Source organism: Lathyrus oleraceus, chromosome 2 (assembly GCF_024323335.1).
Source record: "Lathyrus oleraceus cultivar Zhongwan6 chromosome 2, CAAS_Psat_ZW6_1.0, whole genome shotgun sequence".
NCBI lineage: Eukaryota > Viridiplantae > Streptophyta > Magnoliopsida > Fabales > Fabaceae > Lathyrus > Lathyrus oleraceus.
The window spans coordinates 387,529,038-387,600,617 of record NC_066580.1 but is presented as its reverse complement, the minus strand read 5'-3'; the positions used below and the strand labels follow the sequence as shown (position 1 = coordinate 387,600,617).

General features: G+C 36.8%; 6 protein-coding genes, 1 non-coding gene and 1 pseudogene across 12 annotated transcripts in view; 4 read left to right on the top strand and 4 right to left on the bottom strand.

The window, feature by feature from the left end:
• The window catches only part of LOC127121461 (ureide permease 2), a 9,523-nt gene extending 335 nt beyond the window's left edge, over window positions 1-9,188 (top strand). Inside the window, exons 2-5 of one of the 4 annotated variants that reach the window (XM_051051953.1) lie at window positions 1-128; window positions 408-560; window positions 646-1,121; window positions 8,904-9,188. The exon at window positions 1-128 is cut by the window's left edge and continues 17 nt beyond it. In XM_051051953.1, coding sequence (XP_050907910.1) covers window positions 1-128; window positions 408-560; window positions 646-1,121; window positions 8,904-9,056 — 910 coding nt within the window. In that variant the 3' untranslated portion in view covers window positions 9,057-9,188. Of the gene's footprint in view, window positions 129-407; window positions 613-643; window positions 1,122-8,903 lie in introns of all 4 variants that reach the window. The other 3 variants (XM_051051951.1, XM_051051952.1, XM_051051950.1) reach the window with 3 other exon arrangements.
• A 5,987-nt stretch (window positions 9,189-15,175) lies between these two features.
• LOC127119676 (magnesium transporter MRS2-5) lies at window positions 15,176-17,630 on the top strand. 2 transcript variants are annotated; one of them, XM_051049970.1, is made up of 7 exons: window positions 15,176-15,377; window positions 15,657-16,144; window positions 16,242-16,312; window positions 16,492-16,620; window positions 16,722-17,063; window positions 17,158-17,205; window positions 17,291-17,630. In XM_051049970.1, exons 2-7 carry the CDS (start codon window positions 15,733-15,735, stop codon window positions 17,519-17,521), a joined length of 1,233 nt encoding a protein of 410 aa, XP_050905927.1. In that variant the 5' UTR covers window positions 15,176-15,377; window positions 15,657-15,732; the 3' UTR covers window positions 17,522-17,630. The 2 variants fall into 2 exon arrangements, with proteins under 2 accessions (XP_050905927.1, XP_050905928.1); XM_051049971.1 differs by having other exon boundaries at window positions 15,177-15,377; window positions 15,710-16,144.
• Window positions 17,525-26,158, bottom strand: LOC127119675 (probable inactive purple acid phosphatase 1). Its single transcript, XM_051049969.1, has 13 exons — window positions 25,955-26,158; window positions 25,637-25,728; window positions 25,450-25,516; window positions 25,175-25,297; window positions 24,840-24,932; window positions 24,611-24,740; window positions 24,287-24,368; window positions 23,990-24,122; window positions 23,613-23,818; window positions 23,402-23,527; window positions 23,171-23,265; window positions 18,110-18,324; window positions 17,525-17,986 (listed from the first exon to the last, which is right to left on the bottom strand). The coding sequence occupies exons 1-13, from the start codon at window positions 26,123-26,125 to the stop codon at window positions 17,681-17,683; spliced, it is 1,839 nt and encodes a 612-aa protein (XP_050905926.1). The 5' UTR covers window positions 26,126-26,158; the 3' UTR covers window positions 17,525-17,680.
• A 7,653-nt stretch (window positions 26,159-33,811) lies between these two features.
• On the bottom strand, window positions 33,812-36,455 carry LOC127119674 (pentatricopeptide repeat-containing protein At1g69290). Its single transcript, XM_051049968.1, has one exon. The coding sequence runs from the start codon at window positions 36,363-36,365 to the stop codon at window positions 34,392-34,394; it is 1,974 nt and encodes a 657-aa protein (XP_050905925.1). The 5' UTR covers window positions 36,366-36,455; the 3' UTR covers window positions 33,812-34,391.
• A 66-nt stretch (window positions 36,456-36,521) lies between these two features.
• On the top strand, window positions 36,522-36,595 carry TRNAN-GUU (transfer RNA asparagine (anticodon GUU)). Its single transcript has one exon. It is a non-coding gene; the product is annotated as a tRNA-Asn (tRNA).
• Window positions 36,596-46,252: 9,657 nt separating this feature from the next.
• LOC127119673 (protein root UVB sensitive 3) lies at window positions 46,253-49,926 on the top strand. Of its 2 annotated transcripts, XM_051049967.1 has the most exons (15): window positions 46,256-46,491; window positions 46,559-46,616; window positions 46,691-46,750; window positions 46,832-46,870; window positions 46,948-47,010; window positions 47,291-47,347; window positions 47,492-47,555; window positions 47,906-47,989; window positions 48,283-48,365; window positions 48,469-48,598; window positions 48,707-48,799; window positions 48,948-49,086; window positions 49,187-49,227; window positions 49,319-49,506; window positions 49,611-49,926. In XM_051049967.1, exons 1-15 carry the CDS (start codon window positions 46,358-46,360, stop codon window positions 49,707-49,709), a joined length of 1,332 nt encoding a protein of 443 aa, XP_050905924.1. In that variant the 5' UTR covers window positions 46,256-46,357; the 3' UTR covers window positions 49,710-49,926. The 2 variants fall into 2 exon arrangements, 1 of the variants encoding a protein (XP_050905924.1); XR_007802906.1 differs by lacking the exon at window positions 49,611-49,926 and having other exon boundaries at window positions 46,253-46,491; window positions 48,965-49,086; window positions 49,319-49,503.
• Window positions 49,927-50,334: 408 nt separating this feature from the next.
• Window positions 50,335-54,558, bottom strand: LOC127123387 (uncharacterized). The gene is made up of 3 exons (XM_051053607.1): window positions 54,358-54,558; window positions 53,093-53,281; window positions 50,335-50,463 (listed from the first exon to the last, which is right to left on the bottom strand). Exons 1-3 carry the CDS (start codon window positions 54,556-54,558, stop codon window positions 50,335-50,337), a joined length of 519 nt encoding a protein of 172 aa, XP_050909564.1.
• A 2,972-nt stretch (window positions 54,559-57,530) lies between these two features.
• Window positions 57,531-60,402, bottom strand: LOC127119672 (pentatricopeptide repeat-containing protein At5g50280, chloroplastic-like; annotated as a pseudogene).
• Window positions 60,403-71,580: the final 11,178 nt, after the last annotated feature.

The window sequence follows — 71,580 nt, the reverse complement described above, 5'->3', positions numbered from 1 at the left end:
TTCTGTTTTGTTTGCCATGGCTGGAGGGATTGTCCTCAGCATTGGAAATTTGTCTTCTCAATATGTTTGGGCTTTTCTCGGTTTATCAGTTGCTGGAGTAATCACATCAAGCATAATTGTTGTTATAGGTATCTCATCTCATTCTCATCATATACCCTTCTTATTTATACTTTTATATATAATTTTTTAGTTTTCACACCAGTATCCGGTCTACTGGACCCGATCAATCTGGTTCGGGAGTCAGTTCTAGTATCAAGTGGTTCCAACCTCCTCCCAATCGCAGCTACAGGAGGATCGAATCGTGGTCCTCCCTACTAAGTCCAGCGTGAATCACCACTGACTATTGCTATATTTTTATATCTTTTGTTGCTGCTTTTTTTTTAAAAAATTGCTTGTTTATGTGATAGGAACAATCTTGAACTACTTTTTGGATGATAAAATAAATAAAGCTAAGATTCTATTCCCAGGAGTTGGTTGCTTTTTTATTGCAGTTTGTCTTGGCTTTATTGTTCATTCATCAAATATTATTGATAATCAAGCCAAGCTCAAAGATTTTGCAAGTGAAGGTAACAACATTTTTCTACATTATGTAATTGTCATATTTGAAAAAACATTGGTCTTTTTCATTTCTTTTTACATAAACAGATAGTTCAAAAGATTTAGAGAATGGAAGTGATCCTACATACAAGATTAAAGCAGGAACTGCAATTTTTCTCTTAGAACTTGAAAAGAGAAGGTCCATTAAGGCAAGTGGGAAGAGCACTTTTATTGGGTTGGCTATAACTTTCTTTGCAGGAATTTCCTTCTCCATATTCTCACCATTATTCAATTTAGCAACAAATGATCAATATCACACTTTAAGGAGAGGGGTTGCTCATTTAAGTGTTTATACAACCTTCTTTTATTTCTCAGTCTCTTGTTTCATTGTTGCCATCATTCTAAATATCATCTTCCTTTACCATCCAATCTTGAACTTACCCAAGTCATCATTGAAAGCTTATTTGGGAGATTGGAATGGTAGAGGTTTGGCCTTGTTGGCTGGTCTCCTTTGTGGATTTGGGAATGGACTTCAGTTTATGGCTGGTCAAGCTGCAGGATATGCAGCAGCAGATGTTGTTCAAGTGAGTTTTACTTTACTTTAATTTCTTTTATGTTTGACACATAACTTTGCTTTTAGGAGGAACTTAACATGTTTACTTCAATTTCTAATATAAATTGTTCTCTCCATCCTAAAATAAGTGTCATAATTGAAACTTTCACATAAAGAGAATAACGATTTTATCAAATTATCTCTATCGACTATTAATGTATTTGAATTAACATTAATGCAAAGTGATAAAATAATAAATTAAGTGTATTAATTAAAAGGTATAATTGAAAGATAAAAATTAAAATTATATTGATAAGCTAAAATGACAAGTATTATAGGATAAATAATTTTTTTAAATGTGACACTTATTTTAGGACGGAGTGAGTAAATAATAAGTAAGAATATATCATAAGTACTTTAATTTAATTCAAAGTTTGAAACATGGCATTTTTTATTTTTACTCACTTCATTCCAAGATAAGTGTCATACTTGACATTTTCACAGAGATTACAAAAATGTAATAAATAAAAGAGAGATAATAATGATTTTCCTAAACTATCCGCATCAACTATTGATGTTTTCAAATATGTTATAAAATAATAAATTAAGAGTATTAATTAGAGGATATAATTGGAAGATAAAAATTAAAATTGCATTGAAAAATTAAAATGATAAATATTTTTAGACAAATATTTTTTTCAATTATTTTAGGATGGAGGAAGGATCAATTTAGTCACTTATCATTAAAAAGGTTCAGACCCCTTTAAATCAAATTTAGTTCTTAGTGTACATGATAATTGAAATATATTAATATACTTGAAGAACTATTTAGTTCACAAATGAGAAAGTGAACCAAGATATAATTGTGAATTTTGGTGATTGATTTAGTGCCTTGATGTTCTAGTATACATTTTGATACCTAAGTATGTGATGTTAGAAATGGGAAGGTATTTAGGGTTAGAATAATGTGTATTTGAATATGGTATCTTTGTTAGGATTATATATTAGGGTTCTAGGGTTTTCAGGGACCTAGGACTTTAGTGGTATGAGAAGACAAATGTCAAAGTATCTCTTGCAAGTACAATATGACAACCATGCGCCTTTTGACTACTTTGAGCGTGTCTTTCTAGAGTATGTCCATCTTAGGTTCCACTGTATGAGAACCTTTTTTGTCAATAAATGTTCCAAAGTAGTGATGTCAATAATGTGACATCGACGGGGTGATGTCAGTCATCCATAACTTCTAACTCGACGGTCCTTAGAGTTCCCTTCAATGTGATTCTTATGTGTCATTAGGGTTGGATCATACCATGGTCCACGGGGCTTATGAGTCATTCAGGCGGGAAAATGGTCTAAAGGATCCTTAATATGCTTATTGGATGGATCTGACGACTTCTGTCACACGTTCTTATGGAGGACCTATAACACGTGTGATCATAATATGTTAGGCATTGACGAAATCAATGTTCTGAGCGCATTGGTTTGGTTTGGTTTGGTTCGATTTTATTTCTAAAATTCAATCGAACCAAATCGAACCACATATTTTTTCCTCTTGCGGTTCAGATGACTTTTAACATCAAAATTGCTCAAACCGCACCGCAAACATCGCTATCGAGATCTCTGCTTCGAACGGTAGGAGGAGCAGACTCATATGGGGGTCTTGGAATAATCTTCAAATAGCTAAATGGTCGTATCACTCGCTCGGGCAGATAACAAAACATAAGAGATGACCCACATGTTAGCCATCTAGAGTATAAAGATATGACGTCAAATGGACGTGTCTCGCAATGACCACTATATGGGCAAAAGCAAATGTCATATATCACGAGATGGTCAAGATGCACCATGAATGGCTCAACCACATTATTCCCCCTATACGGAATATATGTGGTAGCACACGACCAATCCTCTGTGTAGGCAGGCATAACTTCAAACCCGGTGATGCGAGGGAAGTGAGAGATGATTCATCCCTGAAAATGGTTCAGATACAATATCAATAATATGTGTAACAAATGAATTATGAAAATATTAGTAGTAGTAGTAAATTACCGTAACAACGTGAAACTCCCTATTATTTGTTTTGTCTTCCAAAGATGATTTGTGCTCAACTTCAAGTACATGTAGACCAAAAAGGCGGCCCCCCTAGTTGTACTAGTGAATCACAATCAAGTCTATGAAGTACTAAAGGTAGACTACATCGACATAGGTTGCACTTTTTTCACAAAAATGGGTGTGCCGACCAAGAACAAGAGGTAACACCTCGATGCACAAGTTTGATGGTACTCAACCTGCATGTCATCACCTTTGGCATTCAAAACTTTCTATAGATGGCCTTTATAAAGTTTTTCCAAAAAACTAAACCGAGCATGAGCATCTCTTGTGTCAGTTGCCTCCTATGAGGCCTTAGCTGGGTCATCCCCAAATGGGTGACCATCATGTCGACGTCTTCCTCTCGACCGATCCTTTTGTGGCCCTAGTAATTTCCCTTTATGGGAAGATACAGGAGGCATGAAACGTCATCCAGGGTGATCGTCATCTCTCCTATAGGAAGGTGGTAAGACGAAGTCTCTAAATGCCATCTCTCTATAAAATCCATTTATATGTCGTTGGATATGGTCATGTACGGAGCAGGACATAAACCGACAAAACATAATAACAAAGACATCCTAAAACCAATTAGCAATGGGCTACCTCAACTCCAATATCTTGTGCCCATGGTTTACCAATTTCAAACATGTGTGCTCCTGTAAAAAGAAAATATTAGCATTAATATCTATTTAATTAATTGAAAACATATGTATTGCAAAAGAAAAAAAATACATTTTCATTCCAGATATGCCTAGCAGCATGATCTGTATATTGATGAAGTAAGAAGGTGTCAAATGGGCTTCAAGGATAATTCTCTAATGGGCCAGGGAATTCTTCCCGACCTTTAGGGGTTTTAGGCACTACAACAAACAAGACCTTAGACAGCGCTTTTTTTAGCCTTAGACAGCGCTTTAAAGCGCTGTCTAAACCTCCGCTGCTAAAGGTTTAGACAGCGCTTTTTTAAATCTTAAAAGCGCTGTCTAAGCCCCCCCCCCCCCCCCCCCCCTTAGACAGCGCTTTGGCCAAAAGCGCTTTATAAGACCCTCTTATTTTAAATTTTTTAGGTATACCTTAGACAGCGCTTATGAAAAGCGCTGTCTAAGCCCCCCCCTTAGACAGCGCTTTTGCCTAAAGCGCTTTCTAATCCCCCCCTTAGACAGCGCTTTTTACAAAAGCGCTGTCTAAGGTATACGAAAATTTTTGAAGCTTTTGTTTTAAACCACATTTTTTCCAGGTTTATAAACCAGAATTTCTACCTGTTTTCAACCAGATTTTGACAGACAATTATCACATTTTATATATGCCATTTTGGCCTTTTTTCTACCAATTTTTGGCTAACAAATATATATATATATATATATACCAATTCAAACCAATTTTGCCTTAAATGTATCAAAATATATACAAATTTATGTACACATTTACAAGTCATAACATATACTACAAATGTACACATTAATTACACAAATTTATGAACAAACATTGAGCTTTATCATGAATTGACACCACTCCTCTTTGATTTCGTCCACTTGATCCTTTGTATAAAATGCACACTTGAATTCATCAAAGTACTACATAATAATATAACATATTTTGAATTAATTCCAACTATTTAATTATATGAGATATGTGTAAATATAAAAATAACTCATAAGTTAGAAATACATACATCGGTGGGAATCTTTAATCGGCCCAAAGCAAGAGTATCTCGCATAAACCTCAACATGAAATACCCGCAATCTATTTGATTACGTTGTTGAGGACACTACATATGAAAAAAAAATATGGATTATAAATCCTAAGTTTTATCAAGTGTCATCACTAATATAATAAAAAATGTGGTAGGCAATCGACATGGTGGGAAAAAGGATATTTAGTTAGCGGAATAATTGCCTGAAAGAGAAAACAAACAAAATTAGAAACAATAAAAATGTACCTTGAAAGAAAGAAAAAAAATATACAAAAATAATGCAGAGCGGCCCCAAAATTTCTTACTATAGTCCACAAAGTGACTTTGGAAGCAAGTGAATTTGGTGGTAGATTCAATGTTATCTGAGACAATGTCTTTTCACCAAACATGCGATATCCCGCCAGTCCAACACCTCCATATAAAAACATAGGCAAAACAAAACTGTACAAGAATAAAATGTAGAGGTAAATGAAAACACTTAAAAAACATGTGTTGCTATCAAGATTTTAAATTGCAGTCTCAGTAGCGGCCACATCAGGCTCTTAAAAAACCATATTTCAAAATCAAAACAGCAGTCAGAAGCTGCTATTGCAGCCGTGATATAAAGTTTTTAGAGGTCTCTGCAACAACATCACAGCAATTGAAAACAAAAAAAAAATAAAGAAATCATGCATTATCAGATATAACTTATAATCAAAGCAATTGAAAACAAAAATATAATGAAATCATGCATTATCACATATAACTTATAATCAAAACAACTGAAATTATAATGGCAAATTCAGCTTTAATTCAATTCTAAATTCAGTTCACTAACAACCTCCAACAAATTTTAATACTGTTAAAACTCTCCACTAACTTTCTCTTGATTTGCTAACTGTTAACTAACACATAACTTCCAAATAATTGCTAAGTCCAGACCAAGCTTGCAAATAATTTCTAACTTTTTCCTTTAATCACATCCAAACTGTAATTGTTTTCAAATTCTAACAAGTGAGTCTAACCAACAACTTAGCAATTTCACTCTAACCTTTTCTCTATTAACAGGACACCTCCAAAAGCTCCACAGCACATGAAAGTCATAACATATCCAAACCTGCTAACAGAAGTAAAAATATATCAACCAAATTTAACTGATAACTCAACTAAAACTAACTTCATCGAAAGCCAACATCCATAATCTTGCATCAATAATCCAACAGCAGTTCCAGAAATCGATTTCAAATATTCAAGCAAGGCAATGCCCAACAGCAGCATATGCATAGCAGAAAAATCCAAAGCTGCGAATAACTAGGCAACTAAAACCTGAAAGTCACAGTAAGAGAAAACGATTTTAGAAATTAACCCAACTCACAATCCAGGTTTCAGAACTATAATCAGTTTCTTTTCAATAACCTGTTTTAGTCCAAATCAACATAACCAATCTATTTTCCTTCTGATTCACAAACTTAATCGCATCCCGTAACCAACCCCAAGTGCAATTGCTCTGTCAAAAAATGAATAGATCCTTAACAAACTATTTAACAGAAATTAACAGTGTTAAAATCATTCCCAACAACCATACTCTTCAAATCTAACTGAAATTTAACCTGCCTTAACCATTCTACCCGAGCTACCCGACTCGATTATGGCTTCCAAACTATATAAACATACATCACTCTTCAATCAAAAAGGAACAATTCTCAAAGCTCACTCATCACTATCATAACCTCTATTCACCATTTTTCTCTCCCTTCTAACCTTGCACAAAGGTCCATTAGGAAGCCATTGGAGCTTCACATCGAAGCTGCAATTATGCTTGATCTAGGATTCGTCTCCACACAACGATTCACACAGAGCATTTGTTCACACGCGACGCACACAAGAATTCACGTAACAGAGTTTCAATGAATCTTTCATCATACACAACAATCACAGAAGCACACGCGAAGAGGAGAAGAAGGAAGAAGCATCGCACAAAATAGAAGAATCAAAGGGAAGAAGGAGGGGATTCTGAAGATTACCTGAAGGCGCCTTCATCTTCATGTTCGTTCGCTCTGAATTCAATTTTCACCGGGCCACTCCGCCGTCTTACAGGTTGGTGAAATTCCATTTTTCTCGATCGATTCTCCTTACTATGGTGTATTTTGTAGTCCATGGAGCCAATCCCTTATGGTTTGATCTCCGAATCTCCCTTTGCTCGCGTTTAATTCAAGATTTAGTGAGTTAGGGTTCATTTGATTTTGGTTTGGTTTGGATGTTTGACTGAAAATTGAGAGGCATTGAGGTTGATTTGTGATAGAGGACGAAGAGACGGTCTTAATGGTGTAACGAAAGTGATGATATGCCCTCCGCCGCTGCCGGAGGCGATTTCGGCGCGAAGGAGACGGAGGGAGTACGGTGAGCCTTGAAGCAAGTTTTGGTTTGAATGGGGTAACACTAGACTTAGGTAAATTATCCTTTTCTTTTTAATTGAAAGACTTTAAACAGCGCTTTCTCAAAAGCGCTGACTAAGGTCTATATTTAAAAGCGCTTTCTAAAAGCGCTGTCTAAGGGGGGGTCTTAGACAGCGCTTTCTAAAAGCGCTGTCTAAGACCCCCCCTTAGACAGCGCTTTCATTATTTTTTTAGAACATTTTCCGTGTTTTATTTTTATTTTAACCTTAGACAGCGCTTTCTTTTAAAAGCGCTGTCTAAGATGCGCTGTTAAAAAACCTTTTTGGCGTAATGAGGGCCTGCTACATCATTTGGGGACTTATGGCCCCGTGAAGTGGATGCTTGAGAGAGACGCCTACGAGAGTCGGAACCTAGACGTTGCAAACTTGATGGCTGCGAACCATCAAACGAGTTATCATTAACATGTGTCCTCATGGTCCTAGTTGCGGTCCTCTCACGTCGTACCAACACGGTTTGGGACACATGTCACAGCCTAACTCCACCAGGGTTGTTTTCAGCGTTGTTATCAGCCATTGCACATGCGTTACAAACCGACACAGAGATAAAGAGCATGTCAGTACAAATCCAAAAAATCCAAAAAATCAACTAAATTTTTGCCTGAGCCCAATCCAGAGACGCTTCTCCGAAAATAGCACTGAGAAAATTTGGAAATGCATCTTCGGACAAACCTGTGATTCTCATTCATTGCTGCCATAACCCTCCAAAAATTTGTCAATGCATATTGTTGTAGGCTATCAATTTCGTTTACACTATCATCTAATGTATTTAAAAATAACTAATGTAACTTTAACAGCTAACTACAAATCAAAACATGAAAAGAGATATATTTTTTTTAAATTACCAATTCAGATTGATGAGAAAGAGAAGCTTGAATGTATGACATGCTGAAAATGAGAAGAAAGAGCTCCAGCAGTAGAAGCTTCAATGAATGAATGAGATGCTTGAATGCATGAGAGCTCAAATATTTTGTTTTGAGAAGTTTTTAGAAAATGAAGAAGAAGGAAGATGGAAGGTTTGCGCAATCATACGAAACAAAAGTGTCCAGAGATGTATCTGCGTCCAGAGATGCATCTCCGAACCACCTACTAACTTTTAAATAAATTGTGTTTACGAAGATACATCTTCGGATGTACCTTTTGTACATACGAAGATGCGTCTCTAAATTAAATTTTGAAGTAATAGGGGTGTCCTATCAATTTGATCTAAAAATAACTTAAAAAAATATACGTCCGAAAATATATCTCTGAACGTTATGGACATCTGGTACTTTTCAAAATGGCAAGAGAGCACGTATAAGAAGGAAAAAATAATTTTTTTTTTATTTAGTCTTTTCTTTTTGGCTTGACCTCTATCTAATAAAAAAATATAATAAAATATAAGATTTTCATCCTTAAAGAATATTATTTAATTAGTTGTTATAATTTAATTAAAGAAAAATGAAATAAAACATATATAATATTATAATTTTTTTTCTAGACACTGATAAAAAATACCTCCACTTTATTATGAAAATTAACATTACAATATCTTATCATTTAAAAGTTTGCATGTATCATTCATGTAACGAACTTTTTATATCTAAAGAGTATTTTATGTGCAGGCACTTCCACTTGTTGGCACTTTTTGGGGGATTGTTTTGTTTGGAGAATATAGAAAATCATCAAAGAGAACTTACACACTACTTGGGAGCATGTTGGTTATGTTCATTGCAGCAATTGTTCTACTCATGGCATCATCTGGGCACCGAAAATGATCAGTATGTGTGTTAAAGGGACATGTTAATAGAATTTAAATGGTTCTGCTCAACAATAATTGATTGAACATACTAATAGTAATTTACAATGACAAAGAGCATTAATTAGTATTAATAGTAGATTAATTATTAGATTAATATATATTTAAAAATATTTTGATCAGTTAGTACGAGTTGTTCATTTCTTGCCGTGATGATAAAGTTAAGAATAAGATATATTTCTAGTTCTTTTCAAAAAAAAAAGTTAAGAAACAAGATTGGAAAAAAATTCACTAAACAAAACATGCTTAGAAGAGATAGCTTGTCGGTGTAAACGGTAAACAACACAATCACTATATTTGAAATATGTCTAAACATTACTTTGAATGTAAGAAAAATTAAACATTTATATTATGTAACCATCAAACTCTCGTGTGTTATTAATTTTGTAATTTCTATATCCACTATTGAATTGTAATTTCTTGTGTCGAAGTGTGTTGCTCGACAGAAATAAGGAAGTGCCGAATCATCTAGTGTATTAAGTTGTGTTAGTGTGTTGAAGTGTCGAAGCATGTTGTTTCACACAGGATTTCGACTTAGGTCTATTTTAGTAGTGTTACTTATTTTGGACTTTTATAGCTTTTGGTTTTGCCTTGAGGTCTAAGTTAACCTAAATCTCTAAATAGAGGGGGTAACCCTTATTTTTGTAATGAAGTGAATAGAGCATTCATAACATTGTATTCACAGTATTTTGCAGTTGCAAAGTGAATAAGAAGTTATCCACGGTTTGTGGGCAGAGAGAAACTCTGCAGAATTTTATTACTTTTCTCCTTTATCGTCCTTTACTCTTTTTTTTCTCCATTGTTCTTTTCTTTCCATTGTTATTGTGTGGGTAATAACAATCGTGTTCATCAAGATTGATTGAAATTCTCCATAGGTTTTGGGGGATTTCCAACATCTGATATCAGGAGCTCCAGTTTAATCGATTCGTGGGAAGAAAATCACCATGGCAACGAATCATCCAAACGGGCATTTTTTGAGCAAATCTTTTGATTCTCAAGAACAATAATTATGAGAATTGGTGCAAGCAGATAGAGGTTGTGTTCTGTTATCAAGATCTTTGGGATCTTGTGAAGGAAGGAGTAACAACGCTTGCAGAAGTCGCGACAGATCAAGAAAAGGCTGCACATAAAGAATTGAAGAAGAAAGATTATAAAACTCTCTTTATAATCCATCAATGTGTTGATACAGATAATTTTGAAAAGATTAGTGATGTAGAGTCAGCGAAAGAAGCATGGGAAATTCTGGAGAAATCATTCGGATGCACAGAGAAGGTGATTGTTGGTGTAAGCCCTAGAGGCCAATACTTTTGGTACTTGTATCAAATTATTTATTAATAATAAAAGCATTTTTCTTTATTATGTTTGTTTAATAAAGTCCCTAGAATAGCTAGTCCGTTTAATGTATCAAGTATGACTTAATCATGAGATCACATTAAACATAAGGACATATTCTTAAAGTATCCGTAGTCGAGCTTTACTGTGAAATGGGATAACATTAAAGCATTAAGACTATTATGTATATAGACTGATGATCACATCTCATGGATCATGGATAAGGAGTTATCAAGTCTTAAACATAGGTATGAATATTAAGAGTAATATTTATACTGGATTAACCCGCTATGAGAATACTATATAGAATGTTATGCAAAGTGTCTTAAGTTATTCTCATGGTGATAATGGTGTATACCACCCTTCGACCTGAAACCACTATGGATCCCTAGATGTAGAGTCGAGTGCTTTATTGCTGATCAAACGTTGTCCGTAACTGGATGACCATAAAGACAGTTGATGGGTACTCCACGAAGCATGCTAAGGGACATGAGTGACCTAGATGGAATTTGCCCATCCTGCGTAACAGGATAAATGTCTATGGGCCCAATATTGAACTGGACAAGGATGACACGGTCTATGCCTTGTGTTCAATATAGACATAAGGGCAAAAGAGTAATTATACACATAAATATTATCACAGAAGGATTTGTCAGATCACATGACATTTTCGTGTCTTGGATAGCAGTGATGTGTTGCTAGATACCGCTCACTGTTTATTATGTTAAATACTGATTTAATATAATTGTCAATGTCGCGAAAACCTACAGGTTCACACACAAAGGACGGATTGATGAGAGATAGAGTAACTAAGGAACACCGTAAAGTATGGTGCACTTAAGTGAATTGTAGAACATCGTAAGGTACGGTGTACTTAAGTAGAATACGAAATATGGTAAGGTACCACGCGCTTAAGTGATTTTTGGCATATTATAAAATATGGGCCACATACACTTAAGTGGGCTTATTAGCTTGTAGCCCACACAAGTGGTTCTATAAATAGAACCCTTGTGCAGAAGCATTCAGTGCAGTTGCATTTTTCGTTTTTTTTTTCTCTCTCTCTCTCTCTTACTCAAAGTCTTCATTCGTAGCAGCTAGCACTGAGATTGAAGGAATCTGTTCGTGTGGACTGAGTAGAGGTGTTGTCATCGTTCAACGTTCGTGATCGCTCCTCAGATCTACATCAAAGGTTTCAATCGTCACAAGAGGTAACGATTCTATCATTGATCATGCCCATTCGTAAGAATCACTAAAGGAGAAATTTTTTATTTCCGCTGCGTTTTGGATCGCCCTTCTTCTTTAGTGGTATCAGATCCACTTACGAAACCATGCATCTGATAGCTGTTTATTTTCTGTCTTAATATGATTAAAAGACAAAATGAATCAAAGAATAAACGAGTAATTAAATTTGGCATCATATGTGTACGATTTGGATGATTGATGCTGACTATGCTTCGGAACCGACATTAGTATGGTGAAGCAGCGATACATCGATCGTCCATAGGTTACGTAATTGAGATCGATCAAGTTATATATATGATATAAGTAATCCTAATGCAAAATACGGTATATATGATATACTGTTTCTGTTTCGTTCATTCAAACACTTAATGGTTGTTCTTCTTTGAGCGATCAATGATCATTTGCTTCGGAATCCGACATTAGTATGGTGAAGCAATGACCTGTTGATCAATCATATTAAATCAACAATCGAGGTGTGTTTGACGGTCTGAAATTGGTGCATTAGGGTTAGTGACGGCACAAGGGTTGTGCCGTCAAAGAGTTGTGAATTGAGGGCTTGTTGGATCACGTCTGTTGACTGTTTCAAAAGCGCTGATTTTGGCCGTGTGACGTTCGTCATGGGCCTGTGACGATCGTAACAAGCTGGACGTGACGGTCGTAACATGCTTTGTGACGGTCGTCACATTTACATATTCAGAATTCTAGGTATTTCTGTTATTTTGGCCGCGTGACGTTCGTCATGGGACTGTGACGGTCGTAACAAGTTGTACGTAACAGTCGTAACATGCTTGTGACGGTCGTCATATTCACAGAGTCACAATTCTCGGGGTTTCTGTTTTGTGACTGCACAAGAGTTGTGTTGATGCAAAACGACATCGTCACATTCACCGTCCGCTGACCGGGCAGCGGAAACCCCGTTCCCGCTGACCGGGCAGCGGACCCCCGGCTAACTCTGCGTAGTGTGATCGGTCGCTGAAATTTAATTTGGTTTTAATTAATTAAAGGAATTAAAATTAATAATAATATGTTTATTATTATTGTCTTGTGGTGATCGGTTATGGCCTTAGTTTTCCTTTATTTTATTTTGGGATTTTAAAATACGACCTGCGTGTCATGCCTCTCTTTTAATCTCTTAATGTAACTTCTCTTCTCATCTCACTCCCTCGTATGAAAAACGAGTTTTCTTTTCTGTAATGTAATGTTATGAAGAAAGAGAAGAATTCAATATCAAAGGAGGACAACCTTGAAGATCTTGCTTGGAGAAGCTTAGATCGTTATTAGGTTAGCTTAGGTTCTCTCATTGGCTTGGGAGAACAATTGCGCTAGGGGCCATAACTGTTTCATTATGTATGTTGATGCATGTGAATATATGTTGATGCATGTGAATGTATGTTGATGCATGTGAGAGACGATTTATATGATAAATAAGCCGGTGAGATCAGAATAATTGCAATTCCCTCAAATTAAATATTAAGTTTATGCTTTCCAAGTTTTAGCACTCATCAAGACTAGTATCGGATAATGTAGGTTTCGCCTACGCGAGGTGCATGTTCTATATTAGTAAGGTGCAATGGGATAATTGTAATATCCAATTGCTAAAACAATGGGTCAAACTTAACTAAACAAATTATAATAAGATTATATGTGTTTAAAAGCAAGAGTTGGACATGATCCATGTGATGGATTGAAATAAGGAGTTATTCATCCAACTAAAATATTCGAGAGTTGTATTAGATACAATTGGAAGGAGTTCCTACCTAAATAACCTAGTTTTGTGTAATCCGTCTACGCGGACTTAGAACAAAGTGAAATATGGATCTCGACTCACTAGAAAATCTTCCAACAGGATTTTCCGAATCAAATGATGAGGGTCATTTGTTTTGAGTAAAATAGTGGGAGCATATTTAATTAAAGGCCTAATTAAATATGTTATTGATACTTATATTTTTATTAATTTCATGTAGATTACCATGACAACAAACACCTCTAACAACATTTTGCGATCAATCCTTGACAAGGAAAAATTGTCTGGGACAAATTTTTTGAATTGGCACCGAAACCTGAGGATTGTCCTCAAACATGATAGAAAGTTGTATGTCTTGGAGAAACCTGTTCCTGAAGAGGAACCTCCTAGTTCTGCACCTAAGGAAGAAAGAGATGCTTATAAGAAGCATGTCGATGATGCCAATGAAACTGCTTGTCTCATGCTAGCTACCATGAACTCAGAATTGCAAAAGCAACATGAGAACATGGCAGCTTTCGATGATCGAACACCTGAAGATGCTCTATCAAGAGCAAGCAAGGAATGAAAGGTTTGAAGTTTCAAAAGCCCTTTTTCAAGGCAAGTTAGTTGAGGGAGCCCCTGTAGGTCCCCATGTGCTCAAGATGATTGGGTATGTGGAAAACCTTGAAAGGTTGGGTTTTCCCCTCAGAAAGGAACTTGCGACTGATTTGATCTTGCAATCGTTGCCAGATAGATTCAGTCAATTTGTCCTAAATATCAATATGAATGATATGGACAAATCTCTTCCTGAACTGCTAGCCATGTTAAAGACTGTTGAGCAGAACCTGAAGTCAAAAGGTAAGTCCATTCTGATGATCGGAAATGGAAAGAGACAAAACAAAAGACCCACCAAGCAGGGTGATAAAGGGAAAGGTAAGGAAGTTGTCAAACCCAGACCCACTATTGCTGCTTTGAAGCCTAGTAGAGGCATAGCAAAGGCAGGCACCTGCTTCCATTGCGGTAAGACCGGACACTGGAAGAGAAACTACCCAAAGTACCTGGAAGATACGAAGAATGGAGTAGAGACTTCAACTTCAGGTATTTTTGTTATTGAAATAAATTTATCTACTTCTGCATCATGGGTATTAGATACTGGATGCGGTTCTCACATTTGTACAAATGTGCAGGGGCTAAAAAGAAGTAGAGATTTGGCAAAAGGTGAAGTTGACCTACGAGTTGGCAATGGAGCAAAGGTTGTTGCTTTAGCCGTAGGAACTTATGTATTGACTTTACCTAGTGGTTTAATAATTCAGTTAGAGAACTGTTATTATGTACCTGCAATTAGCAGGAATATTATTTCCATTTCTTGTTTGGACAGATGTTCTAGAAGAGCATCTCCATCGGAATCTTGTCTCTCAAATAAATCAATTTCCTTTCGTGACGACGAATCATGTTAGCAATATTACAATATAATGAAAATAGATGTGAAAAAATGGATGACACTACACCTCTATTTATACTAACAAAACACAACACACACTGGTGTCTAGTTAATTGACGCAAGCACTTAAACATTATACATAGGCGCAAATTAGATTGACAGTATCATGTGCATGAGTGAATTCAATTGACGATTCCTCTTTAATTTAGGGTGCAGTCGTCAATTGCTCTTATACTAATGTTTTGACGGTTTTTTATTAGAATAGTTTAAAAATTTATTTAAAAAGGAAATTATTTTAGATTATTTTTTAAAAAACTAAGTTATTTAAGTACAAAATTCTAATGTTGAACCATTTATCTATTTATTTATTTATTTATTCGCATATGAAAATAAACGAGTCTTCACTCAAAATCTGAATATTCTACCTGAAAAATTATAATCACAAGTTCATGGTAATTCACCGATCGATAATCTTCAACCTTTCATCTCTGCGAGAAGGGAAATCCTTCACACGCAGTATTGTCTCAGAACATACTCTACAGGTTACTACTGTTTTTCTTTTAGGGGTTTCCATTTTTTTCACAATTATTCGCTGGTTTTGAACACACCTTTATAAAATTAGTAACTTGAGTAGCGGTATCACTGGTATGTATGTAAAAGGTTATATCTTGTTTGAAACTAAGGAAAATAATTGAGTAGGGAAAATGGGTATTGAAGATATTAATTAAAGCTGTGATTTTTAATGTTACATTTACTTCAACTGTGATCAATTCAACTATTTCATATGTTTTATAATTGTTTCCTTTTTTTATTGATTAAAGGTTGTTGTGGAAATGATACTTGATTAGTTAATGGTGAAAAGTACTTGTATCAGATTCAGAACTGCGAGTGAGTAAAATGTACAATGCAATGGAAGAAACACAAGGCGAGTTTTATGCTTCCGATTTACCCGAGTATGATTTCAACAGACAAGGGAATCATAGGACTGGTATAACAGGTCTGAAGAAGAGAGGTCATGTGAGTCGGTCTTGGATAAAAATTGATCAGGATGGAAACTCCGAGGTTGTGACGCTTGACAAGGCTACTATTATGAGAGATTGCTCGTTGCCTTCTAGAGATCTTCGATTGTTGGATCCCATGTTCATTTATCCCTCTTCCATTTTAGGAAGGGAGATGGCTATTGTTGTCAACCTTGAGCAAATCAGGTGTATAATCACTGCGGATGAAGTAATTCTCATGAATTCACTGGATGGTACTGTTGGTCGGTACAGGTCACAATTATGCAATCGGCTCAGGAAAGAAAAGTCTGGTAAGGATTCTTCCTCTTTTTGCTGTATAATTATAAAGTTTTTCGATCGAGGTAATTACTGTGTAGAATTACTTACCGTGTTTCTGTTTTTGAACAGATGATCTTCCCTTTGAATTTCGGGCATTGGAGTTGGCTCTGGAATTGACATGCACATCTTTAGATGCACAGGTATTAACTGACCACAAACTGTACTAATTTGGGGTAATTGTATGTTTTTATGTTTCAGGATTCCGCACTATATAGCTTGTTATATGCGTAAGAAGTCGTTGATCAAGCTATTAGCCATATGTGCATAAGAAAGCTGTCATCTCGAATCTGTTATATTAAGAACGGTTTTGGTTTTATAGGTGAATGAATTAGAGATGGAAATTTATCCCGTGCTAGATGAACTAGCCTCATCTATCAGTACTCTCCTTCTGGAACGTGTTCGAAGATTCAAAGGTCACCTTCTTGCTTTGACTCAGCGAGTTCAGAAGGTTGATCAACTGTGGAATTCTCATGTTTATTTATCATATATTTTTTCCTTTCTTTCTAGCTTTCTATGACCTGCAACTAGTAACTTATATATAGTTATCAGGTTCGTGATGAAATAGAACATCTCATGGATGACGATGGTGACATGGCTGAGATGTGCCTGACTGAGAAAAGGAGAAGATCGGATGCCTACCCTTCAAGTGATTTTAATCTAAGCCGTACATCATCAGGCAAAGTGATTTCGAAATCAGATTCTACTTCACCTGAGCAGTCACTGAGTGGCTTACAGATGTTGCGTAGGACTTTCAGCAGCAGTATCGGAAATTCAAGTAAATATGGTAGTTCAACAAGTTCATCTGATAATGGAGAGAGGATTCAGCCACTGGAGATGTTGCTGGAAGCATACTTTATCGTCATTGATAATACTCTCAATACATTATCGTCGGTACAAGAAAATAGACTTTATTCAGAGCTGTAGTTTTAGAATTCACCCATATTGCTTAACTTCATTGATAATAATACTCTTGCTGGTAATGCAGCTCAAAGAATACATAGACGACACTGAAGATTTTCTCAACATAAAACTGGTAAGTTAAGATTAACAATTAGCAACATTCTTCTGTCACTTCATTTATTTGATATATTCTGAACTTTTCACTCTATCTGTTACAGGGAAATATCCAAAACCTCCTAATAAAGTTTGAGATGCTTCTTACAGCGGCAACATTGGTGGCTGCAATATTTACTGCCGTGGCAGGAGTATTTGGAATGAACTTTCAAACCTCAGTTTTTGACTACTCATCTGGATTCAACTGGGTTTTAGTAATTACTGGAATTGGTTGTGTAGCATTGTATTTCTCCTTACTATCCTATTTTAGATACAAAAAAGTGCTTCCAGAATAAAAATTCAACAATAAATTAATTGTGCATTCTATCAAAATCAATTTGGCCAAGCTGACATGACTGGCAGTTGTATATTATTCACATATTTACATATTTATTTGTTTGTCAAGCGATGTTCTTACACGACTAGATGCATTAAAGTTGTTGCCATTTCATCAATCACGACGCCATTGTTGCACTTGGACAACTATCCATGGTGCAAGCCAATATGTCTCTGTAATCCCGAGATATTTTGAAGGAGTCATAAACCTTCCCATCTCTGCTCTTCTTGTACTCAAACAACAAAGTTGAATGATTAAACGCAGTTAGTTTCACAAATCCATAATCATAGTCTTTAAAGATGCTCCATCTGGTTTTGATAGAAGTAAATGTTGAAAGGCTTGCTCCACCGCCTCCGGCAACAATATGTATGGTCCCATTTAAGGTTCCCTGATAGTCGTGTTTCTCTTCACTAGTGCAGATATTCTGTATCAACATGCAAAAGATTTTTAAAAAAAACAAGCACAGCACATTTTAGGTGCACATTATAATAGTCCTATATTTGCGGAAATTTGGAAAGATAGATAAATTTCATGAAGTTGAATAAACCTGGTATATGGGACATGTCCTCTCATAATTATGCACATGACCATAGATGGCAATGTCTACTTTGTATTTCTGCCACAGCTTTTGAAGGCTCTCTCTTCCCATTGGTTCAGCAAATGATCCCTCTTCTGCATAACAAATACAAGACGAGTAACCAAGTACCCGATGTGCAAGGAAGATTAGCCATGGCTGTTTTTGTCGGTCAACCGACGCCAAACTATTAGAATATCATTGTTATTATTAGGATATCATTGTTATTATTAGAATATTATTGTTATTAAATAGTCTTGATTGTATAGCAAACAGACAGAGAGAAAAACTGATTGTATATATATCATTGAAAATCAATAGAAAGGCAAGGCCTATCATTCCAATATGGTATCAGTAAGCATCAGGTACTGATCCTAAACCCTAATCCTTGCGCCACCGCTCTTCTCACATAACCGGCTGCGCAACCTTCCTCTTTCTCTCATCTCACTCACGCTTCTCTCATCAGATTTCTTTCTCTCATCATGAGCACCGATCGATCATCTTCCACCAAACAATCATCTCCCTCCTCCTCCCCTTCCAAAAACTCTGTAACCACGCAGAATACCAATCCTCCCACTCATCCCGCATTCACCATCTCTAACATCACCAATTTTATCAAAATTACCCTAAGTATTGAAAAGGGTCAATATAACACCTGGTCTGAACTCTTCAAAATCCATGCTCGTGTTCACCAAGTCATTGATCATATCATTCCAACCGAAACCACATCATCTCCTAATCTCAAAGACACTGATCCTACTCTTTGGGCACGTCTTGATGCTGTTGTCCTTCAATGGATTTATGGCACAATTTCTGATGATCTTCTCCACACCATCATTGAGCGCGATTCAACCGCAGAAAATGCGTGGAACAGGCTATTCAACATTTTTTATGACAATAAAAATTCTAGGGCTCTCTACCTCGAGCAAGAATTTTCTAATGTTCATATGGAGCAATTTCCTGATGCCTCCGCCTATTGTCAACATCTCAAATCCCTATCTGATCAACTCTCTAATGTCGGTGCTCCCGTGTCTAACGAAAGGCTTGTTCTTCAACTCATTTCTGGCCTGACAGATGCGTATGCCACGGTGGGTTCACAAATCCGTCATGGAGACTCTCTTCCACCTTTTTACAAAGCTCGTTCTATGATAATTTTGGAAGAAACAGCTAAAGCAAAGAAAGTAGAAAATTCTAGCAGCAACTCTGCTTTCGTATCATCTCTTGATGATAACGCGGCCTCAACCACTCTAAATCAACAACGTAACAACCGCAACAACAATGGTGCTGGTCGTGGTGGTAGAAGCAATGGTCGTGGTGGAGGTCGTGGCAGGGGTAGAAGCAATGGTCGTGGTGGAGGTCGTTCCCAGCCACAACCACATCAGTGGCCTCAGTATCCCTATCAGCAACCTCAGTGGACTACTCCCACTTATCCCAGACAGCAGCAACAGTGGGCATATCCATGGCAGCCATGGGCCACTCCACCATGTCCATATCCGACAACGGTTTCTCCCCATCAACAATCAGGCATACTAGGTCCTAAACCTCAGCAAGCTCACATGGCAACTGCTCCACCTCACATGAACAGTCAGCAAGGTTCATCTTCTTATGCTCCGACAGACATCCAAGCTGCTATGCATACTTTCTCCATCTCTCCTCCTGATGATCAATGGTATATGGACAGCGGAGCGACTTCTCATATGACGGGTAATGGAGGTAATCTCACATCTTATTTTAATATGAGTAATAATATTACTGTTGGAAGTGGTCATCATATACCTGTAATTGGTTGTGGTCATGCATCTTTACCCAATTCCCTAACCTTAAACAATGTTTTGCATGCACCAAAACTTATCAAAAACCTTGTTTCTGTCAGAAAATTTACAATCGATAATGATGTTTCTGTTGAATTTGATTATCTCGGTTTTTCTGTGAAGGATTTTCAGACAGGAACGCTTTTAATGAGATGTAATAGTTCTGGCGACCTCTACCCTATTCCCACAAAACCAAACACAACAGCACTACCACCATCCGCCTTTGCTGCTTCATCTAACGAGTTATGGCATAGTCGTTTAGGACATCCAGGAGCTCCTATCTTAAATTCTCTTCATCGAAACAAATTTTTGCTGTGTAATAAGTTTCGAAATGATTTCTTTTGTCAATCTTGTCCACTTGGGAAACAAATAAAATTGCCTTTTTATAATTCCTTGTCATTTACTTGTATGCCTTTTGACATTGTTCATAGCGATCTTTGGACATCTCCGGTATTAAGCTCCGGAGGGCATCGTTACTATGTTTTATTTCTTGATGATTTTACTAATTTTTTATGGACTTCTCCAGTTTCTAACAAATCACAAGTACATTCCATTTTTTTACAATTCCGTGCTCACATTAAAACACAATTTGAACGTGAAATAAAATGTTTTCAATGTGACAATGGAAAGGAATACAATAATGCTCTCTTTCATAAGTTTTGTGAACAAAATGGAATGTCTTTTCGATTCTCTTGTCCTCATACCTCCCCACAAAATGGAAAAGCCGAAAGAAAAATTCGTACAATCAATAATATAATCCGAACCCTCCTTGCTCATGCTTCTATTCCACCGGTTTTCTGGCACCATGCTCTTCAAATGGCCACTTACCTACACAACATACTTCCAAATAAGAAACTCACTCTCCAATCACCCACCAAAATTCTCTACCAAAAAGATCCGTCTTATTCACACCTCCGAGTATTTGGATGTCTCTGTTATCCCTTAATTCCGTCCACCACTAGGAATAAACTCCAACCTCGGTCTACACCATGTGTCTTTCTAGGATATCCGTCTAATCATAGAGGTTATAAGTGTTACGAATTGTCAAGTCATAAAATCATTATTTCTCGGCATGTCATTTTTGAGGAAAATACGTTTCCCTTTTCCACCATGAATGCGCCTACAACGACTAACTATAACTTCTTAGATGACGGCATAATCCCCCTTCTTCCCTCACACTTGTACACCACATCTCCAGCAGCCCCCTCTCCCAACGTAACTGTCACCCAACCACCATCACCAGCAGTACCACAAACTCCTCCCCCTCCAACCACGAATCAAACAACCTCTCCCTCGGCCCAACAAACTACACCCACGGCTCAAACACCTTCTCCCTCCCAAACAACAACTTCATCTACAAAAACAACACCTACCACCTCCTCTGCACCTATTCCGACACCCATTTCCCCTCCTGCACCTCATTCACCTCAAATGACAACCCGGTCACAACACGGAATTGTCAAACCCCGTAAGCTTTTCAACCTACACACATCAACCCACCAATCAATCTCTCCTTTGCCTACAAATCCAATTGATGCATTAAGAGATCCTAATTGGAAAATGGCCATGAAAGACGAATATTATGCTCTTATTGAAAATAAGACGTGGGAATTAGTTCCTCGTCCCTCTAATGCTAATGTTATTCGAAGTTTGTGGATTTTCAGGCACAAGAAGAAATCTGATGGGTCTTTTGAGCGATACAAAGCTCGTCTTGTAGGTAATGGTGCTAATCAACAATCAGGTGTCGATTGTGGTGAAACCTTCAGCCCTGTCGTCAAACCGGCCACTATTCGCATGGTACTTAGCATTGCAATATCCAAATCATGGTGTCTCCACCAACTAGATGTCAAAAATGCCTTTTTGCACGGAAATCTGGATGAAACAGTGTATATGCACCAGCCTCCTGGATTCCGCGATCCACAATATCCTGAGCACGTTTGTCTACTCAAAAAGTCTCTCTATGGTCTAAAACAAGCACCTCGTGCCTGGTACCAAAGATTCACTGATTATGTTGCCACATTGGGTTTCTCTCACAGCATCTCTGATCATTCCTTATTCGTTTTTCATCGCGGTATTGATACTGCTTATATCCTTCTATATGTGGATGACATAATTCTCACTGCTTCGTCTGATGCTCTTCGTGACTCTATTATGTCTAAACTTAGTTCTGAATTCGCCATGAAGGATTTGGGTCCTCTAAGTTATTTTCTGGGAATATCTGTCACCAAACATACAGGTGGTCTTTTCTTGTCTCAAAGAAAATATGCAGAGGAAATTATAGAACGAGCAGGCATGTCCTCTTGCAAACCATCACCCACTCCAGTCGACACCAAGGCAAAACTCAGTGGCTCTTCTGGGAATCCATATCATGACCCAACTGAATATCGGAGTCTTGCAGGAGCATTGCAGTATTTAACCTTCACAAGACCCGATATCTCTTATGCAGTACAACAGGTATGCCTATTCATGCATGACCCAAAAACACAACATATGTCAGCACTGAAGCGTATAATTCGGTATATTCACGGCACTATTGATTTCGGCCTTCACTTGCATCCCTCCTCTGTCAGCAAATTGGTTTCTTACACTGATGCAGATTGGGCTGGTTGCCCAGACACCAGGCGATCCACCTCTGGTTACTGTGTCTATCTTGGTGACAATTTAATATCATGGTCTGCCAAACGCCAGCACACCCTCTCTCGGTCCAGTGCCGAAGCCGAGTACCGTGGAGTCGCCAATGTAGTATCTGAATCTTGTTGGATTAGAAACTTACTGTTGGAACTACATTGCCCAGTCACAACAGCCACTATAGTCTATTGTGACAATGTGAGTGCTGTCTATCTATCTGGCAACCCAGTTCAACATCAGCGTACCAAACACATCGAGATGGATATACATTTTGTGCGTGAAAAAGTCGCCCGGGGCCAAGTACGGGTCTTACATGTCCCTTCACGTTACCAAATCGCTGACATCTTCACCAAAGGACTTCCGCTGCAACTCTTTGATGATTTTCGTGATAGTCTCAACATTCGTCAGCCTCCCGTTTCGACTACGGGGGTGTATTAGAATATCATTGTTATTATTAGGATATCATTGTTATTATTAGAATATTATTGTTATTAAATAGTCTTGATTGTATAGCAAACAGACAGAGAGAAAAACTGATTGTATATATATCATTGAAAATCAATAGAAAGGCAAGGCCTATCATTCCAATACAAACAATGCTCGATGAACTTGTACTGCTCCGTTCCTTCTCTCCAGTCATGTTCAGTGTCAGCAACACAGAAACGGAACATGCCGTAGTCAATGGAATACCTCGCAAGCAAGAGTAGAAAAATGTAACATCAATTTACAGTGAATGTTTCACCTCTCAATCAATGCAAATTTTTAAATCCAACAGAAGGTAACATTCTCTCTAAAAAGAAAACAAATAAAACAGTGTCTGCCATACCAGAATTTAGCCCTGTTTGAAGCGGGGACATAGAACATAGTCTCTGCCAAAACACCACATTCTCCTCCAGAATCCATGTTCCCATAGAAGGATCCTGACCCAGGCCAGTCGCGCTCATGGTTCCCACTGGAAAACCGCATTATTAGAATTTCATTGTTATTAAAAGAAAAGTACTTCCTCGACTCATTTTTGAAGTATGCCATAAAAAAACCTTGCAATCATGTAAGGCACAGCTGATGCAATTGGCTCTACTTGTGCTGTAAATTGATCCCACTGAGAAAGATATCCATTTGCATAACTTATATCTCCAATATGGAAAACCATGTCAATGTTTTCTAAGTCCTGGATAAGTTGTGTGGTAGTGTTAGTTGAACCATGCTGAAAGTTGTTGTATTCATTGGAACCATCAACTTCCTCCTGCATGATAATACGATTACAGTTCACAGCCAAGCGAATAGAATCTCATAAGCATGTCGAAACAAAGGCAATCTAAATAATTTATCAGAAACTTGAAACTAAAACAAATGCAATCCATTATGAATCTTAACTTTTCTTTGAATCTAACAGTTCAAAGTTCAAAGTTTAAACCTTCCCCATATCACCAAATATAACTACACGTTGCAAAGACTTCTGCCCGGGAAAAGGAGCTGCTCTAAACTGATACTGTTTACTCCAAATGTATGTTCCATTCTTGAGTTTGTGTCCAATCTTGTACTCGTATCTACACAATACGCAGAAAGCACAAAGAACTTTGATTCAGTTTAATTAAACATATGTCATGACATGATAAGAACAACCTTATTAATATTAAATAGAAAAGATTACACAACATGATATGCTAAAAAGTGCATATAAATAGGCCAGTATAAGCTAGAAATAACATACATTCTGTTAGGCCACAGTTCTTTCAGATGACTGGTGTGAATGTATCCAGGGTCACGCCATCCTACTGATCTAGCTGGTGCACCTGTTAGCGAGTGATGACCAACATTGTTGGAAAAAATTTCCATTAAACAAAATATGGTGAGTAAAACTGATGATTCTATTGGTGGCCTGGCCTAAGCACTTGTTAAGGATATATGAAACATAGACAAAGAGATCGTGTCTATATCAGAAGTGTGCCGGACAAGAATCTGGACGTGTAAGAAAAATTAATCACAGTATATAAATGAAGTGCACAAATTCAAAGGTAAGGCTTGGCTTACTTACCACATAAGCTATCACGAGTGAAAGTCAGTGTCCCGGCAGGTGAATGTACACGATCCCCTCCTTTTGGACTCCATTCAACAAAAGGCTCGGCATCACTAATCCCGTATCCACTTGTCCATGTTACAGTCATCTGTTTTTAAGTGATAAATGTTAACATTTTAATTTTGAAAAAAAGTAAAACAACCATTTTTTCAGTAATGCAATCTACGACAGAAGAAGTTGAACTTACCTCATTCCACGACTTTCCTAGTGCCAGACGAGGGTAAACTGGTGCATTTGGATTTGCAAAAGCGATTTTATTGGACACGGCCACTAGCCTTGGCTATCAACAGGTAAACAGAAACAAATAAGTGATTGCATTTTAGCTAAATTATGATAGATGTGAAAACTAGAAGCTTCTGAGGGAATTGAATTTGTATAATCGGGGAATCTGATCTAAATTACTGAATAAAGGATTAGTATTCAAATGTGCGAAAATCCAAAAGAAATTCATGTCAGCCATGATACTAGGATTAAAAGGTAAATAAGGCGAGTCAACGAATTTCAAACTAATGACGAACTTACATTTGATAAGCCACCAGAAAACAGTCCAAATGAGAAATCTGATCTCTGATTAATAAGCCGAAGCTTCAGAAGCCCTTTTCCAGTTATTTTGTACTGAGGATTCAAGTAACTTGCATTTTGAAACTGTCCAATAGAAGACACATACATTACACCATCACTTCAATTCTTTCAACATTAAGCTTCTCAGGCTTCAAGAAAAGCAACTGAGATAAATAATTTTGGTAAATCCATTGCAAGAATTTAGTAGACCTTAATGGTTACATCCACACATGTACCTTAATAGGTGCAGAACACAATAGTGGTGGATAAACCCTACCATTTTCTTTTGGACATGTAGAATCACTGAAAAGTCAATCAAGCTTGATTGTTACTACTATTATATAGAATTTGTGAAAGGACTAGAATTTGAAAGCCAGTTTCGTAGCTATATGGTATAGATATAAACAGATATTTGAATTTGACCTAAAGTTTGCAGGAGAAAAGACTCCAATCCAATCATCAATTGAAGGAATTGGAGAACTGTATTCTACAGTTATCCATTCTGAAGTTTGCCCCTACAAAAGAATCAACTAAACTAGGATCAACAATAATAAAATAAGCATGAAAATTAATCTAGAAGCAAAAAAAAGAAAGCTTGACATAGTCACACCAATAAAAGTTATTGCAAATTAAGTTATATTCTCGGTAGCACTGACACCTCTGAAAAGCCTCTGAAAAGGATGTGTCCTAATCAGGGTCGTGTTTCTGGTGTCTGTGATTCTAAAAATGGTTGAAACTTACTTGTAATCCAAGAAGTGATGGAGTTGGTTTGATGTGAGCAAGGTGAAGAAGGGAAAATGTTGATTTATGAATAGCAACTTTTGACAGTGGATGATTTCCATGTGAGTGTGCACTTTGTAGCACTGAAGAAAGTAGTAGAAGTGAGAAGAAAACAAATATTGATTCCTCCATTTTTTCTTGATGTTTAAGAATGATATTCTGATTAATTATACTTCACACAACACTATATATAATTAAGATACTAAACAAAAACAAATATGTCACTCTCTCACTCTAATATTTTAATTGTTAGATAATTGAATATAAAATTGGAAAATTGGTATTGAAAATATAATTATTTTTAAACTTTAAAAAAACTAAATACATCAATTTCAACTGAAATATTTTTACATTTAATACAATAAATTATACATTTTATAATAAATAAAAAGTTAAATATGTTTAGATGCTTATTCTAAAAATATTATTTTTGAGAAAATTATTATCAAACATTTTATTCCTTTAATATTTTATCAAAAATTTATTCTTACATAAAGATATATTAATTTAAAATCTTCAAATATAAAAATAGATTAAAATAATTTGAACTTGAAAGTTATGGGCTAATTCCCTCTTGTGGAATATAGCTTCCTATCTTATTATGTTAGAATTGAAAATGAAAAGGAATTATGTGATTAAATTTTCAAAAATAAGATACTATTTAGAAATAATTTTTAAAAAAAAATTAGGAGTGGAGGAAGTAGCTCAACTTATCGGATTAAATGTGTGTAAATTAGTTTAAAGTTTAAACAACAATATTTATTTGTATTTATGTATGAACAAATTTTAATTGCTAAATTTATTGAATAACTAATTTATTTAATTTGTATATTAACATAATATATTAATTACTCAATAAATCTAACTTTTAGATTGTTCTACTTCTTGAGTAGATTCTAACAATTTGGTTGATCTCCACACTAAAGCAGCATTGTGCACTTGATCTAATGATAGATTAAGAAATAAGGCTGGATAGAGTTTTTAATGCAATGTCAAAGCTTAGGTCTAACAATTATCCAAATTTATTTGAATTCAAATTCTTTGCCTCTAGAGTGACTTCTCCTTTCAAATTTCACAAGATGTGGTCTCTGCATTATAAATGTTATCATTTCATCCAAAATTGTTGGAATTTTTAGGTGGTGGATTGTTCGCTTAAGTTGCTTAAGGTTAATCCCAGACAACGGAACAAGGATGTGTTTGGGGATGTGAACAGCCGGTTGAAAATTTTAACTTCCAATCTCTCCTAATTTAATATTTTATTCAAGAGGAGGCCCATATGAGCTGTTTCTACATGAGAATATTGCTCAGGTTGATTTGAAAAAGGTTTTGGTAGAAGAAATTTAGAATTGTTTGGCACTTTCAAGGAGATAGGAATACATCTTTCATAGGAAGGAAAAAATTAGAAAATTTCTTATGGCATCCTATAAGATTGAAAAATACCTTTACCAAAAAACCCTTCGATTCTCAATCCACATTTTTACTCCAAATCTTCAATCTTACGTTTCATCATATTAAAAGGAGTAAAAGAAGTTGGAATTTCAGATAAAGATAATTTATTCCAAGCCTCGTTGCTCAAATTAATCTTGTTTTAAGTCTGAAAATGTGCATTTATTTTGGAGATACATTTTCGGAATGAGTATGAACTCATCCGAAAAATGCATTTTTGATATCTATTTGTGTTCATTTTTTCAACTTTGTCTACATAATTTGCACTTATTGAGTATTTTGTTGTAACTGTTTTCATTAGATATGATGCACTCCGATGTTTTCTCCAAACATGTGTCTCTCGATGCGAAAGGTGTGGTTATGAAGGCGGTAGATGTTGGTAACCAATTTAAAAATGAGCAAGAGTTGAATTCCGTGTTCACATGCTTCAATGGATTCGTAAGGAGACCTCCAAACTGTAATTTGGTGTGGTAATCTGAAGTTCCGATAATGGCTCAGATAGAAGATGTGCATTTGTGACAATGACATGCGAAAGAAGTGGAAAATATATATCTCCTCTACGGAATTTTAAACGAGATGATATTGGTTCAAGAAAATGTGAGTGTCCCTTTAAGTTGCGTGGTTATATCTTGGCAAACAAGAAATAGAGATTTAATTTCATATGTGGTTTACATAACCATGACTTGTGTGAAAAGTTAGTCAGTCATCCAATTGTGTGTCGCCTCATGCCGGAAGAGAAGGAATGTGTTTCAGACATGACATTGAATTTGGTTCAACCAAAAAATATACTTGCAACTTTGAAGCATAAAAGACCCGAAAATATCTCAAATATCAAGCAAGTGTATAATATTTGGTACCAAACTAACAAGACGCTGAGGGGGGATAAAACCGAAATGCAACAACTCTTGAAACTGTTGGATGATAACGTTTATGTGTCTAGGTACCGAAAGTGTGAGGATGGAGTAACCGTTAGAGGTATTTTTTGAACTCATCTTGATTCCATCAAATTGTTCAACATGTTTCCTACTATGCTCATAATTGATTCAACGTACAAGACCAACAAGTACAAACTTCCAGTATTGGAGATGATTGCTGTTATCTCTACTGAGAAGACTTATTATGCCAGATTTGCATTTCTAGAGAGTGAAAAAGAGGAGAATGTTACTTGGGCCTTAGAGGTGTGACGAACAATGTTGAAGGACCAAGAAGAGATGCTTAAAGTGATTGTTGCCGACTGCGATGTCGCATTGGTGAATTCAGTTGCAAAGGTATTTCCTAATTTTTATGCATTACTTTGTAGGTATCACATAACAAAGAATGTGATAAGTTGAGTTAAATCCATAATAGGAACGAAACAGATAAAGTCCAAAGATGGAAAATTGGTGAAGGCAGGTGTGGTTGTGGAAAAAATAATGGATGCATGGAATGGTATAGTAAATTCTTCCACTAAAGAGTTATATGTCGATTCCGTTATATATTTTAGGAAAGTGTGTGAGAAATATCCTAATTTGTCGAAATATGTTGAAAGCACAATTCTTGACCAAATGAAGGAGAAAAGTGTATGTGCATGGACCGATCAGGTTAGACACCTTGGAAATACAACAACTAACTGAGTTGAGTCTGCCCATGCTACATTGAATAATTGATTGGGAAATAGTAAGAGCAATTTGTGCAGAGATTGAGACTCTATGAACCAAATAATCCAGAACTAGCATAATGAGATACATACATCATTTGGTCAGAGCATCACAATTTTGGAACACATATTTAAAGACAACAATCTTTATTTAGTTGGTTGACAACATATCTCGAGCGAGTTTGAATTATATTTTTTACGAAGGTAAATGAGCTGATAATGTAGGCTCCGATAGCGCAAAATATGGATGTGCAATTGTGAAAACATATGGTATCTCATATGTTTGTGTTATTTCAAAGAAGGTGAAACTTGGTAGTCTGATAAGAATGAATTAAGTTTTCACTTACTGGAAGAGGCTTAGGTTTAATGATGATGGTGTCATGAAATACGTAAAATCGAATATATCTATCTTGACCGAATGAGAAGTGATACAAGAGAGATTTTTAAAAGCCTATGAAAATATGAAACTCCACATCAAAGAACAATTGAGGAAGATTGTTTATCCAGAAACCACCGACTTGAAACCACCAACTCAACCGGTAAAAACTAAAGGTGCTACGAGGAAACTCAAGCCTACATCGAGTGATAATTCAACGGTGTGAATTCCTTCGTATTTTGAACATGTTGACAAAAAAATTCCGGACTCACCAACTCCAAAATCTCAAAAAAAGTGTTTTCAAAGGAGCTCGCATTAGCAAACCACCTCTTTCGCCTCCTCCACCAAAGACTCTATTCATTGACGAGATATCAGGTTTATGCACAAATACATCAAGTGGATCGTCAATATTGAGGGTGACGGTAATTACGGTTATCAAGTTGTTTCGGATTTACTCGATAAAGGAGAAGATAATCATACAATTGTTCGCCATCAACTTATCCATGAGTTAAGGACTCATAAAGAACATACACATGGCTTTATGGAAAGAAAGAAAACTTTGATGCAATTTATGAGTCTCTTGTTCCTTACAATAGTGGACCGGCACCGGAGGAAAAATGGATATGCTTTCCTAAAATGTGTCACCTTATAGATACGCATATGAGAGTGTGTATTGATCTTGTACGATACAGTTTTTCGAAAACCTTTTTCCCATTACGCATTGCCCCACCTCAAAATCTAAATGATCATATTATGTGTATTTGGTGGCTTTCAAAATCACGACACTTCGTTCAAGTTTACTTGAAACTGGAATGCCCTATACCACTTACATCATCAGAGTGGGCATCTCATTCAACAACAAAACCTGAGACTTGGCTGGACCAATTTGTGGAAAAGATGCAAGAGTTCGAGAAATTGAGTAACATTGAAAGAAAATCAAATGCACAAAAGTCAAAGGGGGATACCACTCATACTTATAGATTTAGCCGACGATAAATTTTTGGATTCATTTTAGTTTTCTGTTTAGTCGGACCAATAAGTGTATGTAATTGGGTCTTGATATTAATGAAGTGTAATATACATAATTCCAAGATATTTTAATACATTTTTTATTTGTGCCAAATCATTTGTTCATTTGCCAAACAAAGTTATCAATTAGGTTCTATTTTCTGCCCGGTTCATTATGTTTGGTTCAGGATAGGTTCCAGAGATATATCTCCGAAAGAAGAAAATATGGTTTCGTTCCAGAGATATATCTCTAAAACTAGCACTAGTACACATGATAGAATTTTTGAGGTCCACATTTGTCCACAACTGTTGTAAATAAGGGGTTCTTATTTATTTATTTCACACAAACAGAAAATATCTTAAATGTCATAAATAAACATTATTTGTTATGTCGCAAATGTCTCCTTCTCCAGCTCGACACTCGGGCGAAAGTTTAAGCTCAATTAATACACCTTTTTGTACATCTGAAATACGAAGTGCATAATCTCCTACCTCATGGAAACAATCAAAAAATTGTCAAGCTCGAGTACCGTTCAACGTTGACTGACAATGAAGGGAATATTGAGTTCATCAACTTTGAGCTCAAGATAGATGTAGATGTAAGGGCTATGTGAAATTTTCGAAACAAAAATTTCGCTTGAGTTAGAAGCGATGATTTCAAGATCGGCCGAAAATATTTTGAAGATGTTGAAGCGTCCGCCTGTATATTGAAATGTAATGTTTCATCTTATGTTAAAATCGCAAATGTAATGCTTATTTTATGTTATGAATGGTAATTATATTTTGTCGAAATAGAAGTTTTTGGCTTATGCTTCAGTTGCACATATTTTTTTATAGGTGCATCTACGGATAGGTTTCAGATATGCATCTTCAGGGTAAAAACAACAACTAATAAAACATCATTCAGAATGACTTAGGTTGTGTGTGGGTGTGTTCGAAGATGCATCTCCAAAATCTAGAAGTATTTTAGTATTTTCATGTGATGCATAAATAATATATTAAGTGCATTAAAAAAATTCCAAAAATTAAATGGTCTAGATGTCAAATTAATTTGCTTAAAGATGGAGAAAACCTTCTCATATATGCTCAAGATATTGCAAGTCATGCGGTGTGCAGCTGCACCTCAAGATAGCGCTATGGTTGAGCAAGTGATTTCGAAATTTAGGGATGAGATCATGAACATTTTGCTAACTTCAATTCCTTAGTTTGAAGAAATTACCAAGATTATGTTCAACCTAAGTAAAGATGGTTCTTCTGGACCAAATAGTTTCGGTGGATTCTTTTACCAAACTTAATTGAAGATTGTCAAAATGGATATGTGCAATGTTGTTCTGCAATTTTTCATCTCAGGTTGGACATTGGCATATTTTAATGCCAACACCATTTTTCTACTTCATAAGTAAATTGATGTTGACAAGATGGACAGGTTTAGACCAATATCAATTCCTAACTGAGTTCAAAATAACATACTAAATTTTTGGCAGATAGAATGGGTCTCATTATGTCCTTTTTTAGTCTTAAAGAGGAAAAAGGATTCATCAGGGATAGAAATATAAAGGATGGTATCTGTTTGACATCAGAAGCTATTAATCTTTTGGATGAAAAACCTTTGGGTGGAAATATGGCTATCATGGTAGATGTGTGCAAGGCATTTCACAACTTGAATCGGGTTTTGGTTTCGATCAACGGTTCTACAATTGGGTTTCAATTATTCTATCTTCTGCTCATATGTCAGTACCAATGGTGATCCCTATCACATCTTCTCTTCTTCTTAGCTGAAGAGGTGCTCAGTAGCAATATCACCAAATTGGTTAGTGAAGGTAGGTTAGTACCTATGTCAGGCACGAGGGCTCTTCGAGTTCCTTCTCATACATTATATGCAGATGATATCTTTATCTTCTGTTAAGGTAGCGTTGCAAATGTCAGAGCCCTCTTTGAGCTTTTCTTTAATTATGCTCAAAGCTCTGGTAAGATCTCCAACACTTCGAAATCGACCATTTTTCCAGGGTCTATGTATGAGGTTAGATTGAATCATATCCTTCTCTTAACATGTTTCACAAAAAGGATATTTGCCTCTTGTACAACAAAATTTCAGATGAGCAAGATTGCAACGGTGAACCCTTGAATGACCCTAAATCAGCTAAATCTCCATCTTCAAAAATAAACATAAACAACAGTGCTATAATTACAGATTACACCCCTTTGCTAACACATCAAAACCATTGCAAAAACTTACGAGATAGCCAGCCTGGAAAGTGCACATGCGTCGACTTGGAGACTTTGTAATTTGTGTGCTGACTTTTCATCATATCGTACAGCAAAGTCTGAAAGGGTAAACAAGTTTTTGAAAGGGGTCGATGATGCTGATCATGAAACCATATCCATCACACAGAGGAAATTCCTGTGGTTTTCAAACAGCCTGAATCACTGTTACTTAGAATTATGGATGCAAGAAGGGAAATATCATCAGCACTAGTATTTTGCTTTACATAGAATACATGATACTAATTAGGAACAGAGGGAGTAGATGATATACTTTAATCTAGCTCACATTAGTCATTTTATCATTTATCCCTATGCTGCCTGAGTAATAAATGATACTAAAAAAGTAAAGGCGTAGAGAGAGTATAGTAACCTTGTTATAACTACCAGACCAGCATGGAGCACTTCAAATTTATCCATCTACAAAGTTAATCTCTTCTTTCTCAGCAAGCCATCTACCCTCCTTTAAGTTGTAGCTTCCTGCCCAACTTCTTTTCCAAGACAAAACACACTTAGATCTGATTGCGACACTCGTAGCATCACCATGTGAACAAACAATAGTACAGACTCTCCAATTGTACATGGTGCTCATGGCAAAACCCTGAAATTTCAACTTAAGCATTTGGTTTTGCATATTGAAAATTCTGGTAGATAGGAGAAATGAAAGTATGGGAAGAGAGACCATGATTTGAGTCCTCATGGTGATGAGGTTGTGGCAACAACCACCTTAGAGTGAAGCCTACTTGCTTCATAATCATTGTGGCAGCAGTTCTGGTAAACAGCTTCACATTTTCAGCCGGGATTTCTAACTTTTATGTAGTCACGTTTTCATATAAAGTAATGAAGTTATGATGAAGGCAAAAACCACTGTCCTCGCTATTTGCAACTGATATAGTTTATTAAGTCTCAACTATGAGAGCTATTATCAAACAGTTCTGGGATTTTTTAGAAAATATGTGAAACTGGATCAAAACATTAAACCTGCAGACATGAGTTTTGGGGAAGAACAATATCCTGCTACAAACCAGACTTAGATATAGTGCTTAATTTCTATATGGTTTAGATAAAGACAAATAAATGAAAAATTCAATGGAAGCAAAAACAAGCAATAAGAACATTGAATGCAAAGAAGTTCGTACAAACAATAGTTGAGGTGTATGATATTGAACTATAAGATGTATGGTGGTATTAAATATGCCTTAGAGTTGCCTATCACTTCCTCCTTAAAACCATAAGAAGTTCACTGATTCAGTGTGTGTTTGAAGTTCTTATTTTATGTACAATAAGGGAGCTGAGGGCGCAAACAATGAGAAAAATCGGGAGAGAAGTGAGAACAAGATAGTAAAAATTATTACATTGGGCCCAAAAATGCTATAATTAGGCGTAAACACTTGTTAAAAGATTGTGAATAAATACCTTCGTATTACATCAAAAATTATAAAGAGAATAGGAACTTAAGGAGTACCCGCAAGACCCAAAATTCTGTTGTTTGTTATCGAGAAATGTAAAATATTGAAGTGCTTTGAATTTGTGAAATCATAAAGCCCGCTTCTCGAAAGAACATCTACGTTGAAATGAATCCTTGTTTGACTATCATTTTAAGCTGTTATATCCAGAAGTGATGATATAATCCTTGAGATAAGAGGTAGTCACTCACCGGTACATACAGTTCATGCATTTAAGCCAGCCCAATTCTTGAAAGCAATAAGCGCTTCCATTTTTCTGAAATTCTTTTTTCTTAACCTGGCCACTTTGAGCTTTTTATGTTTCTCCATGAATGCTTGTTTGTATCTCCACTTATCAACAAATATTTTCATCTCTTTAGATTTCTCAACAACTTGCATCACAGCATCAAAGAAACCTCCCTTGACCATAGCATACAGGAATGCATCAACCAGATTTTGGTCGAATTTGATCCCCTTTGGTCCATCGGCTGATAATTTTCGTTTAACCTCATTCCACAGCATCATTACATCAAAATATTTCTCTGCCGAAACATATCCGTTGATCATGGACAAGTAAGTCTGATCATTTGGCTCAAATTGCAGGAATATCATCCTTCTGAAAGTTCTCCTTGCATCTTCTAATCTACCAGCTTTACAAAAAGCATGGATTATAGAATTCCAATCGTGAGTACCAACTTCAACGCGTGGATCCTCAACCACTTCATCTAAGAAAGCTGCCATCAACTCAGGTCGATTATTCTCCATCAAACCTGTCATTATAGTCAAGTAACTCCCTTTCAAATCAGTAATCCTCGCCTCTCTCATATCTCTAAACAGAGAAAACACCGACTGGAAGTCTTGACTGGACATTGACGTTTCTATCAGAGCATCATACGTTTCCACGTCCAACTGAAGACCTGAACTACTAATCTCCATCACCAATAAAGTAGCCTCGGCAGTTCGATTCTCTTTGCAGTAAGCCTTCAAGATCGGTACATAGACTCCAAGACCGACAGAGCCTCCCAAAGCATTCATTTCATCGAGAATACTGTGTGCTTTGTCTGATAATCCAATACTAACACATGCATTAACAATACCAAATCCTAAAGACTCGTCAACTTTGACATTTGAAGACTCAAACTTCTGAGCTTCAATAATCAAATTAGCCAAACCCTTGATATTTCCCATCTGAAGATACTCCTTAACCACTAAGCAAAAAGTATCTCTATCAAAACTCCAAACATCCTCCCCATCTCTATCATTCAGACTAGTGAGAAAACTCGACTCCACAGAAGCTAAATTACCAGACTTAACATAACCACTAATCAAATTAGAATAAAAACATTTATTGTTTTTCGAGTAACCAAAACTCGTCATCAAAACTTTTAACTCATCTATCTTATCTCCTAACCCTTTAAGTGCATATAAATAAGCAAGAAACCCAAAACTAAACTCATCAGGTTTAACACCGAGATTCGACATTATTCCAACAACTCTCTCAGCATCCGTTACCGATTCAAGGCAACAACAGCAAGCTTCAAGAGAAGCATTACAAGCAGCAACATCCGGCTTCATAAACTCCATCTTCTCACTCAAAGCAACCCTACAGTTCTCTTCAAAAACAGGCAAAAAAGCAGCAAGGTTATCATTGTTCCTGGCAATGTCAATAACCACACCACCCCACGAATCAAAAGGGATAAAAAACCTATTTTTAAACATTGTTTTAACAATTGCAAAAGCCGGGGCAGCAGTGTTGGCAGATTTCATGGAAACAAGCATGGTATGGATGGTATCGAAATGGAGCAAGTTCGGGTTTTTCTCAATGAGATAGATAGTGGATGCAAAAGCCCTTTTGAGATTGTGAATGTCGCCGAGGGAGGATAAGTGGGTAAGGAGGGAATTGGTGAGGGGTTTAGGTGGGAAGGAACGGTGGGTTGTGAGGGTTTTGAAGGATTTCCAAGCCTCATCGGTTTGAGAAGTGATGAGGGATTTGTGGAGAGTTGTTTGAAGAGATGAAAGTTGGTGAGGTGTGAGGGAGAGGGAGTGTGGTGGAGAAGTTGGGAGGTTTTGGGGTTGATCAAAATAGGGTTTTTTGAGGGAAAATAAACATGGTTGAAGGAAAGAGTAGAGAGTGGGAGTTTCGGGTGTGGAGGAGAATGATCGATATGGAACATTCAAATTGAAAAGCTTTTTGGCCATTATTGAATTCAAGCATGTTGCGTCTTCTTCGATCGTTGGTTTCAGGCTTCACTGTACTCAAATCGTGTTACAGCGTGTGCAATGTGGTTTCTGATTTTGCATTTCATTACGTTGCATGTGTATGAAATATCATGTCAGAGTGATTTAATCAACGAAGCTGGAATAGCTCAGTTGGTTAGAGCGTGTGGCTGTTAACCACAAGGTCGGAGGTTCAACCCCTCCTTCTAGCGTGTTTGACCTTTTTTTTTTCATGCTTATTTTTTACTTCTATAACGCACGCCTACCCACTCTTGCAACCACATTGACTTTAATACATTTCATAGTTTAAACATCTTTTTCTAAGTGACTTTTTCTCTTTTTCTAAATATTTTTTTAGTATGATTGGGAAAATGTAAAGAAAAAAAAAGAAAATTATCTAAAATATAAAGTTCCAGGGGAGTGTTTCCAATCGGAGATTCCGTAAATGATCGGTACACCGCATCATTATCAGTCATATGTTTTGTTAGATAGTCAGCAGAAACATTATCTTCTCTAAGAGTATGAAATACTTGATTTTGTCATTCCCTAGAGAGAAACTCTTTAATTTGTGAAGAATCGCGACATAATAATGTCAAATATTAACAAAATCTGAGATAAGCTTGATAGTAGAGTTGGAGTCAGAATAACACAACAGGTTTGATAGCGGATTTTTAAATCATCTGCAATTCATGATATAATGTCATGAGCTCAGCATGAAGGATATTGGAATAACTAATATTATCCGTGAAACCGTGAATCCAAGCATAATCACCATTTTGAATCCATCCACAAAAACCCGAGACATTGGGATTACCGAGGTTATTGTCATCAATATTCAAAATCATATAATTACCTTTGTGTGCATTCCACTTAATTGTTCTTGTTGGATGAGACAAATTATGCTTGAGACAATATTTAACTAATAGATTAGCATAATTCACTATAGTGTGTTTCAAAGTATATGAAAATACCACTTCACTCGTAAGACACATTTTATTCCTAGCGCGCCACAATCACCAGCAAACAGCCAAAAAAATAGAGTCACCATCGATGACATGTCTAATCCAATCATATAAATAATTCCCTTAAAAGAATAAGGGGTCCAAAAAGCCAATAGATTTCCAAAAATGAGTAGCAAATTCACGATCTCTCAGGTAATTTAGAGTCATCTTAGTGTCTTGATTGCATCTAAGTCCTAAGACTGAGATTCATCTGGAGCATACCACGATAACACAATATCAATTTCGTAGGAAATAACTTGTGTAAAATCGTCCAAAAGAAGAATTTCATCTTCTCAGGAGCAGGAACATGTCACACCCACTTTCAAGAGTTATTGTTTGTTGTATTCTGAACAAGTTCAAGTCTGTTGAGTTGGTTATAACCATCTCAAGCAATATAGATACCATCTAAATTGCCTTTCCATGTTAACCAATCAAGCACCAGAGAATTCAAACAAATGGAAAGCACTTTCAGGAGGTCACAAACAACTAGAGGAATATTTAGTATATAATGAATTTAAGTTCCAAGGCTCATCTAAATAAACATCATTCACTCTCATTTCAGATCAGGGATATCCACATAGAGAACATGTTTCGCTAAATTCCCGACCACATGCCAATTTGAAAATAAAAAAGATGAGTTCTCATTCCCCCAATCTAAATTCAAAGTCATCTTAAGAGCATATAAGGCTTTAATAATTACATTCCAAGTCAATGATCTCAGTTTCTTTTTCACATTATGGAACGTTTCTTCACTGATATACTTATGCTTTAAAATTTAGACCCATAGGGAATCACAATCTCGGTGGAGACCCCAAATCAGTTTATCTAACATAGAAGTATTAACCTCTCTTGCTTTCTGGATCTCAAGACCATCCAACTTTTGGGCTTAGTGATTTCATTCCCACCAACGAGATGCACACCAGAGTTAGAATCACATTTCCACAAAAAAAATCCTAGTTGTCATATCAATAAACTCACAAGTTGGATGAGGCAATCAAGCCACTTGCATATAATATTTTGGGATGGGTTCAGGACAAACCTTACTAGAGTCAAATGAGCAGTCTTGTTTAACAATTTAGATTGCCAAGATGCTAACCTCTGATTGATTTTCTCCTCTAGGAACTCAAATCCCTTGCGTTAAAGATGATCATGCAACATAGGGAAACTCAAGTACTTATCTAGAGTAAGAGTTCGCTTGATACCTATGTTGGAGACAATTAAATTCATTTTACTCCTCTTAGAGGTAGCGGAGAAGAACGCCTTTGATTTAGCAACATTCACTTTTAGGCTAGAAAACATGCAAAAAAGATTCAAGATATCATAAATGATCTCTTCCTGAGAATTAGAAACCTTCGGGAAAAAAGAACATCATCAACTAAAAAAATAAATTATTAGAACTTTCTTGTTTTCCATAACCGCCTAAGCATAATAAAGAATCGAATATTGAAAGACAACGCCGATTCAAGTTATCTTTGTCTTAATCCTATTTTTTAGGAGTCTTTATGCAAATAAATAGACTTTTAACAAATTTGGTTTGTTCCAGACAAATTTCTTGAGATCTTGTTGGACATTGTCGCATCCGCGAAAAACAACCGACGGGAAAAACAAAACAAACAGAGCCGCCACCGTGCGTTATTCATCCCAAAAGAGGGAAAGGAAACGCTCGAAGTAAACCTGGAAAGGAATTGGTCTTACGACCGGAGACTACAGGGTACGGGAGTCGGTTACGCAAGGGGAAGGTATTAGCACCCCTCACGTCCGTCGTACTCGACGGGATCCACGCTCAAGAGAATAGAATAAGGTTGCTGAATAATTGCTCAAAGAATGCACACACACTGGAATAAACAGGCGGAAGAGGATGGAGGAAGAGAACTCGGCAGGACGTTGCATCCTGGGCCTACGTAGTTTGTCAGAAACAAACATCAGAGTCGACGTAGTTCGGGGAAACGGGAAACGTGCTCGCTAGGATATCGCATCCTATGCCTACGTATCTCATCTGGAATGAGAATCAGAGCTACCGTAGTTCGGCTAACGCACGTCGAAATAAAACACAACACAGAGACGCTGAGACATCAGAAGAAACGCACAAACGGAAACAGACTGCCAATGGCTGGTCTTACGTCCGACTCCAAACAAAAGAAACCCAAACAAGAAATCGAATGCCAATCGCTGGACTTACGTCAGACTCCAAGCACACAAACACAAACACAGGAAACCGACTGCCAATTGCTGGACTTACGTCAGACTCCACACAAGCAAGAGGTTAACCAGACGCTGAGTCGTCAAAAACAACAAAAAAAGGTGAACAAACAAATTAACAGGGAGTCTGGTACTCGAGCCTGCTATCCGTTAAGCAAACACACACAAAAAAGGAAAAGGGTGCCCGGAGAGATCTCGCACGATCTCCTACCTACGTACCTCATCTGGTATGAGGATCAGGGCAACGTAGTTCCCCTTTACAGGGGAGAAATCTCTATCCTAACCAGAGACTGGGAAACGATAAACTAAAAGGGAGACTGACTCGAGCCTAATAGTTATCATGCAATCCACAATGGTCCTAGGTTGAGGTATCTAAACAGATCCTAACTCGCACAGGCAGCAAGTTGAAACAGCAGATAAACAGCAAACAAGCATTCACAAGAGAGCAAGCACACACACTATATGCAAACAAGTGGCTCACACAAGGCTAGGCTGTAGAAACAAGCCAACTGGAATGGGGTGTTTTTAGCTCTTAACCCTAACATTGAGAGTTAGGGTGAAGCAGATGAAATGGAGATGAGGGTTATGCCTCATAGCTCTTATCCCTGGCCTGGGAGAGCTTGAATCAACTAGAAAGTGTGGGAGTTCAGAATGTAGGAACTCTTCTCCACATGACTGACACAACAAGATCTTGGGTTCTTATTCAAAGTGCATCAACACATGGTGTGAGCACAGTGAATGACACAACTGAATAGCAGGGGATGGATTGCACATCCCTTTTATCTGCCAATTGCCTCTTAATAGGTCTTTACCTGCTTGACACAAAATTAAACATCCACAAACATTGCCTCTTAAGGAGGGCTTCAGACAGGTGCCTGCCAAAGTAACATGACAGGTCTTCCAGACTACATGAAGATCAAGGAATTATACCTAAGTGGTATGCCAACCACAAGCAAGCAAAGCAAATTTCAAATGAACTTAAAGCAACTTAGGTACCTGTGGAAACATCTAAACCAATCAGTACAACTTTCAGACAAACAGACAACAGTCAATAACAACAATCCCAATGTACAACACATAAGCCATAAGGCAAACTCAAATGAGTTATCATCAACCTACAAAACAGCAAGTGTTAGCAATCAAAAGCAAATATCAACATTCAAATGATGAAGCATCATCAACCATGGAACTTGGATGCTTAAACCTGAAATTCAAAGCTCACATGTAAGCAACAAACCACTAGGTCAAAGCCTAGGGTCAAAGGTGAAGAAAAAATTTAAAACAGGAGCTGAAATTCAACACAATGCAACTTCAAACACATATTAACATGTCCTAAAAAGGCTCACATCAAAATCATCAAGCAAGGCCATGTATCAAGCAAGAGAAGCCAAAGACAATTTCAAAGCTCATATATGATCATCATGAATGAAAATTCCACAACAAAACAGAAATGATTCAAATAAATCTGGAAAAATTCATGAACATTCAACACATCTAACATGATCATCATACAAAAAATCAGAAGCATCCAAGATCATTTGGCATGGAAATTAAATGGCACAAGTTGAACAATCAAATGTGTGACACAAATTGTCACACCATGTTAACACAAGCATAAAACAGAAATGGTACATGATAAAAATACCAAACCAAGCCTCAAACATCCAGCAATGTGTCTAGAATCAGCATGTAAAATTTCAAGTCCATTGGATTAAAATCAAGCATTTCATGATAGAAAGAGTAAGGCAAGGTCATAAATGTACATATGTTCACATAATCCAATACAATTCAAAATCCAGGAAGTGTAAAATCATGAAATAAACATAATAAAATTCCATACATTCCAAGGATCATTTTTCAAAAAATTGGGAGTGAATTGGATCATTTTTCAATTTACTATGATTTTTACAAGTTGATGAAAAAATGTGAAATAAAAATGGCATAGCATGGCAAAAGTGAAAAATAAATTCCAAAAAACGCCTGAAGCAGGAATCGAAGTGAGGACCATGGATCAAACAGGCCTGGGCGCGTGTTCTTCATGCTAGAACCCTAGGGAACCAGAGATGAAGATCTTCATCTTCTTCATGAAGATGATGATGACAAGATGAAGTTCATACCAAAATTTTCCGGAATTTCCAGAATTGCTCAGAATTTTACAAATTATATATCGTTGGAAAGCTCTTTCAATGTAGAATTCAAATATCATATTATCTAAGCCTAAATCTCCATGGATTTCCTGAATCGAAGCAAAGAAGTTTCTAGATCTAAACTTGAAATCATCATATCTCACTCAATTTTCATCCAAATTCCACGAAATTTATATCAGAATTCTCACCACAACAAGATCTACAAGATTATGTACATAAAACAGAGAATTAAGAGGTTCAAAAATTGACCTCTTGAAGAACAGAATCTTTGAAATGCACAATCCAAAGCTCTGCAATGATCCAAATCAACTCTAGAACACTTGTAGTGATGTTAGATGAAGAAATTGAAGCTTAGAAACGTGTAGATCTTGCTTAATTTGCATTTGCCATTGTTATGTTCTTGAGCTCCACATGCACAATTCTAGTCCAATCTTGAAGATCCAATGCTTGATCTATGCTAAATCCACACCAAGGAACAAGAATATGGAAGAAAATTGGTATGTTATGTGATGAAAATTTGAATTATGATTAGGAGAAAATTTTGGAGGGAAATGAAAACTAGATCTAGAAATGGTGAATTGTGATTAACCTCTTGAAATTCTGTTATGATTTAGTATATATACCACATGTTAATCATACTGAAAATGTTAATTAGCATTGGTTAATTTGGAATTAGCAAGAATAAGGTGCTTTGGCAAAATTTGAAAATTGGTGGTGCATGGAGTAATCCAACGTGAACAGTGCCAATGCATGATCAAAACAGAATTATGTATTGCATGGATCGATACAAAACTCGTATGTATCAATACATAGAACAATTTGCCTTGCATGGATCGATACATAACTCGTATGTATCAATACATAGAACAATTTGCCTTGCATGGATCGATACATAACTCGTATGTATCAATACATAGAACAATTTGCCTTGCATGGATCGATACATAACTCGTATGTATCAATACATAGAACAATTTGCCTTGCATGGATCGATACATAACTCGTATGTATCAATACATAGAACAATTTGCCTTGCATGGATCGATACATAACTCGTATGCACCAATACATAGAACAATTTGCCCATGCACACTTGGTGATGATTCGATCATAACTCCTCAACCATTCATCAGATTCTCATGATCTTGGACTTATTGGAAATGGGAGAGAAAGATCTTCAACTTTCATGTTGGACAAAATTTCATTTGAAGCATCTTTGATGTTGGAAAGTTGAGTTGAAGTTGGTCCAAAAACTTGCCATTTTTGGAAACTTTTCAAATTACATGTCACTTTCCATTTTTGGAAACTTTTGATATGGCTTCAAAATCTTCAAGGTAGATGTTTGACATGATGAATAACCTTCTTTGGGACATGAATGAGGTGTCTCAAACCCTTTCTCCATCTCCTAGCCCTCAGTTGACTTGCAGTTGACTTTTATGGGCCTTAGATGACTTGGTCATGCACTGTGGACTTTGAGCCTACAACACTTAATGAAATGGCTCCACAATGAAACCCTAGCTTATACAAGCTCAATAAAATCATATGATGATCTCCATCTCAATAAAGACCTCATCTCCTTGAAAAACCCTGACTGGTAGAATGCAATTGATTAGGGTTGACCAGAGGTCAAAACCCTAATCCCAAAGAACATGATCAGGCACAATGAACCCCTTGAGGATGATAAGACCATGATGATGGTGATATATCCTTGCCAACAAGATAATACTCAACCTCCTTGAGGAACCAATAAAACCCTAATTGAAACACAAACCCTCAGATGGCTAGTGATCAATCCATGAGACCCTCAAGCCTGAATTTCTCAACCTCTCTATCTTCCGAGACAGACTTAGGAGGATGCCTTGTTTATTTTCACATGATATGCAAAGATGCAATGACTAATGCCCTAAACACATGAAATGCAATATGCTAAGCTAGTCCAAGAAGAGGAGGGCAAATTTTGAGGTGTTACAGACATGTGACTTCATATATAAGGGGGGAGGTGAATTGTGTATTTCAGAAAAACCCGGGTTTTAAAAACTTTTCGAATCAAAATCAGAGTTTGAAAATGTTTTTAGAACAAATATATAATTAAGCAATGTAGAAATAAAATTGAAGAATATAAAATGACTATGGTATTAATCTCAAAATTGTCCTAATTAAATGCAACAACATTAACACCATAAACCCTGCTAAGAATCAGGTACATCACTCTCGAACAAAATACTTCGAGACTAGACAACACTTTATTATGGATCATGTGAAAAATGGGATTGTGTAATTGTGTTTTGTCTTCATCTAATCAACTGACAAATATTTTAACTAAACCTCTTCATGGAAAACATATTTTTTTATAAGAACTTAATTAGAAATCATTCATGCATTGATTAAACTACCTTATATGCCTCATCATCATTTTCATCATCGACATATTTAAAATGTATATCCATATCTTCAAGAGCATATCTCATATTATGCAGAAAAAACTCACAGTCATCGAACATTTTCAGTGTGATTGTACGAATACCATGAACTTTGCAAGCCTTATTATTTATAAGAGTCGAACAAATCCACCTTTTTTCACCTACAAAGCCTCAAAATATTTTTTCTTAGAAACATGTGATAGGAGCATCTTGTTTCCATAACCCAACTCTTATACGTCTTCAATCTTGTTACCCCTAGTGTGCCAACACTTTCATAACCATCTCAATCAGAGGTTACCACAATCTAAACATAATCACCCGTGCTCTCTCTTTCATGACAATCCTTCTTGAAGTGATCAGTTTTGAGACAAGCATATCATTTAAACTTTGACTTATAAAAAACTCTGGAATTAGATTTGGACTTTGACCTGGATCTTTTCCCCTTATAGTTTCCTTTACTCTTACTGTTTCATCTTGAGACACTTAATCCTTCACCACTATCATCAATTTTTGAATATTTTATCTTTGATAACTTCTTTGATCTCACGGTCGTTTAGACTTCATCCAAAATGATAGTATTTTTATTACCATAAATAATGACATCCTTAAAGTGCTTGAAGGATATGCGTAATCAGCTTATTAAAAATAGAGTCTTATCTTCATCATCAATTTTCACCTTAATAGTTTGCAAATTATCAATGATCTTGTAAAATTCTGTCAACTGCTCCACAATAGATTTATTCTCCATCTCCATCATACGAAAATAAAAAGAGTTGTCGTTTTAGACATAATTTGTGAGACAAATACTTGGTCATATACAATGATTCAATCTTGACGCATATCTCAACTTATGTCTTCTCCCTCGTGACTTTCCTCAAAACTTTATCTTTGAGGCACAACATAATGACATTATTGGCCTTATCCACCATTTTGATCTTCTCTAATTGTGTTAGGCTTGCAAGCATCAATGCTTGTTCCTTCAATGCTTCTACACATCTTTGTTGAATTAAGTTTGGTTGCATTTTCATGTTCCACAACTCAAAGTCGTTTGGAATCCATGGTGCTCACTTGTAAACATTGCCTATTTGTTCCACGTTGGACGCTTGTTGTAAAATTGAAAAGTTCAATCACACTAAGACATTTGATATGTGAAAAAAAGAATAATGGCAACCAACCAAATGACTTAAGTGCAATAAAAATATAAAATGCGGGAAGACAATTTTTTTTACCTAGTTCCATGAAATTGATCTACTCGGGGGGAAAACATTTATCCAATTCATTATACTTATAAATTGTTACAAGAGATTACAATAAATTAGAGTTCATAGTTCCAAAAAATAAACCTTATTTTTTTACCCCCAAGTGTTTCTCAATCTCTCTAATTCTCAATATATAAATCACACAAGCCCAATATATTTAAAGTGTTTCCCAAACCCATTTAATAATTTCAAAAGCTGCCAAACTCCAAAAATAAAATTCTATGAGTTTCTACCATTGCTTCTCAATGAGAATTTTACACCTTATGCAACAGGTACTAATAACAAGTGACATAAACCATATTTAAACTACCAAAACTTTAACAAACCAAAAAACACAGCCCATAACTGAACGAATTCGAGAACCGAATTAACCAAACCATATATGCACGAACCGCCACCCCATCGTGACGGTCAATCATCGCCCGATCAACATCCTTCTAGACCCAATATCTACGAACTACCGATTAACCACTGTACCACTTCGCCACTCACCTAAAAGGTGATAGTACCGAAATGTGTGTTTTCTTTGTTTTTCTCACTCAAAGTTTAAAGGCATATATCACAACAAAATCCTAGAAATCAAAACAACATTCAAATTCATACTAAACTAGAGCCTAAAAACAAAAACCTATTAAAATTCCCAAAATCTAAACCTTAAAAGCGTGTAAGAAAACATATTTTATAATAGATTGAAATATAATCATATTCAAAACTCTAAATAATTCATAAATCTAAAAAAACTAAATCTTAAAATTCAAAATAACCATCAATTTCTAAAACCAAAAAAATCAAAACATATTTACCTTAATAGGAACATATATTTTTCCTTTAGATGTAAATTATTTAGTCATTTCCAAAAGTCAAAACCTGTTACACTACGAAGTGATCACTTCTGTTTGTCTCGTAATCTAACTATTTCACTTCACTTCACTTCATGTTCTCTGCATCATGAAATCACTTTCACCTTCTTCTCCACCATTTTTCTCCTCCTTAACATTGGAAGAATGGAACGGTTCATCCCCCACTAAGCTCTCCAAGACTTTCACCATCAAAGCTTCTTCTTCCTCTTTCTCCATTCAAAGGTTCTTCTCCTTTCCCCTTTCCCCTTTTCCCCTTCACTATTCCATTCTTATTCTTCATCCTACACAGATCTGGTGCCCGCTTTACCCATGTCTGGAGACGATTTCTTCAAGCATTTGTTCCTGAGGCAAGCTTCTATATCATTATTTATAACTATCGTCCTATATTACTATCCCATTGCTGAAAGGCTTTCTCTTTCAGGGGTTTCCAAGCAGTGTTACTCCGGATTATGTTCCTTTTCAAATTTGGGATTTGTTACAGGTAACTGTTATAATCACAATCATGTTATCAGAACTATGTATTGTTATTGTTTATGAGTTAATTATAGATTGATTATTGCAGGGACTTTCAACATATATAAGGACCATGCTTTCTACCCAGGTAAGTCTTTTTTGCATTATATATGTAGTAATACAAAGCTTAGAATAGTGAATAGTTGTTGACAAATTCCCTTTCAGGCTCTCTTGAGTGCTATTGGAGTTGGTGAGAAATCAGCTACTGTCATTGGTGCCACTTTTCAGGTATCAATGTGTTTACTTGAACAATATGTAGCACCGATACTTTAGATTGGAGGCGTGTCTGGTGTTCAACACGAGTCTGTGTCAGTGTCAGAAACCGACACATGTGGTTACTTTCATTTTTCAAATTATTATTAATGTCCCAACGTGTGAGTATCATGTCTGGTGTTTGCATGGTGTCGGGCTTGGGGCTGTTTGTCTTTTTTGGTTTTATTTTGGTAAGTTGCTTTTAGTGTTTCTTAGGCTGCATTGTGTTGGTATTGAATGTTGAAACTATTTCCAGTGGTTTTTGAGAGATCTAACTGGCATGGTTGGAGGAATCTTATTCACGTTCTACCAGGTCTGTATCTCAAATGAAATTATAGTTCTTATTAATTTTGAAATGAAATATGCAGCAATAACTCTATGCGGGTTCAATCTCCACTCAAATGATTCTGAAAGCATGATTTATTAACTATATTTCTATTTATTGTATATGCTGCAGGGATCAAATCTTGATAGCAATGCAAAAATGTGGCGTCTGGTTGCAGATCTCATGAACGATCTTGGTAGATTATTTGACACTTTGTCTTTTTATAGAAGAAATTTGTGTAACCATGTTCTTTATGAAAATTTTCCTGTGATGTATAGGCATAGGCCAATAACAGTTTAACCGATTGAATGTTAGTTTCATAGTATATCAATTCAAGGACTGAGATTGGAAATGAATCTTGAGGCCTACATGTGCATCATTCCCCCCTTTCGACCAAACAACATAACACTATTTGGTCGTAAGGGGAGAATGATGCCGGAAGGCTTCAATATATCTTTTATTGATGCTACATTGTTATATTTGATCGTCTACATTGCAATCTTTGTATCTCATATCGATCTGTTAAGTTGTATGAACCGATTGCAGGTATGCTAATGGACCTCATTTCACCATTGTTTCCATCAGCTTTTGTTTTTATTGTTTGCTTAGGAAGCATATCAAGATCTTTCAGTAAGTTCCAACATTTCTTTAACTTCAAAAATAGATCTGTAACATAATTTATTAGTTAGTTTCTGTAATTTTTTACTTCTCTTTAGTTTCCATGTCAGTAATTTTGTAAGATAAGTTGATGTTACATTATAGACTAAACCATTTCCTAAGAATTAAAGCTGTTAAACAGAAATATATGCTTGGAATTATCCAAAATCAGGATACTCTTTTTCTTCTTTTATTTCCCGATTGATATCGTATTTGAATTTTTTTTAAATTAATATTTTGCTTCTTAAATCATGATTTTGAACTAGCCGGAGTTGCGAGTGGAGCCACTAGAGCAGCTTTGACTCAACATTTTGCTCTTCAGGATAATGCTGCAGATATATCTGCTAAGGTATAAATTGTATTAATATTAACTGTTTAGATTATCATTAAGTCTTTTATTTAGTAGGGCATTAAAAATAGAGATATTTTGATTTGTGAACATACATCAATAGGAAGGAAGTCAAGAAACTGTGGCTACGATGGTTGGCATGGCACTGGGAATGCTTGTTGCTCGCATTACTATTGGACATCCACTAGCAATTTGGTTTTCTTTTTTGTCTCTGACCCTGTTTCATATGTATGGTATGTTTTCAAATTGTAATTTGTTTTTATGCATTCCTTCGAGTTTTGGAATTGTGAAGAACATTAAAAGAAAATGAGGCTATATATTAAAAGCTTGTTTCAATGTAGCAAACTACCGAGCTGTTCGATGCTTGGCACTGAACTCACTAAACCCTGAAAGAAGCTCTATTCTTTTGCACCATTTCACCGAGACTGGCCAAGGTATTATCTGTTTCCATTTTTACGACTTATCTTTGATGTTAGAGTTAGCACCCTGTGAAAGAGAATGTTATTTCCAATTTAGAAACTAGCTTATTCTGTTCTCATTGTTTCTCTCTATATTAATGCCTGCTTCTAAACTTTTTGCCAGTTCTCTCCCCTAAACAGGTCTCTTCACTGGAGAATGTTTTACCGATACAACTAACTCCATGGAGTTCAAAGAAGGCTAATTCATTGGATACAAAAGTACGTTTAGGCACAAGAATTTCTTCATTCGATGAAATGGAAATGTGAGTTTCTAAAATTTAGTCCATGCCCTCGTCATAGATAACAAATTTCTTCTTTGAAATGCCATTCATAAAGCTTACTTAGAAAACTCTCTTTGTACAGTAAGGAGCATTTGCTTTCGGTAGCATCTTACTACACAAAAGGTTAATTTCTCAAAAAAAATTCAACTACTTGCTTTCCGCTTCTTACTTTAAGTCCTAAAACCTTATTTCGTTTTCTCGATGCTGTATTTAGCCAAGTACTTACTAGTGGAAAAGAAAGGAATCGTTAACGTTATTGTTCATAAAGATTCAAATGGCGCTGATATCCTAAAGTCCTTTATTCACGCTCTTGTCCTTGCAAATAATGCTTATAAAAGCAAATCTTTGCATTCAGACAGCCAAACATGGATGGAAAATCAGTATGAAGTATTTATTCAGAAGGTACATATTTGAATATGGATGGAAAACTAAGGCATCGTCTAAATAACTCGGTTATTGTAAGATTCTTTTGAAGAGTTTATCGAAACTGAGTCTGTTTGGTACAGGTCAAGTCATTAGGGTGGAAAACAGAACGGCTCCTATCGTCACCTATCATATGGAGAGCAAACTGGATACACCAATCAGCGGCTGAAAAAAACGATTAGGCGAAGAGGAAGCTAATGGAAGGACTCGATGGACTGAGTTATTTATGATTGTACAACATGTTTATGGTTTTATTGAAGTTCTGTCAAAATAGAGAAATTTGATCATGTAACTGTCAAAATACAAATTATATGCTTTAAAATAAAACAAACTTGTAATCACTGAGAGATGTGATATTTGATGAAAAGAAAAGTTGGAACTAGAAACTAGTCACGGTAACCACAAGTTCTATCAATGAAGATATGTATGAAATGATATAAAAGTTGTTGTATTAAAAGAAGACCAACTGAAACACTGAGGTTCCTGAAAAAAGTTTAAGATCAAATAGGACTATAACTCAATCAATTAGGAGTTATGATGTGTTTCCTAATCTAGTAATCACATAAGACGATTACTTAGTTAATAAGGTCACCACTGCAGAGTTAGAGCCAATTAATTTTAATAAAGCTTTAAAAGGTTTAGTATGGATGTCAACCATGAAACTCAAGAATATTGAGAAGAACAATAATGTGTGGAAATAACAATATAGAGATTGGACTATACATCAAGTAGATGTAAAATTTATCAGTTATTTCTTAATGCACCTTATATATTATAAGGGCACCACGTGAAAATACAGAAGTGTTTCTAGATTTCGGAGTTGCATCTCCAAACGCATCTCAAATACACGCGATCTAGCCTAATTATGGAGCGTGGCTTTTTTTGATCTGGAGATGCATCTTCGGAATCTGTCCGTAGATGCATCTCCGTAGCATACTGAAACAGAAAAATAAAAGAAAAAACTATAAAGCTGTATTTTAACAAAATAAAATGACCATTCATAACATAAAATCAATATTACAGGTGATGTTAACATAAAATCAAACATTATTTTTCAATATTCAGGTGGACGCTTCAATATCTTTACAATTATCTTTGATCGGTCTTGAAATTGTCGCTTCCACCTCGATCAGAACTTTTGTTTCGAAACAGAAAAATATATTCCACATAGTCCTTACATTTGCATTTGTCTTAATCTCATAGTTGTTGAACTCAATCTTGTCTTCGTTGTTAATTGACGGTGAACGTACTCGAACTTCACAATTTTTCGATTTTCTCGGTAAGGTAGGAGATTATGCACTTCGTATTGCATATCTGCAAAAGAGGTGTACTCATTGATCTTTAATTTCCGCCTGGGTGTTGCGCTGGAAAATGAGACATTTGTGAAATATCAGATTATTTTCATTTGCGACATTTTATGTTTATATGAATTAAAAAACATGAGTCTATATTTATAAAAGTTGTAGACAAACATGAACATAAAAAAATTATATCGAGATTCCGGAGATGCATCTCCGGTACCACCCTATTATCTTATTCCGGAGGTACCACCCTATCATCTTATTCCAGATATGCATATCCGAAACTTCTTCTAATCTAGACAGAAAACATAATCTGTGTGTTTTGTTTGGCAAATGGACAATTTTTTTGACAAACATCACAATGTATTAAAATATTTGAAATCGTATATATTACACTTCATTAATACTAGTACACAATTACATACAATTAATTGATGACGAAAAAACTAAAAAGAATAGAAAGATTTTCCGTCGGCTAAATCTATAAGTATGGGTGAAGTCTTCATCCTTTCCACAAATTGATCCGGCCAAGTCTCGACTTTTGTTGTTGAATGAGTCGTCCACTCCGCTGAACAAAGTATCGTGATTTTGAAAGTTACCCAATATACATAATACGATCATTTTGATGAAATACAAGAATGCAGATTTGGAGTGAAAATGTTGATTGAGAATGAAAGGATTTTTGTAAAGGGTTTGGAGTTGAAAGCAAGTATGGGTTTGCGATTGTGCAGGTGAGTGTTTTATCAATTTATTTCGGAAATACAACTCCGTAAATACCAGACATGCAAAGGTGACAGATATTTCAAAATTCCGCCCCAAACCTCCGGAGATGCATCTCCAGAATATCCACTGTGCTGCTCAAATATCAATATATTTGTTGAAAATACCTGAAGATTCATCTCCGAAATAAAATTTTGTTTTACTCTTAGGTCACACTCATTTGATGCGTCATAAAGTGGTGCATGGTGCCTCCAGTTATGTATTTCCGGAATATGAGAGACATTTTCAGTTTTCTATAAAGTGTTTTTCCACCCAATAGAATGAAATAAGAAATTCCCAAATCTATTTCCTTAAATGAGCCATTAAAAAAATCAATGTATCTAAATTATATGCGGTTCAAATATATTAATTCTTCAATAAATTTAAAAAATAATTTTTTTATTATATTAACTATCAGAGATAGTATAGGATTTGAAGTGGAAATTTAAAGTTTGGAATAAAATAATTGACACTTTCCTCCTCAATTAATGTACATCAGAAGATTGTTAGTATTGTGTCTATATAAGAAAAACAAGCAATAAGAAGTTGTTAATATTGTGTCTATATCATTGGAGCAAATGAAGAGGAGTTAAAAGCCTTCAAGGTAGTCATGATGCAAAGTTTGAAATGTCTGACTTTTAAAACATGACATATTTATTGGGAATGGAATTTATGTAAATAAGCATAAATATCTTTCTAAAAAAGAAGTATGTTGAATATATATTGAAAAGGTTTCATTCAAGCGATTGCCATGCTACAATAACTCCAATGGAACGGGGAGCACAATTGGGAAAAATACACAACTTCAGTTGATGCATCACTATACAAATAAAGCACTGGCTCCTTCATGTACTTATGCAATACAAGGTTAATAAAGTGTAGTCTTGACGAGAAGATTCATGGAATAGCCAAGAATATGTCATCTAATGATTTCAAAAAGGGGCACTCGGAATGTTTAAGGCACAATTGTGGAATTTGATACCAAACCAGACGGATAGTAAAGGAGATGCAATTGCATATGGTTACTCAAATTTGGAGGGAGAGGTGATAAGATGACAAGAATGATCCAAAAGATAAAAAAAGAAAAAGTAATGTAGACTATCTATTTATGATTGATGGAACACCAATCTCAGAGAGTTCAAAAAAGAAATCAATAGTTACTCTATCATATTGTGAGATAAAATATGTTGTAGCCTCATTTGAAGCTTGTCAATCACAATGGATTGATATGTTACTTGAAGAATTGAAGATTCATGAAGCTGGAAGAATAAATTTGCTAGTTAATAAACTTCACAATTTCTTTTGGTAGCTCATTCTGAGTCAAATACCAAACAATATGTATCATCCATCCCCTTGCATTATCCAATGTCATAACTTCTTCAACCTCTGTACTCGGTGCTTCTAAGGTCTCTTGAATTACCGTCTTGCTTAAATCGGAACCTTTGGTGCTCGCTAACCGGGCTAAGAGGTCGACTATGACATTCTCCTATGGGAATATGGTTTACCTCAAATTCCACAAACGTCTGAGATATCTTGAGAGCTTTTTGCAAGTATCTGACTAACGATGGATCCTTCTTCTGAAACTCTCCTCTGACCTGGCTGGTGATTAACTGAGAGACAGTTTGAACAAGCAAATGTATTACTCCAACCTCTTTTGCCAACCTCATTCCTGCAATCAAAGCTTCATACTCTGCCTATTTATTGTTAGCCTAAAAATTAAAACACAAAGAATATTCTAAGATCAGGTCACCTGGGCCCTCCAATACTATCTCAACTCCACTTCCTTTAAGATTAAAGGATCCATCCACAAATGGAGTCCATCTGGATGATGACTCTTCTGAGGCCGAAGCACTCAATTCAACCAGGAAATCAACAAGCATTTGAGATTTGATGTTACTCTGAGGCACAAACTCTATATCATACTCTGACGATCTATTGCCCATACCACCATTCTTCCTGCCAAGTCCGGTTTCTTCAAGACCTGCTTGATAGAATAATTGGTTCTGACAATGATAGGGTGTCCCTGGAAGTAGTATCTCAACTTCCGAGTTGTAATCACTACTGCCAATGCAAGACATTCAATCTTATGATAACACAATTCCGCTCCTCTTAGCACCTTACTAACAAAATATATTGGCTTCTCTCCTTCCTCCGTCTTCTGGACTAACACGAAACTCATAGCCTTGTCTGAAATGGCCAGATACAGGATGATACATGGTTCTCCTTCGATCGTATCAGGATGAGAGGTGCAGCCATGAAACGTTTTACTTATTTAAAAGCATTTTCACATTCTTCCGTCCACTGGAACTTCGCTGACTTCTTCACTGCGGCGAAGAAATGAATAGACTTATCTCTTGCACAAGACAAGAAACGAGATAAAACGACCAAACGTAATGTCAACTGGTGTACCTCTTTTACTATTAATGGACTTCTCATATCATTGATTGCTTGATATTTATCTAGGTTTCCTTTTATTCCCCTGTTGGTCAACATAAACCCAAGGAATCTCCCAGCTTGTACCCAGAAAGTGCACTTGTCCGAGTTAAGCCTCATGTTGTAACTTATGATTGACGCAAATGTTTCTTCTAAATCTTTGACGTGTTTCCAGTTTTATGGGGTTTTTATCACCATATCATCCACATATACCTCCAGGTTCCGCCCTATCTATCAAGCGAATACCATATCCATCAGTCTTTGGTAGGTAGCCCCTGCATTTTTTAGTCTAAAATGCATCACCTTATAATAATTATTATTCATGTTCGTCATGAACCATCTTAGGAGCATCCAATGGATTCATCCGTATCTGATCGTAACCCGAGTAAGCATCCATGATACTGAGAAGACAGAAACCAGAAGCCCCGTCGATGAGCCGATCAATGTGAGGAAGAAGATAACGATCTTTGGAACATGCCTTATTCAAGCCAGTGAAATCCATGCACATTTTCCACTTTCCCACTTTCTTTTTTACCATGACTATATTAGCCAACCAGGCCGGGTACTTAATTTCCTGGATGAAACCGACCCTCACAAGCTTTCCGACTTCATCTTCTATCGCTCTTCTCCTCTCCTCTCCATCCTTTACTCTCTTTGAGACACTGGCTTGATGGTTGCATCCAACGCCAGATGGTGGCAAATTATGTTTGGATCGAATCCAAACATGTTAGTCGGTTTCCATGCGAACATATGTATGCTCTCCTTCAATATTCTTATGATCTCGACTTCCTCCTCTAGAGACAAATTAGAACCAATTTGAGTCGTCTGGGATGTTTGGGAACCAATCTGTACCTTCTTCACATCCTCGATGGGTGTCAGACTATCTTCCGCTGAGTTTTCTCTTGTATCAACATCAATTAGATTCACCTATAAATGATCACCTTTTATTGGTTAATCAACTTGAGCTTTCTTTTTTAGCTTCAGAATGTCTTTATAACATTGCTAATCTTTGATCACCTTTTACTACCCCTACACAGTCATCTTCGAGAGGATATTAAGTGTGAGGTATAAAGTGGATAATGTCGCCTCTAAAATATTGAATGGCAGTCTGTCAATAATAATGTTGTAGGGATACGCGGCATTGACAATCAAGTACTTAACCTTGACACTTTTCGTGTTGTCTTCACTTCCAAAAGTTGTTATCACAGGCATATACCCTAGAACCTGCACTTGTTCTCCGGAGAAGTCAACCAAAGTACCTTTAAAAGGTAACAACTCGATCATATCAAAATTCATACTCTTGAATGCATCCCAATATGAAACATCTGCTGAACTTCCCGGAGCTACTAAGACTCGCTTCACGCTCCAGTCATGAATTTGTACTTTAATTACCATTGGGTCGTTCTTGTGAGCCAATACTCCTTCGAAATCTTTTCTAGAAAAACTGGTTACGATCGAGTTTTCATCTTCTTCTAAAAGTGGGTTTTGTCTGATATGCATCACTTCCCAGGCATATCTTTTCCTGGATGAACCGGTTTCTCCTCCTCCTGTGAATCCTCCAACAATGGTGTTCAATGTATGACGGGTCACTCGGGCTTCGCGAACCTCATGTGTATTCTTCCCCTTCTTTTGCGGAGGATTTTCCGAGCTGATATCCCCCCTGGGAGGACTTCTCTTTCCTGGTTGTCCTCTGACATCTTTCACATAAGACAACAAACGAACTCTCTAAATTAAGATCTCGATTTCTCTTTTGAGCTGATGACAACCTTCCGTGTGATGACCACGAAGTCTATGGTAGCACATCATGCATTCTCGTCTTTTACCATCACGACTTGGACCCCTTTTGGACTCCTCGGGATGGGGAGTAATTTGAGATGATAGACTTATCTCAAAATGTCTTCACGTCTGGCATTCAGTGACGTATACTCGACATCTTTTGTCAAACGGTCGTCGGGATGGTCTTATCATTGTCCGATCTCTAGGTTCGGGCTTAGGGTACTCCTTCCTATACCTGACTTCATATTCTTTAGCTCGCATTTTTTCCTTGGCGTCTCGAGACCTCTTTTCCATGTTGCTCTCCTTCCTTTTGATATAGCATTATGCTCTGGTAATAACCTCATCCATGCTGGATGACGATTTTTGTGCTAGGGATTTGTTGAACTGACCGACTTTGAGACCATGTTGAAATTCCCCCACGAACATCTCCTGGTTCGGATGAGACACCTTAAAAGTTTCTTCGAAGACCCTCGCCAGATACTCTCTGAGAGACTCCGAGTACCCTTGTCTGACGTTGAATAAACTGGTAGTCAATATTTTTCTATGTTTGCTTGTTGAGAAGTGTTGTACCATCTTTTAATTTAGGTCCTGGTAGCTAACGACCGAGAATCCGGGTAAGCTCATATACCATCGCAAAGCCTCTTCCTTAAAAGTACCTGCCATGAGTTTACATTTAAGAGGGACAGAAGCCCCTATTATTTCCATCTGATTATTGATCATACTAATGTGCTCCTGTGGGTCGGTTTTATCATCAAAAGATACCAATAATGGTGGTTTGAAGTTCTCTGGAACTTGATCATCCTAGATCGCCTCAGACAATGGTTGGGAATCCAGAAGCTTCTCCTCTGCATCCCCGTCCTGTTGACTATGTGTTTGCGAAATGTGGACGCTATCTTGCAATGTTTCATTTTATTGATGGAAAGCATCCACCACTACGAATAATTGGGTTAAAGCTGGTGGTGGAGGTGGATCACTTCGGCTAGGAGATGATTCGGACATCGCACAACTGGGCTATTAGCGATTTTGATGATGATTTTTTGTGTGGCCTGGAAAAATTTACCAAGACCACACGGTGGGCGCCAAACTTTCTTGCTAAAAACACTAAAAGGTTGACTTCTCCCATGCTAGTCAAGGAGAGCCTCAAATGGTTGGTTAAGTGTCTGTAAATGTTTTTTCGGGTAGTTATTGTTTGTCTTTCCCCATTTCTTGATGTCCCTTATATAGGCTCATTTCTCACCCTCAACAATCATGAAGAACCCTTTTCTCTTCCTTTCTGCATTCAAAGCCTAGAAAATCGCCACCGCTTTATCATTTAATTTCACTTCTTAATGGCTTGTAACATCTGCTTCATTATGGTGTCGTTATGACCTTTCATTTTTGGAGAGCGTTTTCAGATGGTGGCCCTTCGTCCGACTATTATCTCGGCTTATTCGGATTCCATACTCGACGACACGAGACTCTCCACTTCGGCCCATCAGGACTCTCAACCCGGCAATACTATGATTTCGTTAGGCCGGATTATATCTCAAGTATCCCTTAGGCGAATTCGTGTTCTAGCCCAGGCTACTACTCAACTTCCACCCAATCATTCTTACTTCATCATAGACTTCTTTCGATTTTACACATCGACTGGTCAAAATAATTTATAGAATGTACATCTTCAAAACTATAGTAATAGAGAGGAAAAATGGAGAGGATCTGGACACTGTTAATAGCTACTACTTGTGTTACAAATAATCCAACTATTCTTCTTTTATTCCTTCAATCTCAATTTCTTCTATCACTATTAACCAAGACTTTAAACTTCATTAACCATACACTTAATATACTTTTGGAATACAAATTGACTAATATAATTATCATACGATGACACATTGTTCAAAGTTAAAATGAAGAAACTTAATTGGATCAAAATTGAACTTACAAGGCATTGCACCATTAACTTCTACTATACATCAACATTAGAACTAAGGTTTTTTTACATGTCTCGTCTTGTACTTCCAAAACTCATCTTTTTTCCTCTTATTTTTCATAATGCCCATCTTTTTGTTAATTGCACCATACAAGGCTACCTTATCACTCTTATTCTTGTCTGCGGCTTTGACATCGAGAATATCCCGTAGCTTCCGGTAAGAATTGATATCCATCACCTGCCCATTCTTGATCATCTGCTTGTGATAAAAAAATGCCCGCTTATAGTCTCAAACACGGACAAAGGCGTATAACATGGTTGAATATGTTATCGAATCTGGTCTTAATTTAAGAGCTTCCATTTCTTTCAACAACTGCGGCAGCTTCGAGTCTAACCCTCCTCGTGCATATGCATTCATCAGCATATTATAGGTCATCACTGTTGGTTGCAATCCGATCTTCCCGAATTCAAAGATCACATCTCTTGCTTCCATGAAGAGACCTTGTTTGGCAAAACCATCAACAAGAATGTTGAATGTAACCTGCGTTCCTTTAACTTTCTCCCTCATCATCAGCTTCCATATTTTCATCAATGTTTCGGTGTCACCAGCTTGTCTGAACGCATCTAGTAAAGTAGTGTAGGTTTCTATTGAAGGTCTGGTACCTTCTCTGATCATGTTTTCAAATGCAGCATAAGCTTTTTCGTACCAGCCACTAGCTGAATAAGCATGGATCACTGCTGTATAGGAATGTGAAGTGGGTTTTATACCGACTTTCTTCATCTTCAAGAATACATCATAAGCCATGTCGCTCATATTTTTCTGCCTCCCATATGCGCTGATTAGACAAGTATATGAATTGGCATTTGGCTTCAAGCCAAAATCCTGCATTTCTGAAAGCAGATTCTCTACAATCTTAGGTTGCACTCTTCGGCTGTATGCATGCATTAGAATGTTGAAGGTAACAGCGGTTGGTTTAATCCCTTTAGCTTTCATCTCGACAAAAAGCCCTTCGGCTTCTTTTACGCGGTTGGATTTACAATATCCATCCATCAGAGTGTTGTACACAATTGCATTGGAAGAAACCCCTTTCTTCTCCATTTTAGATTGAATGATGAGAGCTTCACTCAGCAGACCCTCCACACAAAATGACTTTATCAGTGCACCGAGGACTTCTACGCCCAATCGGACTCCTTTTTTATTCATTTTCTCGAAAAACTGCCATGCATCTTTTGCACAATGGCCAAGTTTTCTCATAACAATAATCATAATAGAGCACGTAACATGATCAGGAAGAACATTATCTGTTTCCATCGACTCATAAACCTTCCAAGCATCTTCATATCTAATAAACACAACCACGAACGCATCAACATCAAACTCTTATGTTATGCAGTATTCTAAGGTATAAAAGACTACCATAGTGCTACAATGGAAAAACTAGATTGGTATGAACAGATACAATAACAATCATGGAATAACACATAGATACTATACCAAGTAACACATAGATACTATACAATAACTCAGGATCGTCTTTTAGGACACAAAATCAAAATTTGTCACAGTTAAACCGTGGTTAAATAGAGCCTCATACAAACATTTGTCACAATGAAGTGTGATCAAATACGGCCTCTATTTAATTTGCCACATTTATACTATGGTTAACCTACATAGTACCTCCAAAAAAGTTGAAACGACCTGCAATAAGACACCTACACAGATGCTATACCAGTAATATAGAAATGATGGAATGTGAATAAATGTGTAGCTACCTGCCATCAGAGAGAAGGCCTGAAATTGCAGCATTATAAACACGAACATTTCTGAATTCCTTGCCAGAGGGCAAGTTTCTGAACAAAACCATCAACTTATCACCCATCTTTGCTCTTCCCAACAAAGGGAACAACACAGTAAAAACCCTTGGTGTAACAAGCGATGGTTCCTGTGACCTCATCCACTGAAAGAAATACAAACAACACACCATAAGGTGTTCTTTCCCAAGTGTTTCCAAAACCTCTACACACTCTTTCTCATTGACCCTTTTTTCATACTCTCCCAAAGCTTCCTCTAGAGTCAAATTCTGTGGCAAATTCATTGCAAGATGAAGAATTTCCCCAACAACGCCTTGAGGCAGTGATGATTCCTTCTTTTGAGACCCCGTTTCTTGATTGTCTTCAACCAACAAAGGGATTTCTTCTTCTTCGTCGTCAAATTCTTCTGAAGCAAGGTGCCACGTTGTACGACGATTTCTCTGAAGGGACAATTTCCCTTCTTTTCCAGGGTTTTGAGATGGAACCGTAGTGCGGGTTTTGAAGAATTTGTAGATTGGATCATCTGGGTGATGGGATTGTTCATTTTGTTCTTGTATGTTTTGCTCTTGTTCGTGTAGCTCAAAATATGGGAGAAAAATGGGGGTAGTTGAATAATTTGGAGTTGTAGTTAGAGAAAGTGGGGTTTTGTGTGAGTGAATGGGGAAAGAGGGTTTAGTGTGAGTGTTGGGTGAAATTGAAGGTTGAAGATAGAAGAAGCAATAAGAAGAAGAAGAAAAAGAGAGTTTATGGTTTATGAGACTGAGAAACATGGCTTGTGTGGGTTTGGATTTGGAAGGATAAAGAAATTTGGGTAAAATAAGGGATTGGTGGTATTATGGTCTTGTTTGAAATTCGAAGAAAACAAAATTGTTTGGATTTTGTTTTTGTTTTAGAAAAAAGTTATTTGAAAGTGTTCATGTGTCTTTTTTTTTAAATGCACATTGAAACTCTACATGTGATTTTTTTTAGGATAAGTCTCTAATAACAATAATTAACAAATGATAACAAAAATCATACACACTAGTGTTTAGTTTTAGGATATGTGCATGTTTTGTGTGAGATATTCATTAAAATGCATAATTCTCAATTTACTTTAAAAGGTTCACATGATTTTTTTTTGGTTTGGGTAGATGATTTTGATAGTCATGTCACTAAAGTGGGCGAAATACTTTTTTCAAAGATTTAGGAGGACTATGGAGAATATTGAATAGGTTGGTGGTAGACACATTTTCGTGTCTGCTCGTCGCAAACTGATGGACCAACTTCTTTATTAGGTCATGATAGCGGGTGATTGAGAGTCGTGGTAGACTCAAGTGTCACTTTAATGATGCGTCTCCAAAGGTTTCAGAGGGAAGTTTGTATTTTAGGGAATTGGAGATTTTGTCATTTATGTATTGATGGATTTGACATGTTCTTGGGGTCATTGTTGTTAACCGAGAATATGGAGATGAAACGGTCAAGAAATGGGAGGGGTTGAATAGAACGACTCCCTTATACCATTTTCAAAAACAAATTCTTTTCAAAAAATCTGAGTTTAAAGCGTGGAAGCAAAATACAACAGCTGGATTCAAGAAATATATGTTTCATCGTCTTTTTAATAAGAATGGTTCAATTAATATTACAAACAACGAATGTAAAAGAAGTTGTTTTAAAAAGAAATGTAAATTCAAAATTTTAGGGTTAACAAAATCTCAATTGACGAATAAAATGTTCAATGAATTAGATGCATCGAAAATCTAAACTTATATGATAAAACATTATATGACATTCTAAAGATGAACAAAATATAATACATATGGTATTATGCAGAAAATTAAAACATAGATAGAGAAAGAAAAATGTACACGAAGATATATAATGGTTCGACAATTCGTCATCGATATGCCTACCCTACTCTTCAATGGTTTTAACTATTGGAAACGATAACATCTTCCACTATTTCAAAGTTAATGATACAAATATTTTGGTACAACGAGTTATCATCAAACTAAATAGTAACAACTCAATGCTTTAGCCAACACATATAAAAAACGATATTCCTTTTGCTGATGAAGATTACTCAACTGCTAATGTAACACCCTTCTAAAATACCCCAAATATTTAATCAAAATAATAAACATATATCAGAGTAATTATGCAGTTAAGGGTGTCACACAATCATTCACAATATGTTCCAAAATAACTGTCATGCTCTTTATTTAATCAATTAAACATTTGCATAATTCGCAGCAGATATAAATCAAATCAATCAAAACATGTAACATACTACATGTAAACTGGTTCAACAATCATTAACAACATAATTAAAAGGTTCCCTCCCGATGTTACATCTATCAGAGCATGACCCACTAAGGAGACTACACTAGACTCCAAGCATTCGCTTCTACTCAACTCATTTCTCGTTACCTGAAAAATAGTTGTAAGGGTGAGTTCCTCAATCGATATAATAAGCATTATAAAATCTCATGTCATGTTAAGTAATTAGACACATTAATCACCCTAATCACAACATACAATCAGTAACAGCACATCAGCTCAACATCATACTCAACACCCACATAAAGCACAAGTATAACCTCAAATCATACTCCATAACAACACTAACACACGTATAATATTGGAATACATCCATTCATATTATACGCCATACATACATTATGCAATGAGACCCCACACATGCGGTACCGACTATTCTTGAACATATAGTTCAAGCTCACCGATCAAATCCAGATACGGCTACTAAGCTCACTAGTCCCACTCATTTGAGATCTAATGACTCACTCACTAATTCCTCACCATGGGAATTAGCTACAGCCCCAAAGGCTATGCTATGCACACTAATCACCTAGCATGCAAACATCAACAACAAATCCACAATGATTCACTCACTAATTCCTCACCATGGGAATTAGCTACAGCCCCAAAGGCTATGCTATGCACGCTAATCATCTAGCAATGCAACATCAACAACAATTCACATCATTATGCATGCCATCATACATCATCAACACATGTCTCAACACATCACTATCATGTCAAATAATTAAACACAGTATTAGCACATTCTACTAATACTTATACTGTTCAAAACAGCGGGAAATAATCCCTACCCTATCACACACTGATATAGGCAACCATCAATTAGGCACACAACATTTAAATTAACAATTTTTCCACACTGCAACAGTGTTAACCGGTTAACGCCCTGGGTTAACCGGTTAACGCAGGCAAAACACGCTTACTGCCCAAAACTTAACAGTGTTAACCGGTTAACGCCCTGGGTTAACCGGTTAACGCAGGCAAAACAGCACTAATTTCACAATTCGCAACAGTGTTAACCGGTTAACGCCCTGGGTTAACCGGTTAACGCAGACAAAACAACAGTTCCTGCGCTAACACAAAGCAGAATGCAGAATTCTCCGCAATTTCCGCCGTTGGAGGACTTTCGGACCTCCGATTCCAATCCCGTAAAAAGCTATACGTTCGGAAATTCACAACTAACCCAAACACAGATCCAATTACAGTCTAAACACAATTTATCCAACATAATTCTTCAGCATCAACAATCCCAATTAGGGTCAATTCGACGGTTTATCACTACCCATTACATGCTAACCCATAATACCCATTAAACGACGATAAACCCCCCATTACCTGAGTTAATCCGGCGAATCTTTAAGCTCCAAGCTCTTCTCTTCTCCAACCTTTGCTCTCTGGTCCTTTCTCTTGCTCTGCCTCTTTCAGCCGCTTCTCTGAGTTTCACGTGAAAACCTTATTTTCCAAAATGAACCCTTTTTACTTGTTCCAACTTATATATTTTCCAATAATAATTATTATTCCAAAATAATAATAATCCAATTATTATTTAATTAAATTAATAAATATACTATTAACTTAATTTAAATAATTACTTTATTTTATTGGGGTGTTACAACTCTCCCCCACTAAAAGAGTTTTCGTCCTCGAAAACATACCTCAAGCGAATAACTCCGGATAAGACTCCTTCATCTGACTCTCAAGTTCCCAAGTCACATTGCCACCTGCTGGTCCTCCCCAAGCTACCTTCACCAAGGCAATCTCTTTACCCCGCAACTGCTTCAACTCTCGATCCTCGATCCTCATAGGTGATGTTTCAACAGTCAGGTTATCTCTCACCTGTACATCATCTACTTGGACTACATGCGACGGATCATGAATGTACCTCCTCAACTGAGACACATGAAAAACCTCATGCAAATTCGCAAGCGACGGCGGTAAAGCGATACGATAGGCTACTTCCCCTATCCTCTCCAAAATCTGATAAGGACCAATAAATCGAGGTGTCAACTTCTTCGACTTCAAAGCTCGACCAACACCAGTTATCGGAGTGACACGAAGAAACACATGATCTCCCTCTTGAAACTCAAGTGACTTCCTCCTCTTGTCATGATAACTCTTCTGACGACTCTGAGCAATTCTCATCTTCTCCTGAATCATCTTAATCTTTTCCGTAGTCTGTTGAACAATCTCCGGTCCAACCACAGCACTCTCACCGGACTCATACCAACACAAAGGCGTCCGACATCTCCTACCATACAAAGCTTCAAACGGTGCCATACCAATGCTCGAATGAAAACTATTGTTGTAGGTAAACTCAATCAAAGGTAAATAACAATCCCAAGCACCTCCTTTTTCCAAAACACAAGCCCTCAAAAGATCCTCTAGTGACTGAATCGTCCTCTCAGTCTGACCATCAGTCTGCGGATGATATGCAGAACTCAATCTCAGCTTAGTTCCCAAAGCTCTCTGCAAACCTTCCCAGAACTTCGATGTAAATCTAGGATCTCTGTCCGAAACAATACTAGACGGAATACCATGCAAACTTACAATCTTCTCAATATACAACTCGGCTAATCTCTCTAACGGATAATCCATTCTGATCGGAATGAAATGAGCCGACTTAGTCAATCTATCCACAATCACCCAAATAGCTTCAAAATTCTTACTTGTCCTCGGTAAACCAGAAACAAAATCCATACTGATACTATCCCACTTCCACTCTGGAATAGCCAACGGTTGCATTAGCCCAGACGGCTTCTGATGCTCAATCTTTGACTTCTGACAAGTCAAACAGGAATAAACAAAACTCGCAATTTCTCTTTTCATTCCCGACCACCAAAATAACTTCTTCAAATCATGATACATCTTCGTAGCTCCAGGATGAATACTCAAGCCACTACGATGTCCTTCCTCAAGAATACTCTTCTTAAGTTCGGTAACATCTGGAATACACACCCGATTACCAAATTTCAAAATACCATTCTCATCAACTCTGAATTCACCACCTTGACCTTGATTCACTAAAGTCAACTTATCAACCAAAAGCATATCGGATTTCTGACCCTCTCTAATCTCATCCAGAATATTACTCGTTAACTTCAACATTCCCAACTTAATACTCTTGTGAGTACTCTCACACACCAAACTCAAGTCTCTAAACTGCTCAATCAAATTCAATTCCTTAACCATTAACATAGACATATGTAATGATTTCCGACTCAATGCATCAGCCACTACGTTTGCTTTACCCGGATGGTAATTCAAACCAAAGTCATAATCCTCCAGAAACTCTAACCATCTCCTTTGTCTCATATTCAGCTCTTTCTGATCAAACAAATACTTTAAACTTTTATGGTCACTGAAAACCTCAAATCTTGACCCGTACAAATAATGCCTCCACAACTTCAGAACAAAAACCACAGCTGCCAACTCTAAATCGTGCGTCGGATAGTTCCTCTCATGAACCCTCAGCTGTCTCGAAGCATAAGCTATAACCTGCTTATTCTGCATCAACACACCACCCAAACCCAACAATGAAGCATCACAGTAAACTTCAAATGGTTCCGACGGACTCGGTAATATCAGAATAGGAGCAATAGTCAACCTTCTCTTTAACTCTTGGAAACCTTCTTCACATTTTGAGTCCCAAACAAACGCTTGCCCCTTTCTAGTCAACATCGTCAACGGTAACGCCAACTTAGAAAATCCCTCAATGAACTTCCTATAATAACCAGCCAAACCAAGGAAACTTCGAATCTCAGCAACAGACTTAGGAGCTTCCCACTTAGACACCGCCTCTATCTTAGAAGGATCAACAGCAACACCACCTCTTGAAATCACATGACCAAGAAAACTAACCTCTTCTAACCAAAATTCACACTTCGACAGTTTAGCAAATAACTTCTTTTCTCGTAGAACTCCTAAAACCACTCTCAAATGCTCAGCATGCTCTTCTTCAGATTTCGAATACACCAAAATATCGTCAATAAACACCACAACAAACTTGTCTAGGTACGGATGGAAAATCCTATTCATATACTCCATAAATACTCCAGGCGCATTAGTCACACCAAAAGGCATTACAAAATACTCATAATGTCCATACCTTGTTCTGAAAGCAGTCTTCTGAATATCCTCAGTTTTCACACGTATCTGATGATACCCAGATCTCAAATCTATTTTGCTGAACACACTCGCACCAACCAACTGATCCATCAAATCATCAATCCTCGGCAACGGATACCGATTCTTGATCGTCACTTTATTCAGTTGCCTGTAGTCCACACACAACCTCATAGTACCTTCTTTCTTCTTAACCAATAACACTGGTGCACCCCACGGTGACACACTCGGACGAATAAACTTCTTATCCAACAGATCTTCCAGCTGACTCTTCAATTCAGCTAACTCAACAGCAGACATACGATACGGAGCCATCGATATCGGTCTAGTACCAGGTACCAAATCAATCGAGAACTCAACTTCACGCTCTGGCGGCAATTCATTCACTTCTTCCGGAAACACATCAGGAAAATCACACACCACCGCTAGATCGCAAATCACCAGTTTATCTTTAGCTTCCAAGGTCGCTAATAGCATAAACAACTCTGCCCCATCTGCTACTTCCTCATTCACCTGCCTGGCTGATAGAAACAAATTCTTTCCTTTCTCAATCTCAGGAAAGATCACAGTCTTATCAAAACAGTTGATAGAAACCCGGTTAAACACCAACCAGTTCATACCCAGAATAACATCAATCTGCACTCGTGGAAGACACACAAGGTCTATCCCAAAGTCTCTACCAAAAATACTCAAAGGACAACTCAAGCAAACTGAAGTAGTAGTCACTGAACCCTTTGCAGGAGTATCAATCACCATACTACCATGCATCTCAGATATCTCTAACTTAAGTTTCACAGCACAATCCAAAGATATAAAGGAATGAGTAGCACCGGTGTCAATAATAGCTACAAGAGGAAAGCCATTAATATAACACGTACCTCGGATCAAACGATCATCTGCAAAAGTCTCAGAACCCGATAAAGCAAAGACCTTGCCTCCCGACTGGTTCTCCTTCTTTGGCTTAGGACACTGTGGACTGATATGACCCACCTCTCCACAGTTGAAACAAGTCACAGTCTTTAACCGGCACTCTGCAGCCAAATGACCACCTTTGCCACACTTGAAACACTTCATCTCAGCACTGGTACACTCATGGACACGATGTCCAGCCCGACCACATCTATAACACTTAGCAGGGGCGCTAGAGTCTCCCCCACTAGGCCTCTTCATCCCACTCTGTCTCTGAAAACCTTTGCCAGCTGCATACGGTTTTCCACGATCATTCTGATTCTTGCCTTTCCTATCAACCCTCTGCTGATAGCTCTCTGCTCTGGCTTTGGAATCCTGTTCAAAAATCCTGCAACAGTCAACCAAGTCAGAAAACACTCTGATCCGCTGATATCCAATAGCCTGTTTGATCTCGGGACGCAACCCGTTCTCAAACTTCACACATTTCGAAAATTCTCCAGCAGCCTCATTATAGGGAGTGTAATACTTCGACAGCTCTGTGAACTTAGCAGCATACTCAGTAACAGACCTGTTACCCTGCTTCAATTCCAAGAACTCTATCTCTTTCTTTCCTCTGACATCCTCTGGAAAGTACTTCCTCAGGAATCTCTCTCTGAACACAGCCCAAGTGATCTCAGCATTTCCAGCAGATTCCAACTCAGTGCGGGTAGCAACCCACCAATCATCTGCTTCTTCTGACAGCATATGCGTACCGAACCTGACCTTCTGGTTATCGGCACACTCAGTCACTCGGAAGATTCTCTCGATCTCCTTCAACCACTTCTGAGCGCCATCTGGATCGTATGCTCCCTTGAACATTGGAGGATTGTTCTTCTGGAACTCACTCAGTTGACGAGCAGCTCCCATTCCCATAACATTCGGATTCCCTCCAAGTACTCCAGCTAGCATACCCAGAGCCTCAGCAATTGCAGCATCATCTCTACCTCTTCCAGCCATCTCTATTCTGAAAACCCAACAAGCTAAAACAATAAGTACTGATAGGGTTACACAACACCTATCCCGTACAGGGGAAACAGAATAATTACGACTCGACTCGACCGACTATGCTCTGATACCACTAATGTAACACCCTTCTAAAATACCCCAAATATTTAATCAAAATAATAAACATATATCAGAGTAATTATGCAGTTAAGGGTGTCACACAATCATTCACAATATGTTCCAAAATAACTGTCATGCTCTTTATTTAATCAATTAAACATTTGCATAATTCGCAGCAGATATAAATCAAATCAATCAAAACATGTAACATACTACATGTAAACTGGTTCAACAATCATTAACAACATAATTAAAAGGTTCCCTCCCGATGTTACATCTATCAGAGCATGACCCACTAAGGAGACTACACTAGACTCCAAGCATTCGCTTCTACTCAACTCATTTCTCGTTACCTGAAAAATAGTTGTAAGGGTGAGTTCCTCAATCGATATAATAAGCATTATAAAATCTCATGTCATGTTAAGTAATTAGACACATTAATCACCCTAATCACAACATACAATCAGTAACAGCACATCAGCTCAACATCATACTCAACACCCACATAAAGCACAAGTATAACCTCAAATCATACTCCATAACAACACAAACACACGTATAATATTGGAATACATCCATTCATATTATACGCCATACATACATTATGCAATGAGACCCCACACATGCGGTACCGACTATTCTTGAACATATAGTTCAAGCTCACCGATCAAATCCAGATACGGCTACTAAGCTCACTAGTCCCACTCATTTGAGATCTAATGACTCACTCACTAATTCCTCACCATGGGAATTAGCTACAGCCCCAAAGGCTATGCTATGCACACTAATCACCTAGCATGCAAACATCAACAACAAATCCACAATGATTCACTCACTAATTCCTCACCATGGGAATTAGCTACAGCCCCAAAGGCTATGCTATGCACGCTAATCATCTAGCAATGCAACATCAACAACAATTCACATCATTACGCATGCCATCATACATCATCAACACATGTCTCAACACATCACTATCATGTCAAATAATTAAACACAGTATTAGCACATTCTACTAATACTTATACTGTTCAAAACAGCGGGAAATAATCCCTACCCTATCACACACTGATATAGGCAACCATCAATTAGGCACACAACATTTAAATTAATAATTTTTCCACACTGCAACAGTGTTAACCGGTTAACGCCCTGGGTTAACCGGTTAACGCAGGCAAAACACGCTTACTGCCCAAAACTTAACAGTGTTAACCGGTTAACGCCCTGGGTTAACCGGTTAACGCAGGCAAAACAGCACTAATTTCACAATTCGCAACAGTGTTAACCGGTTAACGCCCTGGGTTAACCGGTTAACACAGACAAAACAGCAGTTCCTGCGCTAACACAAAGCAGAATGCAGAATTCTCCGCAATTTCCGCCGTTGGAGGACTTTCGGACCTCCGATTCCAATCCCGTAAAAAGCTATACGTTCGGAAATTCACAACTAACCCAAACACAGATCCAATTACAGTCTAAACACAATTTATCCAACATAATTCTTCAGCATCAACAATCCCAATTAGGGTCAATTCGACGGTTTATCACTACCCATTACATGCTAACCCATAATACCCATTAAACGACGATAAACCCCCCTTACCTGAGTTAATCCGGCGAATCTTTAAGCTCCAAGCTCTTCTCTTCTCCAACCTTTGCTCTCTGGTCCTTTCTCTTGCTCTGCCTCTTTCAGCCGCTTCTCTGAGTTTCACGTGAAAACCTTATTTTCCAAAATGAACCCTTTTTACTTGTTCCAACTTATATATTTTCCAATAATAATTATTATTCCAAAATAATAATAATCCAATTATTATTTAATTAAATTAATAAATATACTATTAACTTAATTTAAATAATTACTTTATTTTATTGGGGTGTTACAGCTAACACACAAACAAGATCTTCAATGATCTTGATCCAAACACACTTGCAAGACATAATAATCATGCTTCAAACTTCAATTCCGCAATAACTTTTACTCGAATCGGACGAAGACTTATCTGAGCGATTGTTTTAACCAAAAATGATTGGACAACTTGCAACTTTGATATGCGACAACCTTTACCTAGTTCCACCAAAGTCTTCTATGGAGTATTGAGAAACTCTTATCTTGCTCGATATACACCATCTAATACGTTGGACAAGAAGAGATCCTTTCTCTTGATACACAGAACAAATTTCACAGAAAAATATTAGATTCCCTAATGTACCTTTAATCTACCTCTCATACTCAAGCTTTAGAATTGAGCATCACAATAATGGTTTCTTAGTATAAGATTGAAGATGATGAATAATATCTAAAGCATCTCACACAACACAACTACAAACTCTCACAATATTAATATTCTAAGAAGTTTTTCACAAGTTTGAATTAAGGAATAATGTGTGTGAATGAAAAAGCTCTCATGGCTTCTCTCAAGATTCTTGACAAAAGGAGTATTTGGTTCTTGGTGAATATCTTGATTACTCTCAACTAACCATCAATAATGATTATTGAAAAATGATTATCTCACATCAAGTACTTTTTAGAAGAGACACTAATTGGTTAAATATGTGCATGAGGTTTGGCACAAAAAGATGAAAGGAAGAAAATAAGATTTGAGTTAAATCACGAGGTTATGATTTAAATAAAGAAAGAAGGATTTGAATTAAAGGAGTGAAGTGAAGAATTTATTATTTTATTTGAATCATGTTCCATGTCTGTGATTTGAGTCACACTAAATCATGATTCGAATCACAATTGATTTTAAAGAAAATTTTGGTTCACATGAGTCAAATCAAATACCATGTGATTCGAGTCAAGAAGTACAATGATTTGAATCACACACTTTCCTAATTCGAATCAAGGTGGCATAACCAAATTATAAACATATAGGGAAGTGTTTGATTCAAATCATAACATGTATGATTTGAATTAATCTTCACAAAAACCTTGATTTAAGTATTCTAACTTGTGATTAAAGCTACACTCAAGATTTTGACTTACATCAAATTGTATAGGCTAAAAAGATACATTATCATAGGTCCAAAAATAATACATTGAGTATAGGGGTATCTAAAGGTACATGTCTAAAAAAATAGTCAAAATGATCAACTTACAAACAAATTACAAACGAATTACAATAATGCAATAAATCAAATTACACACACATATCAAATTTAGACAGAACATCACAATAAATGATACTGACTGCAATGCAATTTCAGCTACGTGTTCTTGTGCAGGGATGTCCAAGTGGGTGTGGAGTTAGAGTAAGTTCACACAAGGATTGTAAGAAGATTTGTATATGAGTGATTGTTGAGTGAATTGAATCTCCCTTTCTCACCTCATGGCTGAGGTATTTAAATGAATTGTTTAGGCCTGGGTCTTAAGACCTAAGAGATTGGTTATGATACTCTTCTCTCTCTCAGGAATATGGATGTGGAACTCTTACTTCCCTTATTATACTAGAGATTGAATTTTCTTCTTTGATTGTCTTTCTCGTACCATTAGTGGGTCAGGACATGTCACTCCCCATATTTTAGTAAGTGGGTGAGTGACATAACCAACAAGCTATTGATTCAATTAATGGGCATACATTATGAGTAATAGGCGACTACAAACTCTAT

What these genes read in the sequence shown, in the direction of transcription:
- LOC127123387 (XM_051053607.1), bottom strand. Translation starts at nt 54,558, where the DNA reads ATGGTAAAAAAGAAAGTGGGAAAGTGGAAAATGTGCATGGATTTCACT. An exon ending in CATTGGATGCTCCTAAGATG is followed by an intron (nt 53,282 to 54,357) that starts GTTCATGACGAA and finishes AACAATAAATAG; the next exon opens with GCAGAGTATGAAGCTTTGAT. An exon ending in AGACGTTTGTGGAATTTGAG is followed by an intron (nt 50,464 to 53,092) that starts GTAAACCATATT and finishes TTTCTGTTTCAG; the next exon opens with TATGCTACGGAGATGCATCT.
- LOC127119676 (XM_051049970.1), top strand. Translation starts at nt 15,733, where the DNA reads ATGTACAATGCAATGGAAGAAACACAAGGCGAGTTTTATGCTTCCGAT. An exon ending in TGACTCAGCGAGTTCAGAAG is followed by an intron (nt 16,621 to 16,721) that starts GTTGATCAACTG and finishes TATAGTTATCAG; the next exon opens with GTTCGTGATGAAATAGAACA. An exon ending in ATTTTCTCAACATAAAACTG is followed by an intron (nt 17,206 to 17,290) that starts GTAAGTTAAGAT and finishes TATCTGTTACAG; the next exon opens with GGAAATATCCAAAACCTCCT.
- LOC127119673 (XM_051049967.1), top strand. Translation starts at nt 46,358, where the DNA reads ATGAAATCACTTTCACCTTCTTCTCCACCATTTTTCTCCTCCTTAACA. An exon ending in GGACCATGCTTTCTACCCAG is followed by an intron (nt 46,871 to 46,947) that starts GTAAGTCTTTTT and finishes ATTCCCTTTCAG; the next exon opens with GCTCTCTTGAGTGCTATTGG. An exon ending in TCTTATTCACGTTCTACCAG is followed by an intron (nt 47,348 to 47,491) that starts GTCTGTATCTCA and finishes TATATGCTGCAG; the next exon opens with GGATCAAATCTTGATAGCAA.
- LOC127119675 (XM_051049969.1), bottom strand. Translation starts at nt 26,125, where the DNA reads ATGGAGGAATCAATATTTGTTTTCTTCTCACTTCTACTACTTTCTTCA. An exon ending in CATCACTTCTTGGATTACAA is followed by an intron (nt 25,729 to 25,954) that starts GTAAGTTTCAAC and finishes ATTCTTTTGTAG; the next exon opens with GGGCAAACTTCAGAATGGAT. An exon ending in TAGGAAAGTCGTGGAATGAG is followed by an intron (nt 24,741 to 24,839) that starts GTAAGTTCAACT and finishes ACTTAAAAACAG; the next exon opens with ATGACTGTAACATGGACAAG.
- LOC127119674 (XM_051049968.1), bottom strand. Translation starts at nt 36,365, where the DNA reads ATGGCCAAAAAGCTTTTCAATTTGAATGTTCCATATCGATCATTCTCC.